Below are 53,762 nucleotides of genomic sequence, written 5' to 3' on the forward strand. Positions count from 1 at the left end.
CTCTCCTTTCTGATTACATGAGCTGGAAACTTGTGAGGTCGTCTTACAAAAACATGAGCCAGGTATGAGCATGAAAAGATCTCAATTGCAGACTTAAAATGGACTTGAGAGCATGACAGGTGAACTCTGTTTTCCCTTTTTGTTGTCAGCTATGAAACCTCCGTCGACAAGATTAGTTGGCTGGGAAGGAACAAAAACTTCAGGTATAATAGTTGATATGAAGTTTAATCCACTTTTACAGTTTGGGAGAGAGAGAGAGAGAGGGGTGGGGTAGCTGAGTATTTTTCAAAAGAACCGGCTACACAGGGTGTGACACCCCAAAAACAAATACCCTGTCCTGGAAAATTGACAAATCGTCGCTAACTAAGCTGATGGTAGGTCAATCATTATACTAATGTTAAATCAATCGTTTAGCTAATGTTAGGTTGATTGTTAAACTGATGTTAGGTCAACCACGAGACTCACTGAACATGTCCAGAAACTGCATCAATGTTTGCTGTCTAGTTTACTACCTTGCAGGAACAAGAAAAACCTGGAACTGACTAACAAACACACCGATAATAAGACTAATTACGCTGGTACACGCCAAGTCCCATGACTGGTGGTCAGCTTTAGACAGCCAAGCCCGTTGCGACCATCTGAATGTTTTGTTTATCCGGCTATGAAACAATAAACATGTCTGGTGAAAGTAAACTGTCAACAACTTTCTGAATTGATTATCTCTCTTCTCCCACCCTCTGCCTGTACGTGTGCACGTACCACATAGTGCAAAGGTCAGTGGCATGCATGTTTACAAAAAGTGTGGGAGGTATCTTCAGACAACTGTGTCGCCCCTGTTGTGTGACGGCAGGAGGGACTGAACCCTCGCTCAGACTGAGAGAAGTTCCCTTCAACAGATTGCTTCTCGCACTGATGCACATAATATGCTTTTATTGTTCCCCATAGAGCGGCTGCAGACGTCTCGGCGCGTTACTATATTTACTCGTAATTTTTTTTTTCTTCATTTTTCTTTCATTTTCTTTTTTCATGTTCTGTTTTTCCTTGCTTGTTTGTTTCGTCCCATTTTTCCTTCTTCTCTCTTTCGTTTAGGCACGTTCTCAAACACTTACATTTGCTGTTTTCGTGTAGAATCCCTAATTGTTTTTCCACCTTGGAACTGAACGTGTATAAAGTGTCTTATAACAGGAGCGTGTCAAAATGGGAAAGTAAGGGTAAAGGTCGTCCCCTGACCTTTTATGGGTCGTTGGGGAGTGAGACCTCACTTTTCTCGTGGCCAGCTTTCACTCTCCCTCCCTGCCTAACTTTTCCTGACCCTCTACGGAGTGAGGTACTGATAGCCTGTCGACTGGGGAAAAGTTTGCTACTCACCTCGAGTTTCGAATCAGCCAGCCTCTCAATTCGCACTCCAGCGCTCTAACCACTCTAGCAGAGTCTTCAAATGGAATCGTGGGCATAGTGTTAACTGCAAGATTTTTATGTTCGAATTTGCAGCAGGAAATTGTAGGACAAACCATGATCGAGGGATTTGACTGGAAAGTTAGCATGCACACACCATCAGCAATGGGTGCAGGACTTATTAGAGGAGGTTATAATCGCGGTGATGTGAGACTGCTCCCCTAGAAACGATGTTTTATTTCCAATTCGCCTCTGAGAGATGCCCGACACCTTTACCTGAGCTTCCTATCAACATCATATCGAATTTGCTTTTATAACTGCTCGGTTTCATTACTGTTGCCATGCGAACACTTTTGCTGTATTTATGTATAGGTTTCCCATGACAATGAGCCTTGACTGAGAACTACTTGTCAGAAACAGGAGCTTCCTCCCTGCTCTTGCTTTTTAATGTCTTGCCCTTGATTGCCGATTGAATCTTGGAGGTTTTTTTTTTATTTTTATTTTTTTTATATTTTGCCTCGCTTGTTCTACTTTATTGTGTTTATATTTTCTTGTAAGTTTACTTGTTGTCGTGTCAGTTTACAAATATCTGCCTTGACCTCTAATCTCATGTACTACTTCGTTTCATCCTGACCTTGCGATTCAATGCTCAAAACACAAATCTCATGTTGACGAGGACTTCTGACGTCGGTGCTAAAACTCACCACGACCACCTATTGTCCTTGTGTCAATTTGTCCTGGTTTTCCTCATATCCCCACGTGTTTGGACGAAGACGAAGCTGTCGTTGTAGCAACTCCTCCTGTTTACCTTTTTGTTTGTTTCTGAGACACAGCGGCTTTGTTGAGGGCTACCCGTACCCGACAGACGTTTCCTTGTATGAGAGGGTATACCTGTGTGCGACTGAAGATCGTCAACAGGGTAAAAAAAATTTTTGAAGTGGGACCTTTTGAATGCAGATTCACGGCGCCTTGTTAATTTTCTTCAGTGCAGGAAGTTTTTTTCATTAACCATCTGCCGATATGAGAAATGTATGAATGTGACTGAAAGACCTCTTTAAGCTTGTATCCTTCACACTAACTCTATGTTCAGGGTGCTCGCTTCTAGGAGTTTCTAAGAGAGAACCGAAAAAGAGAAATGTCCTCGTTTGGGATACCATACTTTCGACCACCAACTTCTTTTTTCCAGAAACCTTTACAAGTGTAGCTCCTTCCTTCTTTATATTCCGTCCGCCATCGAGGAGAAATGACAAGCTTTGGAGACATCTCAAGAGATCCATTGTCTGGGTAGTAGGACTCATGAGTGTTGACGATAAAATATCTTCTTTCATTGCAACACATTTTATAGCCTTCACCGCACTTTAACAAACGGTGCGGAATAGTTTGGCTAGCTGCCCATGAATACTTTCTTTAACCTTCTCTTCTTAATGCTTTTTATAACGGAAAGGTGGTCTATGGCTGTTTGTAGGAAACTTGGAAGAATTATGCATGCACGTGACCTTTCCCCCGAACCGAGGGTAGGCCACTTCCGGTTTGTTGTTCACTGTTGATACTCGTAGAGTTCTTCGATCGTGTCAGCTCCTTCCCTTAAAAACAATGATCGTCCACATTGCTGTGTGCAGTACAGGCCGACAAGTGTCAAACATTATTTTTTCGTGGACGAAATATTGCAGACTAATTTTAAAGTAGATAATTTTGTACGTCTCGCGAATAATGTTATAAATATCAAAATTGACCTTTGAGGAAAAGATGTTCCCCACCCCTGTCCTAGAATACTGCCCGAAGTCACTATGGCCCCGAAGAAGGACAGAAAGAAAACAGAGATCACACGACCTCCTTCTCGTGCTTAATTAACCCATAAATTTCGCAGAAAGCACAGATCTTGTCGATGTTGGAATGCAAAATATTCTTTCCTAAGTGAAAATTTTAGGATTTCTGATGTTTTGTTATTGTAAGAACTTGATTCTATTCTGGTTCAGCATTAATCCTCTCATCGTCAAACAGCGTCTTCCATGTCTTCACCAACCATTCTAATTCTCCGGAAACATCAGAAGCAGGCACATCGCCTACATTGGCATGATCATCATCACCTTCATCTTTGTTTGATAATTCACAGGCATCTGGTGGTAGCATACAGAAAGTAGCTGCCAAGTATTCTTCGTCACACTCTTCTTCCGCTTCCTCCAGGATAATACACTTTTTGGCACGTTTCACTAAGAAAATTGGATAAATAAGGCTTATGTTAGATGAAAGCACTACATGTACTCCATCATCCCAATGTCCTATTTACAGGAGGGTGGGACAGGATGTTATATTACTTTGACTTCGTGTGATTGGAATAAAACTTTGACTTCGTGTGATTGGACTACAACTTAGCAAAACGGACAAGTGGATATTTTATTTTCATTGCATCAGACCCTCCGCAAACAGGTACAACATGTCTAGACTTGCCGACACCTGTAGCGAACGTCAGAAGCCACAAACCACAACCTGACGCCTACACACCACGTGACACATGGCAAGTGTTGCAGAAGTACCATGACAGACAACTCAGTGCCCTTTGAGTGTGACCCGGATCATCATTTTATTGCTTTGGTACAACAGATATACAGCTGTTCTCTAAATAGGACACTGGGAGATAACGGGTTCAACCAGTTTGGTAATTACAGGTTCGTGTAAATAGTTCAATGGCTAATTAATCTGCAAGTCGTAAATATATAAAAATGGTAGAAAAAAATTAAGTCGACTGGAATTTATTTAAAGAAGTGAAAAGTAAAGTAAAACTTTGCCACTGAGTTAAATCCATTGACATTAGTCCCATGTAAGTGATATAAATGAAAAAAATGAGCTGCGCCATAAGGAATCGTGGATAGAAAGGAAAGGTAAAAGTGGGAAAGACTAAGTTTGCTCTATAATTTTTAAAACGTTTGTCAGTCCTACTCGTTTCTGATTACAATTCGTTTACTACAAATTTCAATGTAGCTGTGTGGATAATTGATAGTCGAGAGATCACAGAACACACACCAGCAATGATTATTTGTGTCTTGTGCAATGATAAAGAGGAATGTGTGTAAGAAAAAGCGAACGAATAAATGCACAAGAATGCAAGAAGATAAAGCATGGAGGGTAATGGGGTAGAGAGCGGAGAGAATGACTCACTTGGTCGAGTTGCATGATGCATGGACTGTCACTGCACACTCACACTCACACTCACACTCACTCACTCTTCCTACTTCCGGTCTCATCTCCGTGGATCCATTCCCTTCAAATATCTCCATGGGTCCCTCTCCGTCAAACATCTCCGTGGACCACACCCAGTCATACTTTGACTCACTTCCAGTCACACTCCTTTCTTGGTGTGGGGGAGAGTGCAACGTTATCTTGTCAATCGTCATCAAATAAACGCGCAAGCACGCACGTAAACACACACAAACGCGCACACACCCATCGCGTACTTACACCACTTCTCAGTCTCCGAACTCAGATTTACTGCCGTAATAGATGCTATAAAACAATATAAACATATAATCCCACCTACACAACTGGTTGCAAAGTAAAGGAACACCTGATATTTCCCTGTACAGAGGCGGTGAAAGAAGCTCAAGTTTCAAGAGGAGAAGCAAGCACTCGACACCCACGTCGTCGGAAGCCAAGCCCATACCTACTCATCTTGAACAAACTTCTGTCTTCTTTGCTCTTCATGGAGACTTATAAATGGTAGATCTATGAAAAAATGAAGTTCTCTGCTGGTTAGATGGATTTTAAGTGATGAACATTTGGTGAGGGTTGTTGTGGGGGGCATCGTGGGCTAGGCGGCTGGATGGGGCTTGGTATGGCGAGAGAGAGAAGTAGCAAACTTTTTTAGGTAAAATACATTTAGATAAAAGCCTGGAAGGTAGGTATGAATCGGTTATCTCTTTTAAATGAGAAAAGAGTAGATTGGTTATGCAGAGTAGTAAGTGGTTTGGGGCAGAGGAGAAAGATGAGTGTTAGTCGGTTAACGTACGCAAAAAAGACAACAACAACAACAACAAACTCAATCCCTATCTCGTAAACAAAGAGGCACGATGGCCCACAGCAACAGGAGTACACTTGTAAAGGTCACCTTGTACTTCTTTATGCTTCTAAGGTCAGCTTGTACTTTTTCACACTTTTAAAGGTCAATCTGTAATTGTTTACACTCCGGTGATAAGGAGTTCATTGTGTGACGAGGTTACTAATGAAAGACCTGCAAGCAGCAAGTCATGCTAAATGAAAGTCACTTGCCATACACAGAAAGTGCAAGTGTGTCTTAGGGACAATCTTCTATCCTTAAATGAATTCATTAACCGACTTGGGGATCCCGAAAGGGCAGAACTATTGTGTCAGTACCTTCAGAGATGTAGAGGAGTACATTCCAGAGACAGTGCACACCTACGCATGTAAATTTATGGCAATGCAGAATACAGCTTTTGATTAAAGACAGAATAAATTTTTCTCACTGAAAACAGCTTCTAATCGCACCAGGGTTTATCAATTCACTAAAAAAATATATATATATAACCCACTAAGATATCAATTTTTATGCAGTTTTTACATGAAATCCGCAATTGTTCAGAAATTTAGTGAGGCCGATGCTGTGGTTTTTAATGGAAGGAGCGGCACACTCTCTACTTCTGTCGTATTGTTGTATTATTGTTGTTGTAGTATGGATCATATTAGGGCGGCGATGGAAAGCACACACGTGCAGTGAAAGATTATCTTCGTCGAGCTGACAATAGGTTTACATACTGTGACAAACCTCCAGCAGTAAACAGGGTCAAATAAACAACTCCGTTGAATTTTGTCCATTTTATCTGAAAGGGCGTTTCCAAAAAAAAAAAGGTGTAAACTAATCTACAGAGGTATGCATACTGATCCATGTAGAGGGAATACATCGTTCATAAAGGTAACAATCCACTCCTCGGAGAACATCACACGCATGGGGCACGCACAAATATCAAACACACGTACCAACTCGCAAATATAAAAATATTTGTTGCAATCGAACAGAAATGTAAAGACGAATCTCACAAACACACACTGTGGAAACACAACTCGTTTATAAACTTTAATAAGTTATTTAATTATTTAATAAGTCCCGTGGACTGTCGTCTGCACACCCACTGAACAGGCGGGGAAAGGATCACCTGCAATCTATTAAGGGTCACAAAACAACCACTCCCGTAGCCTCTGCGAACCTGAATATGGGTGTGGGCCACACCCAGAGTCCGGTAAGATAAAATTATCAGCGAGCTGCGTCGTCCCGAGGTCCCAACATCTCCATTTCACGACCAAGTGCATCTGTCCTCGTGACCAGGAGTTCTAGCGCGTGGGCAAACCGTGATCTTGTTCGAGAACTGGCAAGTCGCCATTGTCCATCACAGTTTGCTGGGGTTCATCACAATTATTTGCGTGCCATTGTTTGTACGGTTTGTCAGAATTTATTGTAAAAGCACTTCAATATTTATGTTTATACTTGCATTGCACAGATATTGCATGTTCAGTTGCCCGATGTATCGTAAGGACCACGTACACCACTCACCAACCCACGGCTGACCCCTGAAGTAGTGTACCCACCGATCGTAAAAGCGTTGAAGTGGTTTAATCATCAACCGTGAAGGCATTGAAGTGGTGTACTCACACGTATTCATTATACTCATTCTATTGATAAACTCAGCTTTGTTCATCAATCCACAAAGTGACAGAAAGACTGCTTCTTTAACGCTTCTAGCATGGCCTAGGAAGCTACAAGAGTGGGTGCGGATTATCACAAACAAAATTCGTTGGTACTTAGAGAGCAGCTTCTCAGAGTATTAAGCCTCGATTTCATAATTATGTTTTTATTTGTTTATAAAGTTAGCCACGCCTTTTTACTTTAACCTGAGGTGACTAAGTCTATGACAGTAGGACAGGTTCATAAAAGTTCAGGCTCCAAATTAGAGTAAGCACGGTTTCTTTGGCAGCGAATGAGAATGAGACAGAATGATCTGCCGAAGACCCTTATCAGCATTACTTAATCTTTGTAAGACATCGCTTTTAGGTTGTCAGCACCAAAAACAAGGCCATGGCTGCTCTACGTAAGTCACCACTGGGCAGCTTAGCTCATCTGTTTGTTGTTTGTCCCGATGTATTTATTTACCTGTCTAGAAAACATCAACTCACTTGAGCAGTTTTTTAAAGGTGTTATATGTTATGGTCTACATTCATTCTTGGATTTTACTTGATTCCTCTCTTACTTAGAAACTGCTGTTAGCAAGAATTATTCTCTCGCTTAAAATTAATCCTTGGTGTGCTTTCTTATTTGTGATGCTGCGATATTTGATAGTTTATTTCAGTCATCCTGGTCTTTATTCGCGTTTAGTGCGAGCTCTTGACTTCTGAGAACACGGATGTGGCATCATGCAGTTTTCTTTTCTTTCTTTACCGGACATAGTCTTACTCCAATGTATTTCTATGTTAACCCCTGTATCTGCTGCATATCCCCTTGTTTGCTGCAAAGTTTTTCTGGCTATTGTCATGGAAGGTCAGGGGGCGCTTTAGACAAAAGCGAAATCAGACACTAAGATGCTCAGCCTTTGAGGAATGTGTGGCGATGAAGTTCCTAAGAGTCTCGCCCATTCTCTGCCTCAGGCCTATAATCACACGTCACCTACATAAATCATGTTACATGCTAATGTCAAGCCACACACCCAAACACCTTCGGGTCCTGGACATTTTCAAAGAAACAGACACCGACAGAAAGGGAGAGACAGAAAGACGAGACAGGATGCAGAAGGATTACTTTTGACAACCAGAAAACAAAAACACAAAAGACAGCCATACTGTCATACAGACCACATGGATGATTATCATTAAAAGGGTAGCTGCTATTTTTTGTTTATTTGTTATATTGTCTGCTGCTGCTGCTGCTGCTGTTGTTGTTGTTGTTGTTGTTGTTGTTGTTGTTGTTGTTGTTGTTGTTGTTGTTGTTGTTGTTGTCGTTGTTGTTGTTGTTGTTGAATTGGCTAGCGGGAGAGGATGTAAAAGTAACATACAAAAGAAAATAACCAAGTCCTGTTATGTTCTTTCGCCGGGTTGGGCCTAGATGACAACAATTGTTTCGTCTAACACGAAGGAAGTATGTTAGAGAAGACTGAACATTTTTCCTTTTATGTCTTTTCATCGACAGCATTCTTGCTGGTTGTGTTGGTGACATCGTGTGTGGCTGATAACAACTGCCTGCCGTACGGTGAGTTGGCAGTATAGTACTCACATAAGACAGAGCATGTATTTATAAAAAAAAAAAAACTCCACATAACGCTTACGTAGTACACAGAGGAAGCGCTGAAATAAAACAAGCAAACAATTTATAGACAACCCATTTAAATATTGTGAAATAAATTGGAAATATCCCCAGCTGAATGAATTAGTGGACTGAATATTCCGCTGAGAGTCAGATGGAAAAAGTAAAATGTTTGTATTTGGAGAATGAATAACGTGTCTTCCGGACGCAAACCAAAAACAATTCTTTAAAAAAAATGGACGGAAAGATGAATGTTTGATTGCTTTGCTTTATATTTGTTGCAGATCCCGAACCATCTTTCCATGAAAATCAATGCTATGTTCACCACAGTTTTCGTGGTTGGTATCATGTGCTTGCGTGCGTGTGCGTGTGTATGTGTGTGTAGGGGGGGGGGGATTGGGTGGTGTGTATGTGTGTGTATGTGCGTGTTTGCGTGCGTGTTTGAGTCTGTGAACGCGTGAACAGATAATACACAAAAGATGGCATTCATGAAAGCTAACACACTGAGATGCAAACATTTACAAGACGTGCATAACATTATGGAGACAGGTGGAGCCAGAGGCTCGTCGCCAGATCTGCTTAGTGAAATCCTGAAGCATCTCATTAAATTTGCAGTCGAAGTGTAGTTATCATTATAGATAATTACTAGCACTTTCATGTTATGCTCCAATGATTTCAGAACTGGACGGACTCCTTACAGGCGCAAGCACGTCATCTCACCAGAGTGAGTAGGACCTATGTCAGTTTCTCTCCCTCCTCCTCCCTCTCTCTCTCTCACGTCATGGATCGGTGGCCTAATAATAATGAGCCTGAGTCCTTGATTTTAGTATCTCTGGAGGGGGGGGGGGATTGGCGTTTTACGCCGAGTCAGCAGCTAAGGCTATATCACAGCAAGACAGCCGGCCATGTAAACAGATACAATTATTTTTACAATTTATTGAGATTATTCAGTCACGTACAGCTTGGGCCTTCATTTAGCTTCATGTTAATTAACTGACACAGCTGTATATCATCTTTTACAATGTCATCTTTGTCATCAATGTCATCTTTTTACTGCTCGCACACGAGAATCACGATGTTTCTAGACTGTATGTCTCGTTTCACTCGTGGAAGTCCTTAACCAATGAATATTATTTTATGAGAATTGTTGAGCCTTACGATCCTCAAGTTAATTAATAAATATTATTTTAGCATGAGCTTTCAATCGTCTTTCTTTTTCTCTGAGCCACTGCGTCATTGTGTGGGCGAACTAAGCCTAGCTAACCCCACCTTCTAGGAACAGAGTTGAACTGGTTGTACTTACATTTGTATTGCTGTACTTACACATGTATTGCTTACATTTTTGCAGCGGTGTACATGTCGGTCATCGTCATGCACAGGTACATCCACAAGTGTGACTGTAAGTACCTATGTTATCTGAAGGATAAATTGGGCCCTAAAAGTCCCCTGTTTATAAAGTTTCAGCTTGATTTTCTGGGTTTTTAAATATTACCCTAAGGCAGTCGTCTCGCGCATGTAAAGAATTTCACTTTGCTACTCTACTACATGTTACCCAACCATATTAAATGAAAACATTCATTTGATTATAGAATAAATATCAACTGATCAACAAAATCTGACATGTATTTGTATGGGTTACGTGAAGGTGACAAATATACGGACAACTCAAATTACTATTAATGAGAATAACCCCCAAAAATTTACTTGTGTTTCAGCATTTGAAATGGCAGTCGGAAGACTGTTTCATATTGGACCTGGTAAGCAATGCATTCGAACAGCAGCGACAAATAAACACGGCAGTCTCACACACACGCACACACGCACACACGCACGCACAGACGCACGCACAGACGCACTCACACGGGCACACGCTAGCTGTATGGCTCTGCAAATATCTTTAGCTTTTTTAAACTAATTGTAAAAGCAGTTTTAAATAATTTGTTTTCACGACGAAACAATATCGTCATAAATGGTCTACCGACAGACTGGAAACATGGGAACAATGAGAATCCACAGTGAGAGACATGTTCAAAGAAAAACTGAAAATTCACGATAGCATCATTCTTGACAAGACTCATAGACTGAAATCTGGAAACTAACTATCCAGTTGTGGTCTGTTTTGCTTTTTTTTTAAGGATAAAAAAAAGTTCTTAGCGCCAAGCAAAATTTGATGGGCGCAAATATCTTTAATGGAGAGAATTTGCCAAAGAGAGTAATGGACATGCGAAAGAACTTTTTCCCACCGTTTAGAAAGGCAAAAAAAGAAAACAAAAAGTGCAGGATTACCTATGATCATTAACTATTATTGAGGCGGAAAATACGACTATACTTTACATACATGTAGCCAAATAGACTGTGTATAATAAGCTAATAAAAAGGAGGAGAAAGAGTGTACACATATATGGCATGCGTGTGTGCTGAACAGCTGAAGGACTGTACACATCCAATAAAGACCTTTTCTCCGCAGTCTCTGTTAATTATCATGAGCAATAGTCACTGTTTATTTATTTCTATAACTATCACCAAATTGACTGATTTCTTCCCATTTCTGTTTCTTGCAGCGGACGTAGGTCGGCGGCAAAGCACCAGTCAAGAGTACCTTTACTACGGTAATATTTAACTCAATAAACACTTAACTGACAAAGTCAGTTGCTAGCTATCTTTTCAAATCATCTTTTCTAACGAAAAGTTTATGTATGACAACATTACAGAACATTAGGCTGTTTTAGTTATAAAGTGTAGACCAGGGGTGCCCAACCTACGGCCCGCAAAGGTGCCTCATCCGACACAACATAATTTCCTTTTTAAAGTCATGATTCTGGCAAAACCGACATGTTCTGGTCCGCGAGATCATACCTAGTTCGTCCCTCGAGCGAGAAAAGATTGGACACCACTGGTGTATACTTACTTACCAGTCTAATGCTTTTGTTCTACTGAATACTATGTAGCTTTCGTAGTTTTGAGAGAAGTTAAATAAAAGATGCCCCTCGTGTTTGTTGTTGCATAAAACAACAGCAAATAAATCCTTCCTATAAATATGTTTACTAATGTATATTAAAGCATGTATCTATGTATACGTTAACGTTAACGCCAATTGGCCCTTAGTATATTACTTTGTCTGTTCACACCTTCTCTATTGTCATTTGTCTACTATAACGTGTCTAGCTTCATGTGTCTGCAAGTATATCATCTGTTTAAAACTGTAAATGTCTGTCCACTGCAGAGAGAATGCTCCACCCCAAGCTGGAAACCATTCGTGAAGAAAGCGACATCGCGTGTGTGCAAGCGCTCATCAACAAATACCATGGTAATACATTCTATCTACCTCCCACCCTCTCCAACTCTAACTTCACTACACGCTTTATCGTTCATGATATCATGACATACTTTTGTGACGTCACAAAAGAGCACACGACGAATGTGACGTTTATTCAACAACCCAAGGATATCCTCTTTGATGCAATTTTATGACCACACGCACCAGGCCATTGTCTCACGTGACGTAATGGAGCAGACGACACGCATATCCGTCACAACCAGTGTTGTCTCGTTGGTTATGACGTCACAACAGTAATTATCGTTCAATTATCGGTCGTGACGGTAATCCACAGTCGCTCATCACTCCCAAGTTCTGTTCTTGCAGACGCTGCGGCCAGGTTTTGGGCTTCACGCAACGGGATAGAGTACACGACTGTCGAGGTGACAACACACAGCACGACAACACATGCGCCAGTGCCTACAACGACAACCGCAGCTGTCACCTACCCTCCAGGTGACTCAGAACACACCTCACGCTTCTAACTTTTCTTTGCCTGCTTGGTCAATCAAGCTTTCTCTCTATGAAATAAACTCAAAACTAAAATACTTCGAAACTGAAAGCTTAACCTGCGACCGCTGCTCATTACCTTCTAAAAATGCTTTGGCAGTCAGGTGCTGGATCTGCAGTGGCCTAGACTGCCTGCTTCATCCTGCCTCGCACACTGGGCAGCTGTGTCCAGCGGACCAAACGTTCTGTAAGGTGACTGTGACAGACCTGCCCAACGACCGCATTATTATCAGAAGGTGACACATTCTATGTTGTTGTTCACCTGCTCTTTAAATATTTAGCAAATAAGTAGCGTTTTACGTTATATCGAGCACTTTGAAGGGATAACGTATGTCAATAGCCTAAAGTTTTTATATGTTCATTTGCCGTTCCAGCTTTTATCGAAAACTTTTTTAATTAATAGTTACAAAAATGTATAGTTTCTATTGGTAGTTATATGTCACATCTCAACATCTTTCGTGCTCTGTGTGTGTGTGTGGTGTAGCTGTGCATCTGCGAGCGTGTGTGACTTCTTGTACCTGAGTCAGACTCGGAACAACCCTGAGTGCATGGACGTGGAACGGAGGATTATGGCCAACAACACCCAGTGCGATTTCTGTTGCACGGGAGACAACTGCAATAAAGCACCTTCTCTGATTCCTGAAGTTACGTCCCTTTACTCGTGATCGGGGAAAACCTGACGGATTTCCATCATGTAATTCATTGACAAGTCTTTGATGTGAACTGATTCGACAGTTTTATTTTAGACTCGTCAGAAAATAAAACACTGCATAATTTGTTTTGACTTTGTTATGTCTCTGGTATAGACATCAAACTAACAGCTTGATTGTGCAAATATCTGAGCATTTGGAGGTGTACTCGACATTTTAATAAACTGCAGTGATGGAAAACTAATAACTCTGTGGCCTATCGTTGGTTAAGTTTGCAGATGATGTAGCGTTGGTTTCTTAGATAAAGGACGAGAACTCACTGGTGAGCTATTTCTTTTAGCTTAAGAAACTTAAATATGCAATGGTGGTTTAAAGACAGCTTTGTAGTGCTATTCGCCCTATTTGCGCTTTTTGGTGTCTTGGCTAGTGGCATTCTGGTTGTTTTTTTCCACATGCTGCTGTTTCTTAAAGTCAGCTAATTTTTTGTTTGTCTGTTTGTTTTCTTTAGCTTGATATGTCTAAATCTAGATTTGGAGCAAAGCAAATTAAAAACGTCCACAACAAAACTGAGTAAACATACAGTTTGTGCAGTACATTAAACGCGGTTTCATTGCTAGCGCTCAATTTTTAAAAAAATCCCGAAGTCAATTGCATAATTGTGTGTTGCTGTCACTCTATTTTTACACAAACACTTGTTCGAGAAGTCTTTTGTTCCCGTTAAAATTGTCGTTTGATTTATTCGATTGTCATATCCACGCTGAACAGTATTTTGTCGCTACACCTCAACCTGTGATGTAATAATTGAGGGCTTATTTCAGTCTTTGTTTACGTGTGGGTGAGTTTTAGCCTTCTTGGAATTCGTTAAATCAAAATCTAATTAGGCAGTTCTGTATTATTTTGCAGATTTTCTTTTTCGAAGCAGACATACCCTCTACAAAAATGGTCGTTATTATTTGTTCCTGTCGTATTGCATGGATCCTTTTTTTCATGGTCCTCTCGCACTGTAGTCAGAGGACACAAGGCGCACTAGACAAGTGCAGAACACTTCTAGGGATTCATGACTTGACGTGTGGACTTAACTGTGAATTTTTTGGTCAGTATGTGTGCGTGAGAAAAATGAGAATGATGAAAATGATGCACCTTATTGTCGTACCTACCTCAGTACCGTGGAAGTACGTACGACCAACGTTGCGTACACACTCGACCATAGCCACAGTTTACGTCTAGAGTGTATTTACCTCGGACTCTATAGACATTGCAAATTTTGTTTTGCATATTTGTACTCAGTGTGGGTTCCCTTGTCTAAAACTACAGAAGCTGTCATCCTCCCCAAGCTGGAAGTTATTCGACATTGAAGTAAAGTCTCTTGTGTGCAGGTCGTTATCAACAAATACCGCGGTAATGCGTGACCTCACCTATCCCCTGGCTCCTCTTCGTTTACCTGTAAAATTTCTTTCCTCGTGCTCTCTTCCGTATAAATCGTATCCTTGACCAGGCGATTTTGAAAACGCCTCACACTTCTACCGTGTCTGTATCTCCTAGTATGTCAAGGCTGTAGTTATTTAACAAAAAGCCTAAGTTCAAGAAAACAGGACATAACTTTCAACATGTTTTTCTTTAGCACCACGCCTCTTGTATTACTGGACTGCTGGCAGACGATTTTTTCCTAGCTAACGGCTAAAACGAGGCATTAGACGACATAGCTTCCGGTTTAGTCACATTCTTTGCCGAGACTAACAGCGGAGAACTTCGCAAGAGGTAAGCGTTGGTCTTGGCAGACAGATGGCAATCCACCTCTACACCTCCATGGTAGCGCAGATGCTGGGTCTGAAGTGGCCTATATTGCATTCTTCATCTCCGGTGGATCAAACGTTCTGCAGGATGTCTATGTTAGACCAGTCCAACGAACGCCTGATCACCCGACGGTGATAACATTTTGAATTGGCACGGAAGATTCTGTCAACAACACCCACTGCGATTTCTGCTACATGGGAGGCAACTGCTTTATAGCTATTCTGATTTCTGAGGTTATTTCCCTTTACACATGAACGACGGAAGGACTCGATGCGAACACTTCTATGACTCATAACTCTAACTTGAACTGACCTTCTCAGCTCTTCACTTGTCAAGATAGCGCTTCATAAATTGTTTTGAGTTATATTGTCTTTGGCTTACTGTTTTGACCTCCGCCCCTTGCCATTACGCCCAACTTCTTTACCTGTTTAATTGATAAATAAAATGGTGACATTTTCGGATATTAGCCACAGTGCTTTACACAAGGTGATGGGCATTAGATGTTTTTTTTATGTCGATTGGACCATTTACCTATCAGATGACGCACGAGTCGATTTGACCATTGTCCGCGGTACTTTTGGTCACAGCTCAAAGTCGATTCAAACCACAGCCACACAGAATTAGGTGTGTTAGACGAGTTACTCATTTACGAACACGCGCACACACAAACAAACGATAAAAGAGGGTCGCGCAGTTGAGAGGTGTTCAGACCACCATGCAATGTTCTTTTGAACTCAGGTTCACAAAAGAAGGAAAGAGAAGCATAGACCATCCACAAGTGTCGCGATTCTAACGGATCAAGGTACTTTTGATGTCAGGTTCACAACTAACATGTGGTGTTACAATGCGCTGCAAGTTACTTTTTTCTGTATAAAGACACTTTCAAACTTATGCACAAACATCCTTCAGGCAAGAAAAGCAATTTTGAACATCTAAAACCGTGTGAAAAAAAGTGAGAAGTGATCTGTGGCGAGAACTGCCATTTATTTATATCGTCTAGATCTTTTCTCTACCCCCATCTCTTTCACGATGTCTCCCTCCCCCCTCTCTTTTGAGCCGAGGCTTTATTATATTTTCGGTGAAACTGCGTAACATGTTGATATTCTGCTGTAATCATTGCGTTGTATGTCCCGCTGATTGTTTTGCATCGATACAAAGTAAAGAAAGTCGATACAAAGTAAAGAAAGTTAAGGAGATATTTACAAACCAGTTTTAATCCCAGTGTTTTACCATGGACGTGTATAGTATAGATATTAGTTCGTGGTTTTACTGTGTGAATGAAGACCTACTGTCACCGACTTTCGCGTGCACACGAAGATTCCCTGCGCGCTCAATAACCAACCAAGGTGAGATGAGAGTGGAAATGCGGAAGTGATGTATGGTGAGTGGAAAGGGAGAGGTTAAGAGCTGGTGAGGCTGACGGTTGACAGATAACCTGCTAAGAACTTTCAACCACACGTGAAAGAACTGCTGCAGAATGCTTGAATCAACACAAGGGGCAGAGGGTTCCATGTCACAAATGCCGCATCCTAGAATTCCATGGTTCCCAAACGCTTTTGGTGTCCCCATGATGCAGGGAGACAAAAGCTGCAAATAAACGGGTCCATCCTTCTGAAAAAGAACTTAAGAGATGTGTTTCTCGTGCATGAAAAGATCTTTTACAGGAGCTCACAAACAATACACTTCCATACAGAGAGCCAGTGGGGTGACTGAAGAACAGGTGTGAGATGCACTATAGTGTGCAGACCGACTGTTCTATTAACTACCGAATTAAGTGTTTCTGTATTCTGACAAATAACAAAGCCAAAAACGACAAAAAGAGAATTTTATTTTTATTTAAACTTTCAATTGATTTGAAAGAAGTGTAGACACTGACTATCGATACAAGTTTTAAACACTCAATCTAAAATAATTTTCTAGCTCTAGCATATTTCTCGCAAGATGATGACAGGTATCTTGGATAACGATTAGTAACGAAGAGGCTAAGAAAATTCCATTTAAAAAAAACATAGTTTAGAAGGTATGTTGAGTACCGTCACCTTCCATCATCAGTTACGTTGTCTCTCTCTCTCACACACACACACATGAAAGAAGAATTCTAAAAAATATGTGTGCATTGCCGCTAGCCCTTAATTGTGTGGCATCCCGATAGGTATCTTGCGCTACTAACACCAAAGACTTTGCTATCACTGGAACAAGCTCCTTCCAATCCACTAGGAGTGAAGTAAACTTCTCCATCCCGCCCACACCGCCCACACGCCCACCACACTCGCGAGGAGTGCGTCAGACTTCAAGTGACAGTAGCTCTTGACAATTAGTAGACAAGATTATTTATGAATCTGTCATCCTCTAAGGACCATTAAGATATTCACCCTACTTGTCGTATCCTACGCGTGACCTACGTAGGAAGTCAGTGACCGGAGATTAGGCCTTTAACATTGCCGTAGTCTAGACGACAGCGGTTGATAGTGAGAGGACATTGACCTGTGATCTTGAGAATGCTTGGTTGCTAGGGGCAGAGGGGCCAATGAAAATAAAGCTGGGGAAATGATTAGTCGGTGAGTAGACGGAGCTGCTATAGCAGTCGACTGCAAGAACGAGAAAAAGTGATTTCAAATAATGTTTTGTGACAAAACTAAACCTGTCTGCGCAGATGAACGGTGGAGGCGTTGCTGTCGCTAGGATAGATGACCTCCAGCTGTGATCCGTCCTGCAGACATAGCCCAGTCTTTATAAACATTTTGTTGACACTCTTATTCCCAGCCCCGTCTAATTTCTCCCAATCCTTTTCCCAGCCCCTGCTCCACATTCCTGCCAAGGCAATACTATGTCACAGTCCGTACACTATGTCACATATGCTGATAGAGCGTGTCTGTGGTTCGGGTGTCTCTGCATGACCTGCCGCCCTTCCCCTCACCCTTCTATCTCTTGTAGGGTGCCTGACGTCGATGTCAGTGGCGTGGAAAATAATGACATCAACCTCAGTGAAGTTAAAACTTTTGCCAACATTTGTTCTATTTTCATTTGAAGCCATCGGCTTATACATGCACATTTACAATATAATTGCTTTGAATTTAAAATTCACAAAACAATTAAAGTTTATAAACTTTGTAGAAAGTAATGCAAACGGTTAGAATAGAACAAACTTGGATTTACACAAAGCACTAAAGAACCATAATGCAAAAGGAATAAGTTAATTATACTCGACTCCCCATCAGTTCGCAGGACCAGCACATATTACAAGACATATTATAAGACAAGTTACATTAGTACACCTGCTCAAAGTGTCGACTGACCAGATGGTCAGATGAAATGAATCAGCAAGCAAACAGAAAGGCGTTACGGAATAAAAAAGAAAACTAGTGGCAAAAATACGTTTTTTTCTTATTTAAAAAAAAAAAATACAAATAAAATCCAGATCTAGTTTGGCAGTGAAGTCCTTGTACTATCGTAGTACATCAGAAGTCATACCTTAACATAAATTAACAGAATAACTTCCGTTTTGGGCGGGGGCGGGGTTTTACACCGAGCCTGCAACTAAGGCTATATCACGGGAAGGTAGCCAGCCCTGTAAACAGATGCCACATGCAGAGAAAGAACAACGTGTCCAAGACGAGAGCTGAACCCAGGACACCCAACCATCACTGTATTTTTACCCCGTGCCGACAACAAAGGTAACAGCACGGCGAAGGCGAGAAATGACTGGAACAAATAGCAGATTGACTGATAAAGATAAAGAAAGATAAACAGAAAAAAAGATAAAGACATACAGCTATACAAATCATAAATGGGAAATAATAGGAAGCACACACACATCCCCGTTTTTAATTTATTTGGAAGAGCCTTGAGAGTGCTGCCATTAATGTCTGTGATGTCTGACATCAGAAGAAGCTGCATGATCGACAACAAAGTCAAGAAATGTCAGTAAAAGGGACTTAAGACTTTTATATCTTATGTTGCCCTTCGCCATGCTGGAGTGGTTTTGTTCAACAAAGACATGCTGGGGTATTAATCCCCACCCCCGGATCGCAAGTCAGATTTAGCATGCATGGTTGCTACACCCAACTGCCATTAGCAAGGGACATAAAACTCCCTAAAAATCCCTCATCATTAGATACGGATCGAGCCCCGAAGCAGCCAGAGCACGTGACCTACGCAGTCACGAGGAAAGCCTTGTTAAGCATGTCGCGCATGCGCGGACTAGCTTGTGCCAGCGCCATCTTCCACAGCTGCAGCATGTCGCCCTCGTTGCGGACGTTGACGGCCAGCAGGCTGCAGACAGTCTTCTGGTAGCACTCCAGGCCGGTCTGGAACTTCAAGCTCATGTTACTCTTGATGTCCACGTACTCCACGCGGCCCACCCGCTGCGGCAGCAGGCCGTACAGGTACACGTCGTCCACCCAGAAGAAGGGTGTGGCGCGTGAAGCCTGGAACATGGCGCGCACGATGTCCGGAGTGATGAGCACCGTGTAGCCATTACAGTAGTCGACAGGGTAGTGGTTATATCCCCTGAACTCGTAGTCCTCAACCTGATAGAGAAGAAGAAGACAAAGATAAAGACGGCATTTTAGTATTATTATTAGTAGTAGTACTAGCAGTAGGAGTTCTTTGCCAGTTACTGTTTACTCTAGCATTTGTTTACAGGACTGGTTGCTTTGCCGTGATATAGCCTTATATTCTGGCTCGGCGTAAAACACCAGTCCCCACCCACACCCCACTACACAGTTTACTCAATGTCAAAACTTGGTATAAGAGGCTCCATTTTTAAACATGCTTAAAGACCAACCTGAATGGTTTGCATTTTTTTCAGATATCAGTAGATATAGGCGATATACAACTAACCTGTAAATTTCAGCTCCCAAAACCCATCCGTTAATTAATTATTCACTACGGCTTGCATCTGCGATCTACGAGAGCTGATAACAGTGTACTACGTCATGAAAACATTGTACTACGTCATGCTAACAGTTTACTACGTCACGCCAACCCACCATTCACAAGGTTGCCAGTAGTGAGCACCAAACACAGATAGAATAAAAGACATCTCTGATTTTTCGGACGTTGAAAGTCCACAGTATTCAGAACTACGAGTTTTTCAGAACTGCTAATTTAGTACGAAAAGTTCAAAGGTCATTATCGCCTACATCTACCGATATCTGCAAAACACGCGAACCATTCAAGTGGTCTTTCAGTCGAAGATCGACTGTGAGGTGATTTCTTTGTTAACTTGAAGATTTGCATGTCCTGTGCTCTCCACTTTGTGGTGAATTATCTGTGAATGGGTTTTTTTCTTCAGTTTTCAATATTACAAAGATATTTCATTTTCTTCGGTTGACAGGTTTTCAGCAGAGGTAACGCTGGTAGAAATGAATGATATCACAAGTTTTACTTTTTTTGTAAGTAATGGATTAGTTTTAGTTCTTAAAATACTCATTACTAATTTGGTTAAATAGTTTATAAAAACGAAATGTAATTAAGGAAGAAGCTCTTACAGACGACACAGAAAAATTATTAAAGCCTTAAATTTATCAAATTTTACAGGAGAGGAATTGTAAGAAGACTGAAAGAAAGTAAAAAGAGGCAAAAATAAAAGCTGATTACCCCTACCCTCACCTCAAAAAAAAACTGGGTGCAGAAGAGCAGAAAAAGCTAACATTGGCTTTAATAAATAATTTACGATTTATCAAACGTTGATCTCTCTCTCTCTCTTAAGAAACTAAGAGTTCATCTGACTGATGTACTCATGTCACTACTTTTGCTGCCCTTGTAACGCCCATCACATGTCTTGCATGACGTGTGCTTTTCCAACATTACCACAGTTCTACTTCACTGCGTTAAAAAGCATATCATGAGAGTACACGACAGCCTGGGGCGGGTAATTTGCAGGTGCACGCCTTAGCCCATTAGTCAACAGGATTCTCTTTGATGCCCGCTGAGAATACATTCAACAGCGTGAAAGTCCCAACAGCTTAAGAGTTAAAAAACAAACAAACAACCTAGAAGACAGGAAAAGAGAGGAAGTGCAGGTGTCCTAAGAATGTTTTTATGCATTCATAACCTACAGCTACTGCTTTTTAGCTCAGTAGTGTTCTATTCTCTGACTTTTCGGTTCGCCATGTTAGCACATTTTGTTTATTAGGGAGAAAGGTGCGAGCTAATAGGAGTTTTTTTTTTTTTATTAGGGTAGAAAAACGGGATTAAAAAAAGTACAAAATTAGTCAACGATAATGAGCTACCTTCACAAACATCGGCAACCTAGCAGTCACTTGGATTTAAGCAGCTGAAATATTATGTTCATCTTTTGTATTATGTATTTTTTAAGATCTTGAAGAATGTGTAGGTTTGTAGGAGGTTTTACCCTCGTTTGACTCTTGTGAAATGCATATGGCTGTGCACTCGGTTCTCGTATCTCCTTCACAGACACTTGCTATTGTGTTCCAGGCGATTGTATATTTTATTGTGTAAGGCCGAAAGCTGAGCCTCCTTTTGTGCTGTAGAGAGACACGACGGCTGCAGTTGAACCTCATGGAGAGGTCAGCAAGTCCCAGCGAAGAAAGTCTCGAGCGGTGAGAACCTAATGTCAGAGTCTGTGAAGGTGAACAAAGAAGTGCGTGAGTTTCGCGTTCCTAGCCTTTGAAAATCTGCTGCCAACCGGAATAAATAATAATTTTTTTTAAAAAAAGTCTTCCGTTTTCCTGTTCGTGTGACATCGCAAGCTGGTGCAGAAAAGCGGAGGTCGGATTGCAAAAGTTGAGATCGCCGTGGAGAACATATTTTTTTTCTTTACTTGATGATAAAAGCTTAGAGGAAGGTATAGGCCAGGAAATGAGTTCCAAGAACACCTTCGCAAAACGCTTCCACCATGTCCACACACGTATAAAAAGATAGGTGGGCAGAGAATCAGCTTTCGGTATTGGTGTTCTTAAAATATTCCATGACTAGTTCTACGGCTTCTGCACTTCAAGGCGGGGCTTGTCTGGCAAAACAGGATTCCTGGCTGCACCTGGCATTGATACCTGCCGTAAGCATGTCGACTGTCACACCTGGCTGCACTTCCCTTAGACTAGAGAGTGCTGTAAACTGAGGTTGTCTTCCGGCTGACTGGTTTGGATAATTACACTTAGTCCTGCTAAACATCTTCACCTTTATATTCTGCTTTTTTTTTTTAAATCCTAATTACCTTATATAGCAATGTCTTGCAGACGGTTAGCTAGCCACAGGTTTCCTTTTTTAAAGTCATCAGCTTCCAATTTTAAATTACATTTAAATGAATCAATGAAAATCTATTTTTGGGGGGAGAGATGACACGATCTTCAAGGAATTGACAACAGTTGAAATTCATCGTTAAAAAGCAGTGTATATATATATAAGCAAATTAATTAAAACAAAAATAACAAACAAGTAAACAAAGCCAAAATGAAAACACCAAAGAATAGTACCCTCCACTTCGAATTCTGTCCGCGTAAAATGGACGACGTGCTTTTGAGACGAACGTGGCAGACAATGCGGCGAGAAGCTTGGCTGTGCTCCTTGTAGAAGACCTCGTGGAGAACGAAAGGGTTGACAAACATGTCGTCATCCACCTTTACGATGAGCTTGGCGTGCGGGCAATACTCTTGGATCCACCGGTACGCCAGCACGCCTGTGAACAGTGAACAGTACCTTGAATACATCGTGATGATGATGAGGAGGAGCAGGAGCAGGGAAAGCATGAACGAAGAATAATTAAAAGTGAGATAGTTTGGGAAAAGCGGGTCGGATCATAAAAGATCTTTGCGAAAAGGGGGGGAGGGGTTTGAGGCCAGCTTTGAAAGTTTCGTAAATTGAATGTTAAAAGGATATGGGTAGACAAAATTAAACGATTTAGGTCTTAGAAACAAAAAGAGCGTCTTCCCAATGTCTCTCGTCCAGTTCCTGGTTCAGAAAGTCTACAGTGGCAAACCGAAGAGAGCCACTGAGATAAACAGTTCCTGAGAGACAGTTTGCGATACTTTTCATAGGAAATAATCGAGTTCCGCAGCGGCGACCCTGACATACTGCTCTTGTGGGACTCAAGAAAAGTACTTAACTCCCCCACACATACACACTCCCCACACCAACCAACTTACACAGGAACCTCACTTTCCATAGAAACTGGTGATAGAGAGAGAGAATGATGTCCCCTCGCCTAACTGACCACGGATGTGTATAGGTGGGTTGCTGTCTGCCGAGATCAGCGCTTAGCCTCTTGCGAAGTTCTCCGCTGTTAGTCTCGGCGAGCCTAAACAATGAATGTGACTAAACCGGAAGCTTTGTACACATCAGCCTCGTTTTAGCAGTTAACTGGAAAAAAAATCGTTGGCAAGCAGTCCAGTAATACAAGTTCGGTGGTCGGATTTCTGTTTTATCTGACGTCTTCCTCGTGTGAGTCTTGTGATTGTGTATGTTGTTGACGGGCCATTGTGCGTGTGGAATGCGATGCCTTTTCCGTTTCGGTGGCTAAAGTTCTTTTCTGCGTGCAGATCTGCGCAGTTCAAGTCAGCTTGACCTTTGTTGATCAGTGAACTTTTGTGTAGGGGGCTCATTTGTCGTTCCCGTGGGATTGGTGCCGTCTGTTGGAGGTGCTATTTGGAACTATTTGTGTGCTGGTGGTGGTGCTGGTGCCGAGCCAACGAGAGCTTTAGTAAGCAAAATGGTGGCATTTGTAGAGTCCTTTTAAAAAAAATTGAAATAACGTACGTTTGTGTGTAATGGTTGTGGTATGTGTTTCTTGAAATGCTAGACAAACCTTTATGAGTGAGATTGTGGTATGTGTCTTTGAAGCGCCCTTGCACAATGTCGCCGTAGACCGCCTGCTCGTTCTCCACCATGACCTGGGTGGTGACGTCAGTCGGTAGGCCCAACATGAAGGCGATACGAAGAGTGCGATTGGTCAGCAGATTCTTGTTGGCCCACGTCTCTCGTAACAGGTTTCGGCGCTACAACGTATTACGTCTTCGTTACGTCTTTTACATGAACCCACTCACAACGGTACAGGTAGATAGACTTTACATAAGTGCAAAACAGTCATGCTTTTAATTGCAATTTTTGCTTTGTGATCATCTGAATATTATTGGTCTACTCTTCTCTAATCCAGAAAGAAAAACTATTCTCTCGTCATGAGTTCAAAGCAGTAATTAGAGTTTTGTTCTTGTGTAGCCCTCTAATGATACAGTACCTGAAAGTTGGTAACCGCCGTGTGTACCACCACCAGCACGTGTAACGGGTCCACCCCCTGACACACGTCCGGGCTGCTAATGACGTAAGGAGAGTCGGTGGTGAGCGGGTAGAAGGTTTTGTACTCCCCCGCACTCAACTCCCGTTGCAGACGTGCGTTTCTCTTGACCATCTCCTGGCGCTCGTACAACCGCTGCACGACCTCCATGGCTGCCGGGATGTTAATGATGAGGTCAAGACTGCCATCTTGGTTACGAACGACACTCTTGTACACCCCTGGAAGCTCAACGTCACCAAGATCCACCCTCAGCTTGTTCGAGTCGAAGAAGAAAGTCATCCAGTACAGTAATGGCGGAGCAAGGAGAAGACAAACTATGATACACAAGTGAAGGCCGTATTTGGTGCAGGAACAGGAACTCATTTCTCACTGGGATTTGTTGGTCTTTACCTGAGGCAGACTTTCTCTTCTTTTGATTGAGAAGACACAAGTAAAACCTTCTCGCTCCTCTCGTCCCCTCGATTCGCGAGATCTCGCTGACTTCTCGCAGAAACTTCGCTCTCACACTTTGATGATCTCGCTTTCTCTAAAGCCAGATCTCATCCGGTTCTTCTTTAGTTGCCACTCTCGCAATTTTGATGATCTGCTCCTAATTAGAGCGAGTGGTCAGGAAAGCCATAGTTGCCCTGAGACCAAAAAATAAAAATACACATAACACCAGTTATTGTGTGCAGCGATGTTGTCTTTAACGTATTGATGTAAAATATTGAAAAATAAATTAGCATATAGAAAAAATTGACTACATTTCATTGCACAGTTAGGCGGAAGAAAAGAGGTTCGTTACTGTTTGTCATTGTTTTACACTGAACAAACAGCTGACGATACATAATGTTCTGTAACTAGATGCTACATCAAGTTTGGAGTGATCATAATACAGTTGAGTTCAGAGCTCTCAACCTTTACTGTCTCGGTGACAAGGACTTTACCGCTACGTCACCTGGCTGTTTTATTTTTGTTTTTTTCTTTTGTTTTGTTCACACCTTTTGTTTTACCTGGCTATCTTTTCGCGAATCTTACCCAGACACCGTAAAAAGAACAAACATTTCGCAATAAAGATAAGGATCACCTTTCATTTTAAGCTGTTCTGGGACGCGATAGTCTTGCTTTGCTGAACGCAAAAGCTGTAAGAAACGAACGGGAAAAAACCATTGTAAACTGTCCGCAAGGCAATGCTTGAATATACATACAACATACAACATACAAGACACCAGTTGGAACCTCACAAAAAAAAACTGTCAGTTTGGATCTTGAATCTGTTTTTATTAAAAGACTAAAAATATATTATTGATGCTTGTCCCTCTCTCTCTCACACACACTCACACATATATAAAAAATTAGTTCGTTACAGAAGGGTAGACAATACCATATGAAACATATATCACTGATGCAACTCGATACCGAGATCCATTTGTAGCTGCAATGTTATGTTTGTCGACATAGACAAGTGTGTGAGATTACATATATTTGTACAGACAGAAGCCATGGCAAGGAAGTGTAATTACAGCTTTACTGATGTACACATTCTGTACAGCAGTATTCGTACTGTATACATTCTGAGCAACGTTCTTAATTCTGGTGTTCAATTCACTTAAAGAAATTTCTTGAAAAAATTCGTATTCACCGCCGAAAACAGACTTCAAACTGCACCGTTCTTTCTTAAACTGTTTTATTACTAATTTGTAAGAACCCACAAACAGACAAATTTTGTGTAAGAACCTTAAGGGAAGTATAGCTACTAATGTTGCCCTCTACATAACAGAATACCTGAAAATGAGAACACCATGACAGTGTACATATAACAGCTCAGTACTGAATGTCATCATATTGTTTACTATTAAGTTAAAACCTCAAACGTTATTGAAATGTTGATCGTGTACAGCCACCCATTACTGACATTCGTGAAACCAGCAGTATGTGATGTTGACATGGGCCAGATGGCCTCCCCAAAACAGATTTATTATTATTATTATTTCTACTAATACTACTACATGGTAAACAACGCGTGCTCACTAAACCCACTTTGGACCATTAAGCGATATAGTCACGTGGGAAGCTAATCCTGCCACAGTTTTACGGAAACCAAAAAAACTACTTCTCGTCCATCTCTGGTAAGAGACGATATATATTCGTGCGTACGTGTGTGCGTGTGTGCGTTTTAATTGGTTGCCAAGCGGAGGCATTGCAAGATACAGCACGTGTCATTCCCAGCTGCGTTATTGAATGTACCTAGACTTAACAACAGAAACAAAATAAGACTGACAAACAGGCAGACAGACAATTGAGAGTGGAAAACTTTATGCGAAATTGTTTTTCTTGCCTTTGGGAAACACGTGCATCTCGAGGACAAAAATGCAGTTTCTATAGGGAGGCATTGACATATCAGATCAATCTTTATTATCTGTGAAAGGCGCAAGTCCTTTTGCAAGAAATTTGCCTTCGGTTCCCACAAAGGACACTCAAAAAAAGATGAGATGTTGCTTAATGATTATGTTATCTAAAAACACACACATGCACACACACACACACACTGACACACGCACAAATAATGTTAAGAATACAAAATAGTCCTTAAGTGTTTACTATTTAAGATAGTGATGGCTGCCAGCATACAGAGCCTCTGGTCTGGGTTGCACTTGGTACCTCCTGTCACAAGATGGTATTTCAATGCTGGGCGGGAGAAGGTTTTGAGCATCTGAGTGGCCTTCCTTGTGACAGCATAAACATAAAGATCGGCTGCTGATAGCTGTTTAAAGTCCATTATATTGTTACCCTTGTTTACGAATCTTGCCAGCCTTCTCAATGACGAGCAGGTGGCCGTTAAAGGTACAAACGCAACAGTGGGCCCAAACACTGTCCCCAGAACTCCAGACCCGACACTGTGGAGTTTCATCCAAAAATCCTTCATTTATGTTTGTACCAAAGCATTTCAAAGCTGGCAGCCCCTTGCACCTGTCAGTTGATTGTCAGGGGAGTAGGAAAGTTAGTTCCATATCCTCCACGTCCCATGCCAACAAAAAAAAATCTCATATTTTCCCAACATTCGTCTCCAAAAAGCTAAAACCAATCCTTTAGCTCCCCTATGTCAATTAGTTATTGTGACAGGGATTGTTCATCCTTGAGGCAGGTCACTTGCGACATGTCATTTGCATGTTTTGCATGTCACAGATCAGCCGGACCATGAAATGCCTGTCGGTGATACCCTGAAACCCTTAATTTAGTGATAGTGAAATTACTTTAGAGGTAGTAAATGTTACGTAGTAGTGGTAATAAAAGTCCACAGTAAGCGGGACTGTAACGAACGAACTGTATGCACGAGATTTATCAGAGGCAGTTTCATATTTCATATAGTCTTTTTTTTATCTTGTAAACGATCTTTGCAGAGAATGGAGCGTGATAGTTCATGGGTCAAAGAACACATGTTGGTACCCCTGATTTCGTCCTGTCACAGAGTGACGTGCCCCATCTGCCGACGAAATCTCGTCACCCTCGCCCGCTGCTGAGCCCAGATGCTAAGTCTTGCCAGAGTGGCCCTCCACAGTTTGTTCATGTCGTTCTCGTTCCTTACCGGTCCTGCCACAAAGGTCAAAGGTCGTTTCAGATCGGAATACTGCTGAAGCAGATTATTGGCATTCTGAGTGAGATTTTGTTGAAGATCTTGCCAGGAGAAGATGTCGCTACCTTCCTTTTCCGGTAAGATACCGTACACGAACGCATCTTCCACGTAGACGTAGGTAGCGTTGAAAGAAGCCTCGTACAGCGCTGGGACGATGTCCGGGGTCAGCAGCACAAAGTAGCCTAAGCAGTATGTTGGCCAGTGCAAGCGGTCCTTTAGCAAGTCCGGCTCCACGTACCACTTGCGCTTAGGGTTCCTCTCGATGGCGGAAGTGTTGGCGGGGATGGTGTGGCACAAGAAGGTGCGCATGGCGTTGGACTCGAATCCCGCAAGCACCTGCTCAATCACTGCGAAGATGTTGATGAAGACGTTGTCGTCGGCCTTCAGCACGAAGCGGGTCTGTGGGCAATGGCGGTTTACCCACTCCAGTCCCATTACGGCCTTGATGGTCGTGTTGGTGGTGGAATCCTTAAAGCGCCCCTGCACGATGTCGCCGTGGGCCGCCTGCTCGCTGTTGATGCGTAGCTGGTGCATCTCGTTCTTGTCCGTGCTGCCCAGCAGGAACACGCGCTGGATGTTCACCCCGTGAAGCACGTTGGTGGCGGCCCACGTCTCGCGCACAGCACGCCGTAGATTGAAGTTGGACGGCAAACTCTGGATTAGGATCAGAAGATCCACACTGTCGTTTCCACACGCATCTGGATTCTCGATGGCGTAATTGATGCCGAACGGGTGGCTCTGGTTGGTCACAAAAGGTTGCAGCTGTTGAAAGGAGGCACTGAGCCATGGAGGATCTGTTGTCAGGTCTGGGTTATCAGTGCTCGTAACCTCATTCCAGGTCGTCCGCTCCACTTGGGAACCTCTCTCCTCGGTCTGTTCCCATCTGTCGTCTTCTCTCTTGTATTCTTGTCGCCGGTCTCTGAGGTACTCCCTGAAGTGAAAGTTCGTTTCTTGAAGATACACGCCGGACAAGGCAAGCAGAAACATGGCGGACACCACGATGAAGACGAAGAAAGTACACTCCAGCTTTCGGCACGACTTGCAAGTCATCATGACAAACACCGTGCAAAGAGATGGAAAAAAGTTTTGTTTTTTTTTTTAATCCACGGTTCCTTCCTTCAGAGTTTTCACACGTTTCCGCTGTATAAGGGATCTGTTCGCTGAAACTGTTGACTTGTCGAAAAAGTCTGGATCATTCGACGAGACATACACTGCTCCCAAAAATGCTGAGAGAAAACAAGTTCTCAAACTTTCCTTCTGTTGATTTTCCCCGTGGGAGGGTGGGGGGAGGAATTACAAATTAATTTTCATATGATTCTGCAGAACGTGAAAGAGAAATGTTCCCGTGAATTGTTCTGTCGCAGAATTCCTTTGACTTTACATTGACAAGTTGGCACACGATGAGATGTTGTACTATATCAATGATACCGACGTCCACAGGACGCCTTATTTTTGGAGATAAAGGAGACGACCTTTAACCTTCTCTGGACACACGATCCTCTTGCAGTCCTCGGCCAGCTCCATTTGCACGTGAGCCTCGTTCTGAAGCACACAGAAAGTCACCAAACCTGACTTGAGTCTTGTGATACATTCTACAGAAACTGATTGCTAAAGCAGAATACCCGCTTCCCACCCTCATGTGTAGCTCGTAAATGTCCATTCTACCCGGGGATTGGCAGAGCATGAAAGAGATGTTATGCGTGACTGTCATGTTTATAATTCATTTTAAGAAAGACGTGTGTGTGTGTGTTTGTGCACGTGTGTATAATGATAAATGAAGATTTATACAGCGCATATTCACACTCCTGCGGATCAAGTTCTTAGCGCTTACAACAGGAATAAGACAGGGACGGAAGAATAAACAACAATACTGATGACGAATAAAAGACAAGTATAGAAAACACAGAGAAGCACCGAGTAACAAGAACTGAGAAATCGTGTTTCTGTAGAGGTAACAAGTAAAAAAAGAAGCAAAAGCGGAAAAGGGGGAGTGTGAAAAGGACTAGCTTTGTGTGGACAGGAGTAATGTTGAAGGAAGAGGCTGTGTTTTAAGTGCAGATTTGAAGGAGAGAGCAGAGAGTGGTCCATGGTGTCGAATGCTTTTTGAGAAACTGTGTCACATCGCCTATCGTCGGATCGAGCTTTCAATCGCCTTTCACACAAAGGCGAGGTCAAGGAGGATAGAAGGTTCCCACGCTATGATTTCCGCTCTTTTCTACACAAGAGAAAGGGTCGAAAATTTCCTAAACTGGACGTATGCGTAAACATATTTTGCATATACCCAATCAGAGTTCACTAACGCCAACCTTGACGGGATCCTGTTTCACACGAATAAGCTTCGGAAGTTTTCGAGTGTCCCACAATGCAACTGTCATGGATTCCGAATGTAAGCAAATGTCAACAGTTAAAATGCTCATTGTGCCTGTCAGACGCTCATTTCTTCTCAAAATACCACGTGCAAAAGAATAAAAGCCACGACCCCATTCTTAGACCGTTGTAGCAGCTAAACACGGATCTTAGTGAAACTAATTCTTCTGTCGAAATCCCCCACATCTGAGAGGGAGCGAGTTTTGCTTTCGAATTTTTAAGACGATCTTCAATAAAGACCATTTTCTTGAGGCCCTACCAAGCTGTAGGAATGTTGATTGTGCCAAACAGGGACTCCACTACATCTTTCTGTTCTGCATCGTAACCAGACAAATTGCATTGTTGACTTCTATGTTTACCAGTTTTTGTCATGGCCAAACCCATGCTTCTTTTTATCCAGCACATCTATATTGATAGAATATAATCTTAGACTGAGAAATGAAGTGCGTTGTTTACAGTGTTTATGTTCAAAGTTGAATTAATTTACTTAATAAATTATTGACACGTAATTTACAGTAAAGTTACCCTGTGGGAAACAGTAGTATTCCTGTTTGGATACTAGGATGTTTAACGTAAGGTGAAGCATAATTAGTGTAATTTTGTTATTAACCCTGAGAGGGGTTTGTGCAGTTTCATTTTGTGTTTCTTATTTGTATTCTTCGCCCTGTCAGTGTTCATCGCCCGCCTGGCAATCCCACACTTGGTTATTGGTATATGTTACTGAACATTGGGGTTGGTAGACAAGTGGCAAATGTGGACAATTAGGAAGTAATTTATATTGTTTCGTGTGAAGTCCTTGGTCTCGAAAGCAGTAATACAGTACGACCTAGACAGTCCTAGGCAATATTTGTAACTGGGTGAAAGATTTCGCAATTGTCATGAGTGTGATGAGGATGTTACAGCTAAACTTATTCTTTCTATAGCGTTCTGTGGCGACGAGAGTATTTCTATCCTGAGGATTTTTAATGTTTGTATGTATATATGTAAGAGAGAGAGACCACTGTCAAAGAGCGTCATCAAGAGAGATCGCTGAAGATGTAGCGTGAAGCCATTTTAACCGCTACCACGACCTCCGGTATCGACTATCAGTCTTCAAGCGATGATACCTAGTGATTTTTAATTGTTCTCTTTTCCGAAAAACGAAGAGGTGTGAGCATAAAATTGGGTAATGAGCCACCTAGTGTCAGCACCCTCCGCGTCCGATGTCAGTGTATTTTCTAAGCACTCAGATATCAAAAATATGCTGGAGACCAAAAAAAAAAAACAAAAAACACCAATATAACGCATTATAACAATGAAACGGATCTCCGCAGCGCTGAAGACCCTACAAAGACCAGAGCACGAGGAATCAGGTAGCAAACTGGGTCATTGTCGCCAAAAACAACCAAAAAGCTTTGTGAGAGCAAGCATAAAAACCAGGCGTCAAATTACGAAGAGGCACAATGGCCAAGTCTGGTACAATGTCCATGGGGAAAAGACATGATATAAATCAGTGACATAATCTTCTTCCTCGTGTTGATATCCGAAAATAATGAAAACACCACGTCAGTGAGGTATTGTGCTTTTTATGCATAGTCCTGTCTTTGGCCAAGGTCCCGTTTCACATATTTGACTCCAAGTCAAGGGCGCTGTAAATCCCGTGTGTGTGTATGTCGAAATTGTTTTGCACATCCATGTTTGGCACCAAGAACAGAAGTCATCTCGCCCAGCCTGTAAGAGGAATTATTTTTCCCATCTTGAATGTGGACAGGATGGTATAAACCAATCAAAATACCAAAAATGTGTTATGTTATGTACGGTCCACTGCCGCAAACAACAACAATGTATTCCACCACGCGCAGCTTCGCCAATAAGCGAGTAAACAAGGTTTAATGAATTCGTGCTGTTTATATATATGTAATATTTCTGTGAGCAAAAGCCTAACTATAGATCTGGCTCACACTCTAACCCTAACCAATCCCAAACTCCAATCCGAATCATAAACCTAAAACTTATTATCTCAACGCTAACCATGTAACGGCGAAACAGCTAAAAAGAAAGAGCACGCAAAAAAACAAAAATCGTGTAAAAAAACCAAAGCGGGGGAAAAAAATAAAACCCATATTATAAAAAACACGCCTACAATACACACTTTCTCTTAAGAATCGAACCGAAGCGTTTTAATAATCCACGATGTTTTTGGAAATCAGGGGCTATACAAGATCTTACTTACTCTTCTTTTAAGGAAAAGATGGAAACCGAAAGAGAAAATATCTTGTAGAACAACTAAATAAAGTTGAAAAAAGCTTCTTGCAAATACAGTTTAAGATAATAATGCATGTAAAATTTATAAATCCCATACACACTCCTAAGGACTAGGCTCTTAGCGCTTAAGAACAAGAACGAAACATGGACAGCACGAAGGGACAAGAAAACAAACAAATAACATATGAACTATAAAAGAACAAACACCAGTACTAACGAAGAATAAAATCAAATACAGAAAACACAAAGAGGAACCAAATAACAAGAACAAGAGATGAGTAACATGATATTGCAAAAGGAAGAGTGTTAAAAAGGACTAGCATTATGGGGAAGGTTGTTGGGAGTAATGTTTACAGTAGAGGAGTGTTTTCAGTGCACGTGTAAAGGATTCAATAGTGGGTAGGTGGCGGGTATGGAAAGGGGGAGTTCCATTGTGTCGCAGCACAATAAAAATTTTGTGGCCATATGTTGTTGTTCTGGTGACAAGAACAGTTAGGAAATACTCGTCAGAAGAAGAGCGTAGTTGTATGGCCGGCACGTAAGGGAAGAGCAGTTCAGAGCAGGGATGCACAGCCTACGGCCCGCGGGCCATATCCGGCCCGCGACGCGGTGCCATCCGGCCAGCGAAACTTCTGCCCACAGTGCAGGAAATCGGCATGTTAGTAATAAAAGAAGACCTTAAAAAAACGAAAAAAAGGAAGAAGAAGTATTTATCCCCACGTAGGGGCGTCTCTCAATCTTTTTTTCGATGGACGAACATTTCGATTCAGTGCTCTGACTTGATGTCTCTACGATGAGGCCGGACATTCAGAAGTTGGTTTCGGGAAAACAACTTCAAATATCCCACTAATTACTACATAATTAATGGTAAGTACAACTTGTTTCTAATAAAAAATGGTATCTGCTCTATTTTTTTTCCTTTTTGTATTTTTGCGGCGAAGTGGCCCGCGACACGGCTGTCCGAAATGGATATGGCCCGCAGGCCGAAAAAGGTTGGGCATCACTGGTTCAGAGAAATAGTCAGGGCAGGTCAAAGAAATTAAAACACAGCACGGACAATTTGTAATGGATGCGAGAACGGATGGAAAGCAAGCGCAGAAAACGAAGGAGAGGGATGGCGTGATCAAGTCATGTCTGCGGTGACAATGAATCCCGGATTCCTGACAGGATGCAAAGGTGATGTTGGTTTCTCCCACCTTGATGTGATTTCGTGGACAAACGAGTGAAGACGGATTTCTACTTCTCGAACACAGGAGAGCTTCCGTATTAAATGAAGTATATAATATTTTTTAGATCATTATAGTGTATGACAAATGTGAAAAAAATAAATATTGAATGAGTACTAAAGACAGAATATATAATAAGTAGAGGGGGTAAGTGTGCGTGTGTCTTATTACATTCAAGACGATAAACATTTTTCTACTAAAGATTCGTAGTTTGATGACATTCTTCTCTGGGTTCCTCAACATATTGTTTCGAAAGATTCATTGTAAGTTTTTTGGCATCATTACATTTTATTATCCTAGTAGAGACAATTGAAGCAACCAAACAGTTTTGTGACTCTAAGAAGTAAAGACAAAGGCTTGATTAAACCTGCTTACCTTTTTTTTTTTCTCTCTCTCTCTCCTCTATTAGACTAAATTGTACACACAGCCCACACTGTGCTGTCTGACGGTTTCGAGCAATTAAATCTGCTGTTACGATGACGAAGCATTACCCCCTGGTCTGATCACCAGCTTTTGACAGGAAACTGGTTACGTCTAGTTTCTGTCTTTGCTAACAGTAACGCTCGTTACGTGCTCATCTCAGCCAGGTCACGCTGCCCTCGGAGGTCTGTAAAGTGCAACTGTATAGGGGTAGGGGTAGGGGTACGGGCAGGGACGTGTTTAAGAGAAGGCAGACAAGGCATCTGCCTAGAGCCCTCGTTTTTGACCGGTAACTAGGTAACTAGACTCCAACTTAATGACGTACTGCATGATCTATATCACGTGTCCTATGCCTCGGGCCCCGCGGGGGGGGGGGGGGCTAAGAACGAGCGTTTGTACGGGTGGGGAAGACGGTGATTCACACCAAGTGAGCAATTAGGGTCACATCACTGCCCAGCAGACGAGCTGTAAACAGGTGACAGTGACAGAAGTGTTTCCCAGAGGCATTAACCCTGGGCAGCTGATCATCACTGCACTGATTGAGTCAGCTCGTGCATGTGTGTATACATTATTATATCCACACGAACATATACAATCGCATATCGACTAAAATAAATTTTTAAAAAAAGTTTTTCCTCTGTTATAGTACTGCGGAAAGAGATACATAAAAGCAAGAACAGCGATTTTGCTAAAGTACATCACGTGTGTGTGTAGTCAGGACTGGTTCTACAACTATGTGAATAGACAGTCGCATAGGGCGCAGGTAAGGAAGAGGGGGGAGCGGTGTAAAAATGCTTTCTTTTTTTTAAAGTGATGAAACATGTCAGGGGAAAATATCATTTACATACAATGACATTTGCAGGACACCTTTCCTCTGCTTGTAGGTTGACTTCACCTGCTACTTTCTTAGTACATGTATCACTGGAAAGTCTATCATCTGAGTGTACACTTGCACGGACCAGCGGGGGAATAAAGGAGGATGTGACGGAGAGGCGGAGGAGGGGCAGCGCTGGTGGTGCAGTCAAGGAGGTGCTTCCAAATGGCCTGCTGGTTTTTTTATTATTATTATTATTAAAGTGATGAATAATGTTAGGGGAAAATATCATTTTTATTGAATGACATTTTCAGGACAACTTTTCTCTGCTTGTAGCTTCACTTCACTACAGGTGCTTATCTGTAAACATGAAAGCCCCATCAACCGAGGGTGCTTTGGAAGTGACCAGCTAACAATCGGGGAAGAGAAGGGCGGACAGTGCGAGGGGGTAGGGGAAGGGTGGCGTTGGTGAATGGGGAAGGGGCCGGTAGGGGCGGACACCTAGGATGAATGGGACCACATGTCATCCTCACCTTTCTCTCTTCTTCCTACGTTGGAAGAAGTTCCTCATTTATTCATAGTAAACACTGCAGGTGAGTTCATGGACAGCAACACTGACAATTTTTCTACGCATGTTTCGTTTTTGCTTATGTAAAGTCACTTGAGGTTAAATAATATGTCAGGGATGTATAGGTACATGTCGACAGATTTTTTTTTTTTTTTTTTTGAAAAAGGATCTATTTTTCTTGTCAAATTTCAGATCAGTTTATTTAATTCGCTGTCAAGAACCTCTTCTCTCATCAGGACTGTGTAAATCGGCGAAACTGCTTGGGATGGAGATTTGACGCCCTATAGTTGTGTACTTACTACATGTATTTAGAATATTTGTCTTTTATTTAATTATTAAATTTATTATTATCATTGGTTCAATGGGTATATTATGATTAATTTTGTTGTCAAATTGTAATGTTTATTTTGATTTATTTGTATTATTATCGTCTAAGAGCGCATCTAATTGCATACAGTTTGAACAGATAGCTTCTTGCTATGTTCTGTTGAAAGAATGTTTGAAATTGGTTATTAAGACATAGGCTTCTCTAGTTTTCGACAAACTCTCGTCCAACTCTCACGCGCATCAGGCCGGATACAAAGCAGCTCTGTCTGATGGAATGTTTTAAAGGTGCACTAGTAGTGATTTACAACTTTTCGACGTTCTGTGCTGTTACAATTGTGAAGAGATTCCTTCTATCGCCACGCCCACCTGTCAGCCACAACGTTTGGAAGAAGAAAAATGCGAGAGCGGGTGTTAGAAAGCCGGGAATTTCGATTAGGGTCGTCTAGAATTGCTAGAAGTTGTTATAGCCAGAGAAAGGTGCTGCAGAATTTTTAACTGCATCAGTGTGCAGTCGACACTGAGAGAAAGATTGAAAGTTCTAACCCAGGTGCCAGCTCACAGCTTCGTGGGAAAGGTAATGGTTCATTCATCTCAGTGACAGATCAGATTAGCAGGAGGAGACAAAAAGGTGTGGAAAACTTCTACTTTAATTAACACAGCAAATGCGTAGTCGGTATGGTGTTACTTGACAGTTGTAGGTAAGATTGAAAGGACTGAAGGTGGGTAGGTTAGTGGAGAAGGGTAGCGATAAAGCTACCCCACTTAAAAGTCAGTTCAGATGAGCAGGACAAGTAAAGGGCAATGTAAAGGTAGTGTTAACTTTAAACTTAAAATCCGCAGGACGTTGTAAAAACCTCACTTTTCAGAGAAGCTGCTAACATCTCGTGAGAACTTTTTGATTTTACTTTAGTATTCGTCTGCTCGGGCGCTTGGAACTATTATCTAAGTGCAAAGTTATATCATTACAGGTCTTTCAGAAGATTTGTGTACTAAACTGTATTATAAAAATATAACTGTGGATTGGACTTTATCGTAAACAATATCTGTAAGCTGAACTGGGTTGTTCTGTAAAAATATATCTGTGGACTATATTGCGCGGAAGTGTCGACTAGATTACGAAGGAGAAACGTCCTGATACAGACCACGACAATCATTAATGGTTAATATGTAAGCCTAGGTTTATTGCTTAAATTTTCAGTTAAGAAAATAGATTTAAGCCTAGACGAATAATTATTCCAAAATTTTTGTTGATAAATGGTTTAGTTTTTGGAGGAAGAGGTGGAGACGCAGTACCCGTGTGTAGCGATCTGTTAGGGCGTGACCTGTTCTAGCCCCGCCTCCAGGTGACGCGCACTCCTGTAATGCTAACTCGGGGTAAATCTACTTCCTCGACAATCCTCTCGGGGTTAATTGGCGGGACAAAAGGTGGGACAAGAAAGACAAGAGTTGTGACAAGTTTATGGCTTTGATTAAAAGTAATGACAAAGTAAACAATCAGCTGCATCGATTAAAAAAGTATGTGGCTGTCTCTCTTGCACTCACACACACATATATTCTTTCTCCCTCTCTCTATCCGTAGTTTTTTTTTGTTGTTGTTTTTTTTTTTTTTTTTTTTTTTTGCTCAACTTGCAACAGGTAATGGCATTCAAACTCACCATTCGAGATTAGGGCGGGTAGTAAGGGCGGTTAATTATGGTTGCGTGCTCTGACTTCCTTTTTTTAAAAAAACATGTCAGATGAGACCAAAAAAAATAATAATAATATAATAATAATAATAACCTTTCACGGAGCAAGGGTTGCGACCACGCTCTCTTTGCTCGCTCCTGCCAACATGCAGCGGCTGGGTTTGTGCAAAAGAATTAAAGTCGCGCCTTTTGATTCTTGTAGGAATGATGTTTTAGAGACCTCAGTTGCTCTGAGCAAAGAGGATCACCAAGAGAAACCACTGTTATCTATGAGAACTTGAGGTCAGGAGGTCACGACGCCCAGGACTACTCCCTCCCCCTTTGGGCACTCAAACATCGCTACCCACTCGGGCTTACCGCGCCTTTGTTCCGTTCTGTCAGGCGCGCACTCTTTCATACTTGCTGGAAATATAGCTTGAAGACATTTCAAAGAGGAAACTTCTCTCAAAGAAATTAAAAACTTTTTTAAGTATACATTAGCATTGGTTTTGCAAGTAAGTCTAACTCGTGAGATTTTTTCACACACAGAGATTATGGTTGTTACATACTTAAAACCTCTTTACATCCAGTACTTTAGCAAAAATATAAATTATTTGTATGTATTATTACACAAGTTGTTGTTGTAATATTTTAATATTTTTCCATGCACAAAAGTGTCTATTGTTTTCTTTTTTTTTTTTTCAATGCATCCGTATATTGAAAAACAATTGAGCAACAAGACTGCCTGGTTTGCATTTGCTAGAAGGACACATGAGCGAACTCAAGTGAGAACGTTCCAGAATTCGAGCTCTGACTCGGTTCATATGGAGGAGCTGTTCAGATTTTCTGAATATAATTTTCATATTCCCCACCATCATTACCAACTGAGCTTTCAGGACATCGTTTTGCATGAGGTACCTCCTTGATGACAGAAGGGTCTCTTACCGTTCCTTCTCGCTTTCCCCTAATAATTTTTTTACAATTTAGACGCACTTTCCTTTGTGCGGTTTTGACGATGTAACCCAGCAATCAAAATTAAAATATTTTTGTCAGGAATTGATAGTTCCTCGGCAGAGTTGGTGAAAGCTAACTGACAGATTTAACATCTTTCATTAACTCACATCTGGCATCAGAAACCTCCGGAATGCACTGAGGTTGATGCTGTTCAGCGTCAGGAGGAAGCGGTCTTCGTCTTCGATGCAGCTGCTCCTTGCTCTACAGAACGAGACTGTCCATTATCACCTGGTGAAGAAAGAACCGAAACTGATGGGGACTTGGAGTATCGCCATGCCCTCCTTCTGCTCGTATTACAGAAAAGAGGCTGTTGACCGCATTAAACAGTTGATTCATGTGTCAACAAAAAAAAAACCGTCACAGGCTCTTCTGATAGCACTCCCAAAGTTACCATTATTGGTATGCTAGCTGGAGCACTGTTTGATAGAACCTGAGAAAGCAAACTTTATCCTAAGGGCTGTAAAACCTGTAGACTTTTAGATATTTTTCTAAGAGGCGTGGGGCCATTCTTGCTTTCCATCCTGAAGAAATCTTTCCACGAAATATTTCTGCTGTTTCCCGTGAACCCGGTCTTTTCAAAAGTTATTTTTGGTGCTTTTGAGCAAATGAGGCGGGTGGTTAATGACGTAGACTTTGCAGTAGATGTGAAGAAATTAAGGTATGTTTTGGTAGTTCCCACCTAAACTGGGAATCTATGCGATCTCTTTAGTTGCTGTGAACCGGCCGACAGGTGGTCTAGAGACATCATAAGACACTTGGGTATGATTCAGGTCAAGGGTCACTAGGGAGCGGTGCCTGATACAAAAGGTAGGGTGCTCTCAGAAAGAGGAAGGAGAAAGACGATGTGCCTGACATCCATCCCACAGTTAGGATCCCAAGAGAAGAGCGCTTTCCTATAGTTAACTCTTCCCTTCCTCACTCAACCGTCGTCCAGTTTTACTGCCCTTTTTCAGCTGTTCACAAATCTGTGTTTATTTGCATGTAAAGTTCAAACGTTCCGCAGTGCCAAGTCCTATTAGGCAGAAAAATATTATTCACATTCGGAAACAAAATTACCATTCGAGAAAAAGAAAAAAAAAAACAAAAACGAAGAGCCCCCATGTCGAGAACAGGGTTTCGTTTTTCATGACGTCTGCTATTCTTAGATCATCTTTTACGATCTCTGCCATATTAAACCTCCATGGGACAAAGCCGTTTTACCCAGGTCGAGCAAACTAACAGGCGAGGTAAAAGAGTTTCATGAACAATTGCCCTATGTCACGTGGCTGTTAAAACTGTCAATAGTTTTTTTTTTTAATTTGTAAGTGGTGTACCTGCCTTCTTGCGCGATTAACGTATAAAATGTGGATTCTAAAGGTTTTGTCTGTTTGTCTGTGCTTCTATGATGTTCTGAGGTTAGACCTCATCACACAAGAGGAAAACAGCAGTTTTGTTCAGCAGCTGTATCAGTAAGGGAAATAAAGAAAATATTATTACACTTACAATCACTCTTTCAAGTCGCCCAAACCGATCTGACCACTCAGTACTAAACATCATTCTAGGAGATCTATCTTCCTACCAATATCACTGTGAAAAGGACCAACCAAATTAAAAAAAATGTTTGGTACACAAGGCTAAGAAACGGTGCTCTTGCTGAACTCATTTAACGGCGAAAAGTTTCTGGCACAATTGTTTCCAATTTCGTTAAAGCCAAGTAAAACAGTTACAGCAGGCATCCAACATGATCATCATCCCCAGCTCACTACTGAAAGTACGAAAAGAAGATTAAAGCACAGAAGGACAGAAAGAAGTAAATATACCTCGGTAAGTCACCCTCTGCCTTTCATATTTATAAGTATCTGTCATATCGTCACCAGTCGTCGACAACTTAAATTTTGTTAATAGTTGATAGCATCTTTCTCCCTAATATCCGTTCTTCGATTTGCGTAAAACGGGGCACAGCTTGGTTTTGGACCTCGAAATAATGCAATACAAAGCATATTGTTCGTAGTCGTTAACAGTTTGAACTGTTTTGAAACTGCATAATTTTTTTTTTTTTTTTTTTTTTTTTTTTTTTTGGATAAAGTAGGAATATTAAGAAAAGTTGGTGTTAATCGGTATATATAAGCGCAAACCCAGATAACGACACTCAGACTCGATTTTCACTGTGTCTTAGGATATTTTTCAAGTTGGGGCAGGAGATTAGGGTGATTGTTGATACATGTATTGTGTGCGTGTTCTGACTTCCTCTCTTTCGTCGGAGGAAAGGTTTGAGTTTCAAGTTAGCCTTGCACACAGTCAGGGCTGCACCCACGCTCTTTGTTCGCGCCAGCCTTCAGGCAGCGGCTGGGTTTGTCACAAAGAATTAAAGTCGGTTGTTGTGGGAATGACATGTTAGAGACCCCATTTACTTCGAATCCAGCTTTTCTGGTATCAAGACAGGCGTGGGACCAACTGAGAACAGAACTTTGGATCTCACGGCTGCAGACCCTATCGTCTATAATTTGAGGGCTAGACTACGAGCAGACAGACAAGACGATATGTAATAACCAAAGCTTTCTGACCAGATCGGGTCATGGGCTTGACAGACCCTGTGTGTCAAAAAAATTTTGAATAAAGCACACTCATCTGGGGTATAGAGGACAAAGGTCAGCTCGTTCCGCCTTTAAAGTAGGTAAGGGTCGAAGTGAATAATTCTCAGTCAAAACTCTTAGAATCCCGATGTTGATTATTGCTAGTTATACTTATATCTGTTCATAATAATAAATCTAGCAACTAAAACAAGTATATGAGTTTCATCTAAAGAGAAGTGTCATCACGCGATGTCCCTCTGCACGGTCACTTAAAGGGAAACAACTCGCCCAGCCGACTGAACCGCTTCGCTCGACCAGCATCAGCGATTTCGGTGATCATACGCTTTCCGACAAACTGCTCATTAAAGCCTTATAAACACGCTGTTATGGATGAGAAGCCTGACTCACCCTCACCGGTGCGTGTGCAATGCAACACCCGCAATTCGTGATGACACTAAAGAAGGGTTCGGTGAATGTGCATATGAAACGTGAAGAAAGGTTTTTCATAGATAGGACGTGGCTCTACTTTTCGGAAGAAATGACCTACCCTTATAGCATTGAAACATTTAATTAACTTTTAAAAATCTTCTCGGGAAATGTTTCAATAGTGTTTGTAACAAATGTTTATCGTGCCCATTGAAGTCATGTTTTAGCAACGCTTGCATACAAACGTCCAATGGACGACAGTAGCGTCCGGCTTTCTGTGATATTCGGGTTTGGCAAAATAGAATCTCGCCATACATGTAAGAGCTTACTTTATATTCTGACTGCAGTTATTGTCTTTAATGTTTTACCTTATTTCTACAGCTACGTTCTTACTAAGAAAACATGGATAAACATCTCAGTTTTGAAACGATACTCATCTTCTCCGAGCGTGAACAATTGCTACAACCCCGACATTCCCTCGGTTGCTTTCAAACAATAACCTCGACACAAATTCGAACTGACAGTTGAATGACGTTTGATGCAAACAAGCTCTCCTTGCCTTACACTCCACCCTATTCCGAAGACTAGACAAAAATCTACCATCTTCTGCGCAGAAAACTCATCGCATGCATGCGCTGGACTAAGACGTTCGCTCGTCTTTATGGTTGTTCCTATGTTTTTCTTTTAATTTTATTCACTCATCATCAAGTTGCCATTTCAGCTACCTTTTCCTTTAAGCGGCAAGTAGCAATAAGAGCTTTAAGAGACATACATTAACTTTAACAAAATTTTTAAAAGCGCTACAAACCACTGTTTTGTGGCATGCTCAGCTAATTTCACAAAAGACCGGAAATAGCAATAAAATTTATATAAAAACTCACACATCATTGGCACGGTGTTAAAGTACCACTGTGTAGTGATCCTACTCAAATTTTGCTGAAGAATTCAAATCTTTAACCCGACAATGCTCGAATAGACATGCCGTGGGAATCTCGATCACAAACTGTCGACACCAACTTCTTCTGTGTGGCACAAGCATGGTCCTTATCTCCCTGATAAAACCTAGACGGTGTTCGTCGATGATCTGAAATCTCACGAAACCACTTGCATCGTGTATCCAGCCGCTCTATGTTTCTCATCAATCATATGCTGACGACACTTGACTGGACAGCTCCACTCCTGCCCTGACTATTTCTCTTAAATTCTCTTCCCAGCCAGACAACTGCGATCTTTGTCGGATGACCATACCTTTTAGTTTCTATGTCGTTTCTATGGAATTCTCTCCCTTCCATATACCCCACCTGTCGTATTCGTATTCGTATTCGTATATACCCCACCTGTCCACCATCGAATCTTCTAAGCATTCAGTGAAAACGCATCTCTTCCTTGAGCATTACTCCTGACAACAGTTCACAGACTGCTACTCCATATTCAACCACTCACACCTTTTCCCTTTCTTGTTACTTCCCTACTCATCGTCCTCTGCTGAATCACGAGACACTCTTAGTTCTTGTTACCTGATTTCTTTTGGCATTTCCTATAAGTTGTCAGTACTGTTGTTCATTCTTCCGTTCCCGCGTATGTTGTCCGTTATCTTGTTCTTGTCTCAAACGCTAAGATCACGCTCCTTACGAGTGTGAGTACGCGTTAAACAACTCGCGCATTTATTATTTATTGTTATTAATAATAAAGATTACTTTTGTACAAAGAAAGAACCTGCTTAACTGCTTACCTGTTCGTCCTTCTTGCGAACAAATTGTACACGCAGCACACCGTGTGTTGTCTGTCCGTCACGACACTAGCACTGTCCCAGAAATGCCGTCTTGTACTGCTGTCTCCTCTTTTGGTCACGCCTCATGACTTTTGTGACTTCAGCCTTTTTCCTCAACCGCTTCGCGCTGCCCCCGGTCGGCATTTCGAGGTTTACGGCGGTTGTTAAAAGAAATTACTGCACTTTTTTGTAGATTTATGTATAAATCATGGCTTAATTGATTGATATACATACCTGCGAATACGTGCCCGAGAAATCTCACATAAAAAGTGCGTGTGCATGAGACAGAGATTTACTTTTCTTTTTTGTTGTTTTTTTTGTTTTTTTGTTTTTGTTTGTTTGTTTGTTGTTGTTTTTCTTTTTCTTTTTTTTTTTTTTTTTGTTTGTTGTTGTTTGTTTTGGTTCTGGTTTTTTTTTGTTTTTGTTTTTTTTTTTTTTTGTTTGGTTTTTTTTTGTGTATTTTTGTTTAGGTCAAAATGATAGATTTCTAGCAAGGTTTTAACGTTAATATTTTCAAAGAGTTTTTCTATGTTGAAATGCTTCGACAAGTGGGTGGGGATGGTGGAAATTGGTGTTTTACGCCCAGCCAGCGACGAAGGCTATATCACGGCACAGCAGCCAGCTCTGTCAACAGATGTCACATGCGAAAAAAGAACAGTGAGAGGCTGAGAGCTGAACCCAGGACAGCCAATCAAAGACTTGAAGGAAGCGAAGCATGTACTCGGTAAAGAACACGCGATTTATGTCTGGACTGCGAGGACTTGTCTAAGTAAACGTGATAAATACTGACTCGTACGTCGCGAGCGCCGCGTCTGGGCTTAATTCAGGCCTAGCTTCACCCCAGCAACCTGCCATCAAGCGGACGTCAGAGAATGTTTATGATCCTGAAAAATAGGACAGCTTTGGCATTGACTAAAGAGGTAGTTGGCGCTCTCTCTCTCTCTTCAGTTATTTTTTTCATCCTCTCTATCTCTCTCTCTCCGCTATCATTGTCGCCAAAAACAGAACCAAAGCTTTGTGACGGCAACTTTAACAACGAGGCGCCAAATTACAAAGAGGCACAAAGGTCAAGTCTGGGAAGTTGCCTTAAAGTACAATATGTTACTGACGAAAAGACATGATATAAAGCAAGTGTAATGTTTTGTATGGGTAATGCTCAGATGACTGCTTGTGAGGTGAGAGTGCACATCTACGTGTGACCATACCTCCATCTTTTTCAGAAACAAGAAGGACAGACCAACAGTTAACACAATTAATGTTAAAACAAATGAAAAACGGAGGGACCCTGAACTGTTCCAATGACGGATGATATACAAAAATCTGAGTTCTTCTGCAGCGTCCCACGGTGAGTGACCTGGATTAAGAACATTGCCGCGTTACTGCCACTTATCTGTGGTCACAACGTCGGGTATCAAGTCCGTCGTCCTCGAGGTCGTTACAGCGGGGACTGCTACCCTGATCGGCGACGTACAATGATGACCCGCTGTCCTGATGAGACGCATGGTGATGATGGCGATAACACGATGATAGGATAAAATGCAGAAGTAATACGATAACCCGAAAAGTCTCCCCAGTAAGCCAATGACCTACCGTGAATGCGGACAGGAAGGTTAAAACCAATCAAAATACACGAAAAAATGTGTTTTATCATGCACGGTTCAACACCGCAAAGGGAGGTGAAATTATGTGTCCCAGACTAAAATAATAGGGGCAGAAAAACATTAGCTAATCAAGGCACAATAATGTATTACACCACTCACGGCTTAACCAGCAAGCCAGTAAACAAGGCTTAGTGAATTCAAGTTAATTGTTTGTGATATATATATACACACACAATTTTTATGTGGACAGCTCTAACAACAGGTCTAGCCCACTACCTAACCCAAACCCAAAAACCCTAATCCAAACTCTAACCAAAACCCAAACTCTAAGTCAAATCGCAACCATAAGACTAACCTCAAAGCTAACCACGTAACGGCTAGACAGCTAAAAAGAGAGGTCTCAAAAGAAACAAAAATCGTATATAAAACTAACCGGAAAAGAACAAATAAAACACGTATAATAAAAACCCACTTTCTCGCAAGAATCGAAACAACGAGTTTTAATAATCCCCGCTCTTACCATTGCACTACAACATCACCCATTCTTAACAAAAGTAATACTAATTTTTCACACATTTTTCAACGCTGTTTGATTGACTACAATTTTCTTACCCTTGGTTTGTTTTTTTTTTTTTTTTTTTTTTTTTTTTTTTTGTTTGTTTTTGGGTTTTTTTTGGTGGGGAAAACAATTCTGCGGCATGGTCGTGGGTTGTACGCTGTACGTGAATCCTGCTCGGGATGAGTGTTTAGAAGAATGATAGTGATTATTGCATATGTTCTAGACCTATTGCTCTGATTAACAGTGTTTTCAATCCATTGCTAATCATCGCACGTGCTGCATTATCTCACCTGACTGGCTATCTTAAGCAAGACGCCCTACAGCCGGAGATGATGTGGTCGTCCAACATCAGTAAATTTTATAGTCGTACGTTTTCTGAGTAAACTGCTCGTTAGAACCTCATAAACTCCACTGTCATGGATCAGCGGTCTCCTCAATCACTCCCCCACCCCATGGACCTTATTGACGCAAGCGCCATCTTGAAACTAGAACGAGGCATCATGGGCCGGTGTACAGTGACTACCGAAACGCATCTATTTATGATACTGTCTGAATTTGAAATCTCCTCCACGTTCTCACATTTATAATCACCGAACAACCAATACTTTGTTCCGCTTGGAAGATATGTTTGTGTGGCACCGCTTTCAATGTCTTCATGGGTTTTCTTTAAAGATGCATGTTCTTTCAAAGTATTATAACTGAGTGAACGTAGGCAGTGAGGGTACAGGGTAAGGGTAGGAAAGAAACGGTTTCTTAGTTCCCTCGCTTGTTACCACAGATTTACATTTCTACTGAATTGCTGAATGATCACGTGGTCCTAAGGAAGGTAACATCTGCCCGTCTGCTTTTCCTTTTGAGTGCGCATTGGCAGATCCAGATTTTTAGGCATTCTCTTTCAAAAGAAAGTGTTTTCTATTCATTTCTTTTCTAAGATTCCCAACAAAAGAAGTATTTAGATTCGATCAACCTTAGGAAGCTTCTCCATTCACCCATCACAAAGAGCCATATCTTTCATCTCTCACCAAAGCACCTGACGTCCTGGTGGACTTTGTGAACAGGTGAGCGAGTAAAGTGGACCATCCCGCTCTCTGTGTGACCCATGATTATGGCTCGTACTTTCCAGACACTTCAACCCGTCATTTGAAGGTCGGTCTGACGAGGAGAAGCTTCAAAATGCCGAGATGTAACTCTTGTTTCTAGATAAGTTTAAGAACACTTCTGACTAAACAAATAACTCGCAATAACTCACTTTTTTCTTTACAACGCCGTACCTACTTTACAATGCATATTTATATAGCCAGGCAACAAAGGTGAACATTGTAATTCTCGTCCATGTCTTCTTAATTTGCGTCTATTTTACAAGAATGTGCTGTTATAAAATCAAAGCGGACTTTGGCCCTGCCCTTGTTATATCTGTTGCTTGAAAGGAAATGGCAAACTACAGGATGTACAGCACCGTCGAAGACCATCTTAACACGTAACAGATGTTTGTTACTTTACCTACAGAAAAATTGAGTTTAGAACAAGTCGAAGCCAGTTCTGTTAAAGAAATATGTGAAAAAAAAAGCTTCTTTTCCGATGTTTCCCTTCGCTCAATATGTTGAAACAAAATTAACCTGGTCTTATGAAAGCCTTTTATTTTTTAGTTTTGACAAAGTATTGTTTTAGTCTTCATTAAAGTAACTGGTCTCTCAACTATAAAGACTCGCTCACTTACCTAGTTCAGTCAAGTGTTTAAAACTGCTTAAGTAACGTTTCAGCACAGACAAAATGTTGATCTTGTCACTAGGGACTGCGATGTTCAGTAGATACAGTTTTCTTTAATATTTACAAGTAACCGGTCCTTCTCTTCTACAATTGCATTACTTTCGAGGGTTCCTGGAAACCGCGCTGGTAACAGATACACGAGATCTCAGACAATCTTCTCTAAGACCATGTCCTCCTGACGCTCTGCATGGCAAAGTACACAACAGTGAATGTTGTCACACTTGTACATCACATGGTACTGAACAATCAGACAACACTCCCATATTGTGGTCAGGAGTTTGTCGGAAGGCAATCTAGTTAACTCACTCCGGGTTGCCTCCCTCCCCTGAGGACAAAATTGCCATTAGGTGTCAGCATTAAAACACCAGAAGGCGGCGTGAGCAGGTGCAAATGAGTAAAAACAAACAGGATCTTTGTGAAGAGTATACATAGATGCAGCCTTAAGTACACAACACTGCTGGACACAAACAAGTTGCACTGCGTGACCTGCATCACATAGCGTCTGGGTACCAGCGAGGCTAACCTTATTCCGACAAAGTCAACGTGTGAATGGTTGAGGAAATATGTGCGTCTCATTCCATCCTACTTACCTGTCCTCATGTCCTGCGCAAACTACATCTTAGGTCAGAGAGATACAGACGGCAGAGAGCGAGCCATGGTACGGTGGTCGTGCCTTGAAAAGACGTGGAGTATTTCTGGAAGGGAAGCTTTTGCTCTCATTGAAGGCTTGTAAAGGCTCGAACACACGAGAAACGCGAAAGGCAAAAATTGTCCAAAACAGCTCTGTTTTTCCTGTTTGCCGCGTGACCTACACTGCAAAACGGTTTGGCAAACCTGTTTGGCTCTTGTTTGCGACTCGTTTACCGCTGTAAAACCATTTCTAAACATTTCGAGTCAGTTTTTAGTTTTCCAACATGGTGTCGTGTCTCTGGCCACTCGCCATCTTGAACATCAAACCATTTTTTAATCACTCAATTTTTACGTCATAATTATAATGACGTCGAAGAATTCAGCAAGCGAAGGCTTTGAGCGACTTGTAAACAAGCAAAATACGTCATTATTTATTTCAGACCAATAGGTACGTTTGTTTGGAAGATGGCATTCAAAGCTGCCTAAGTTCACATACGCCTCAGTTTATTGTAAATTAGTCCGTGATAATAGTGTGTAGTTCTCTCTTGACTTCAGCGGGCAGTTACATTTCGTTATTCGTGATCATGAAAGTCATACAATTATTTGTCTCTTTTGACACTCGCCTCTATTGCTCACTCACAGAGACAGTCATACAGAGAGTAAGTATATTCACGAACTTGTATTACTTGACTGGTGGCAGACGATTTTTTCCAGTTAACTGCTAAAACGAGGCAGGTTTGTACAAAGCTTCCGGTTTAGTCACATTCTTTGTTTAGGCTCGCCGAGACTAACAGCGGAGAAATTCGCAAGAGGCTAAGCGTTGGTCTCGGCAGACAGACAGCAATCCACCTACATGTAACACGTCCTTGGTATATTTGTGGGTGTGGTCCGAGCTTTGCTTTTTCCTTAGTCACACCTGTTATCCTCTCCGACTTCCTGGTGGGCTGTAAGTGATTTGTACAAAGAACTGAACCACGGGTGACATAGATACCCAGGAACGATGTGTACATTAAAGACTTAGATGAACAAAGAAGCAAATACTAATGCGCTGTTTGTTTTTGATAGCGCTCACTGGGGTGATCCGAAAATGTCACTGGGGATCTTTGCCCAAATTGAAACCCCCGAAAAGGGATCCTCCGAACTTTTAATGCGTACTGTACGCAGAAGCCCTGTTTGATGAACGTAGACCACAACAAAGACGAAATGAACTGTGCAAAATTAATAAGAAGTTGAACCAAATTGAGATGAAAATGATAAAAAAGAAGAAAAAATAATGATTGAAGAAATACACGTGCGCGTACGAAAACAGGAGACTACACCACGCAACAAAAACAACAAAAAAAGTGGTAATGAGAGATGTTAGTAAGGGAAATAATAATAATTTTTAAAAACGCCAATCACCAGCACACACTGTACTGTCAGAGTTCTTGTCCCTGAGGCCTTCATGCCTGACGTTAGACGCAGAACACTGTGTACTCTATTGACACTGTTTTCTTCACTCTCTGTGGCCTTACGCGACTGACCACCTTCCCAGGGGCTGGAACCAATGGCCAGCGCCCACAACACCCACGTGACTCTACAGCGCGCGAAGGCTTTACGCGCCAAAACTGCGGACAGGGTTGGGAGGGGCACTGAGCAGCGAACCCCCATTGTTAGAACAAACAGCGAACTCAGCATCAAGCAGACGACGCGTGACGTAGCATGGCCATGCGTCAGCCGTTGACGTCAGCCGCCCCCTCGAACCGGGTAAAAATAGCCTGGACTATGACGTCAGACGTCGTCTGCTGTAGGTGCGTCCCAGCGCTGAGAGAAACACAGGCACAGAAAAATGTCTGACACGTCACAGGAAATAACAGAAGTATGAAGCGAAGCGAACTTTTTTTTTTTTTATCTCTTTACAAAAAAACAACTCACATAAAAAAGAATAACAACACGTTGTTGACAACACGCTGTACATAAATTTTACTGTATCCAACGTATAGCTATTTGTAGCCCCACCCACAAGGATTTGCTTTTCAAGGAATAGAAAATTTGATTGATTGATTGATTGATTGATTTTCGCATTGTGTCTTACAGAACCGTTAGTGTGATCGTATATTGACACAAGACCTTAACTTCCTTATTCTTTAAGAGAAATGACAGTTAGTTGTTGTTTTTTTTTAAAAAAAATGTCTTTCCTGTACTAGCTAGCACACATGTTGACTCGATTATTCTTTGTCTAAACGAGGTATTTTTTTTATAAATAAAACTGAGTATGATAACATGTGTAGAGTGGGTGGGTTGGGACAGCGGTTGAAACTTATGGAAATTCATACTGTTTCTCTGATCCACCTCAATCTTCGTAGGACTAATATTTCCGTCTTGTTGTTGATGTTGATGATGAAATCATATCTATCCACTTTCTCCCTCCCTCATACACGTGGTACGAGTACTTGTATTGTCTTTGGTTCGGTTAGAGACTATGACTAATGAACATTGACCTGTAGTGTATCTTTTTTTCTTGCTTATTTTCTCCGTTCTAAGATGCTACAGAAGGCTTCAAATGAAAAAATAGTATACAGAAGCTTCGACACACAGCTACTACTAAATTTGAACATAATGATTTGAGAATATTAATTCCACAAAACGAAAGAAACAGACAGAGGGGTGGATAGGAAAGGAAGCAATCAAGCGAGAGCGGGTGGCACAATCACTATTGGTCTCTCCCCTTTCACTCTAAATGCCATGCCCTTGCTGTAGAACTGAAGTCAACCAGTCAAGTTAAGCAAGAAAGAATACAGGTGTTTCACAATTTCGCTACACTGCGAAATGAATATGTTTTAAGTGATATATCAAAAGTTTATGAAAAAAAAAGTGGCAGGTCTGTCTCAGCAAAGCGCACCTCTTCTCTTTTGTATCTTTTTGCTTCTTTTTTTCTTCCATTTTGTCTGACATTTTATGTTCTCTTTCTTATACATAAACGTTATTACTTTTTTTCTTTCGATCTATTTATTATATATATAAGGCAATAATAAGAGAAGTAAAATTACCACTGAATACAAAATACAAGGTAAGGACACGAATTTGAAAGGGACACATCCTTTTAACAAGGTCAGTTATGTGCATCACTGTCGTAAAACCCACTTCTCTGTGAAAATTAGAACAGGTGATACGCTTTAAGTGCAGAGTGATAGTAATAAAACTAGTAAAATGTGGGTATGAGAATCTTTATTTAATAAATATCTTGGGCATACCAGAAAATATGACAAATTCTGACACCACTGGTCCAGAGAGGATGCACATGACATGGTCGAGATGACGACCATGACAGAGGCTGTAGTTCCAAGTTCAAACAGCTGTAGCTATATATGTAGTTGACCTATATAGGTAGTTGACCTATACAGCTGAGCCTTATAGTATGTAAATGCAGTACGTGTTACAACTGTGACTAAAGTAAAACTACAAGATCTTTGCTATAATTGGATGAAACAATACTTGAGTCTAATTTGTTTGTACCTCTCTCTCTCTCTGTTGGGGGGAGGGGATAGTGAGTGAGAGAAAGAGTTAATCCAGATGTATTAGCTTTGACCTCTACTTTCCCTGTGCATTCTTACAATAATCTTTGTCTCAAATTTAGTAAAAATTGAATTCGCTTTCACTCTGAACTTAGCTGCCTGCTTCTCGGAAAATAGCGTGTGACCCACCGAGATGTATAAACAAGCTCCAAGTGGCGATAGCCACTGTCCCACTAACATCCCTTATCGGACCGGTAAATTTTCCTTTCTGTCTTCACCTATTTCTTCAAGTGGTCAGTATCAGTAATGACACATTTTCCTTTCGGCCTCTCTAAAATGTTTTCTGGCCTCAATAACCAATCTCAAGCCATCTACCTGTACTGTTTTTAATAACCCATCTCTTTCAACAATCAGTCCAGGCCATATACTAGGTCATAGAGGCTTTCTATGTCACTGTTGACATTGTTTAGTAGAGGAGACAGTTCCATAAATTTAGATGCTCGGTCTTCCGTCTGTCATATAATTCTAGTGTTTTGACGAGGTCACAGTGGAGAACTCTGTCAAGAGCTGCCTTTCTTTGGTTTCTCTCTCCTTCCCCCGACACCGTCAGTAATTAACAAAGTCAATGTTTGCAACGGAACGGAACTATTAGTGATCTCCTTTCAGTACAGTTTCAATGACAACAATTCTGAGCTTCATTCTTAATTACTAATCAAATAATAAAGTGTTGAAGCTTTAAGATAGCATCAGTTTAATGTGAAGATCCTCCGTGTGCAAGGGGGTGGATATGCGACGTGGAGAGTACAATGGCAAAGGCATGATGCATGATGAATGCATGAAGGCATGAAGCTATGTGTTGAGAAGTGTATAGGGTGGCATTGGCATCATGAGCTTTCTGAATCACTAAAAACGGTTTCTTACTTTCATAGGTATTAGAGATTACGTGATTCTGTCAATTTGCTAATATGACCATCGTGTAAAAGTTTGGCAATATTCGATAACATGTCAAATTAGAAAAATCCTTAATAGATACCCTCTACAGATATATTTATTTAATTTATCTATTTTTATTTAAATGTTGGCTTTGCAGTGACTGAGTGTAACTTAATTTGTGGCAAATAAATCAGCTCTCCACATGCGCGGCTTAATGCTTATTTTAAAAAAATTAAAAACAAAAAACTATACTCACTTGTTCAATGGCTGGAGAAGAAAGGACGTATAAAAAAAAAACACGACGAAGACGAAAAATGAGCTCGTTCGCAGACTGCAGTAGAAAGTACTGACCATATGGCGAGACTCACATTAGACGGCGTGCGTCAGACAGGACTTGGTCTCCTACCTTCAAGCTTGGGGCGTCAGGACAATGCTGATAGCGCCATCTGCCTGGCGTGTGTAGACAGTGAGTGGGTGCGGCAACAGCTCGCCAAATACGTGTACTGGACCTCATTTTTCTCCATCTCCAGCAGGTCAGATTTTGTCCACCGGGCTGGTCATCCTTTTGCCATCTCTCATTTCAACCTGCCTTCGGGGGACTTGACCCCGGTATGCCCACCCTTCAACGTGCTTTCTTCGAAAAGGAAATGGGTGGAAGGTTTTGCGTGCGTGCCCATTGTGTTTGTGTGTAAGAGACAGTTCCATGAACTTGCTTGGTCTTCTCTCTCTCTCTCTCTTATCATTCTAGTGTTTGACAAAAGTCACAATGGAAAACCCTGTCAAGAGTTACCTTTAAGTTTTCTCTCCTTCAGTAATTAAATTGTTGTGACTGTGAAAAGGTCACACTTAATTGTGTGCGTGTGTATGCACGTATCTAAGGGATAAGAATGCCATTGGCGTTTCCACTTCATCTCCCGGCACGTTGTTGTTCGGCTTATGCAAACTATAAGCCAGCAGTGAACGACAAAGCTTCATTGTGTCTGTGCTTGTACGGGTGTGTACACCGAGTGTGAGAGTGAACCGTCAGGAGAGGTCGTGAAGTCCGTGTGGACGAGCTGAGACTCAGGATGTTCATCGCATGGCTTTAAGGACGTGAACGAATACACGAATACATGTGAATACCTTCCCGAAAAGATGTGATATTGGGTGTTGAGTTTATATAATTTGTTAACTGTATATTTCGTGATTAATGGATTTAAGTGGAAACTTAAAGATTACTAAGTATGTATGTAATCTGCATGTGTCAAAATGTGATCAACTATTTTGTGTAATTGGAAGTCTGTTTCATCATTTTATTGGTGTGTAGTACCAAGGATGTGTATGGCTTAAGTGTTGACGGATATCAGCTGATAATCAAGTAAACGGACTCAGCTATGTGATAGACTCACCAGGTGGCTGTTCCTATTGGCTGACACCTGCTGAGAAAATTTAATATATACGTAAAAAAAATCCCCGAACAAACAGGAGTCATTTATCTGATCGAGAGTTTGGAGAAGATGGTCGCGAGTATAGGGTGTGAGATGAATGACTGTGAATCATAGTACTGTGTTAAGA

General features: G+C 41.5%; 2 protein-coding genes across 3 annotated transcripts; one reads left to right on the plus strand and one right to left on the minus strand.

Moving 5' to 3' along the window:
* Nucleotides 1–7,402: 7,402 nt before the first annotated feature.
* On the plus strand, nucleotides 7,403–13,298 carry LOC112560826. Of its 2 annotated transcripts, none has more exons than XM_025232891.1 (11): nucleotides 7,403–7,490; nucleotides 8,582–8,641; nucleotides 8,980–9,033; nucleotides 9,375–9,419; nucleotides 10,044–10,094; nucleotides 10,411–10,452; nucleotides 11,257–11,304; nucleotides 11,919–12,002; nucleotides 12,339–12,467; nucleotides 12,622–12,757; nucleotides 13,006–13,298. In XM_025232891.1, exons 1-11 carry the CDS (start codon nucleotides 7,478–7,480, stop codon nucleotides 13,184–13,186), a joined length of 843 nt encoding a protein of 280 aa, XP_025088676.1. In that variant the 5' UTR covers nucleotides 7,403–7,477; the 3' UTR covers nucleotides 13,187–13,298. The 2 variants fall into 2 exon arrangements, with proteins under 2 accessions (XP_025088676.1, XP_025088675.1); XM_025232890.1 differs by having other exon boundaries at nucleotides 7,433–7,490; nucleotides 8,576–8,641.
* A 3,486-nt stretch (nucleotides 13,299–16,784) lies between these two features.
* On the minus strand, nucleotides 16,785–48,525 carry LOC112559579. The gene is made up of 7 exons (XM_025230911.1): nucleotides 47,742–48,525; nucleotides 42,335–47,476; nucleotides 27,662–29,373; nucleotides 24,162–24,576; nucleotides 23,733–23,922; nucleotides 22,405–22,607; nucleotides 16,785–19,494 (listed from the first exon to the last, which is right to left on the minus strand). Exons 3-7 carry the CDS (start codon nucleotides 28,882–28,884, stop codon nucleotides 19,117–19,119), a joined length of 2,409 nt encoding a protein of 802 aa, XP_025086696.1. The 5' UTR covers nucleotides 28,885–29,373; nucleotides 42,335–47,476; nucleotides 47,742–48,525; the 3' UTR covers nucleotides 16,785–19,116.
* Between the last annotated feature and the right edge of the window lie 5,237 nt (nucleotides 48,526–53,762).

This window comes from Pomacea canaliculata, linkage group LG3 (genome assembly GCF_003073045.1).
Source record: "Pomacea canaliculata isolate SZHN2017 linkage group LG3, ASM307304v1, whole genome shotgun sequence".
NCBI lineage: Eukaryota > Metazoa > Mollusca > Gastropoda > Architaenioglossa > Ampullariidae > Pomacea > Pomacea canaliculata.

Coding starts and splice junctions, on each gene's coding strand:
- LOC112560826 (XM_025232890.1), top strand. Junction 8,642..8,979: donor TAACAACTGCCTGCCGTACG/GTGAGTTGGCAG, acceptor TATTTGTTGCAG/ATCCCGAACCATCTTTCCAT. Junction 12,468..12,621: donor AGCTGTCACCTACCCTCCAG/GTGACTCAGAAC, acceptor ATGCTTTGGCAG/TCAGGTGCTGGATCTGCAGT.
- LOC112559579 (XM_025230911.1), bottom strand. CDS start 28,884: ATGATGACTTGCAAGTCGTGCCGAAAGCTGGAGTGTACTTTCTTCGTC. Junction 24,577..27,661: donor ATGGGGCACGTCACTCTGTG/ACAGGACGAAAT, acceptor GTGAGAAATGAG/TTCCTGTTCCTGCACCAAAT. Junction 23,923..24,161: donor CGGCGGTTACCAACTTTCAG/GTACTGTATCAT, acceptor AATACGTTGTAG/CGCCGAAACCTGTTACGAGA.